General features: G+C 39.9%; 1 protein-coding gene across 2 annotated transcripts; it reads left to right on the forward strand.

The window, feature by feature from the left end:
- The first annotated feature begins 341 nt into the window (after positions 1-341).
- On the forward strand, positions 342-49,883 carry LOC150092019 (uncharacterized). 2 transcript variants are annotated; one of them, XM_090377729.1, is made up of 4 exons: positions 342-453; positions 30,817-30,860; positions 38,470-38,788; positions 47,052-49,883. In XM_090377729.1, exons 1-4 carry the CDS (start codon positions 417-419, stop codon positions 49,517-49,519), a joined length of 2,868 nt encoding a protein of 955 aa, XP_090233855.1. In that variant the 5' UTR covers positions 342-416; the 3' UTR covers positions 49,520-49,883. The 2 variants fall into 2 exon arrangements, with proteins under 2 accessions (XP_090233855.1, XP_090233864.1); XM_090377738.1 differs by lacking the exon at positions 38,470-38,788 and having other exon boundaries at positions 422-453.
- The last annotated feature ends 22,206 nt before the right edge of the window (positions 49,884-72,089 follow it).

Consider the following 72,089-nt stretch of genomic DNA (forward strand, 5'->3'; position numbering starts at 1 on the left):
TTAGTTAATGTTTAAAGTACTTTAGTCAATTCTGTTGACAAATCCCCTTCATAGACGCCCATCTGATTACAGGACTCCGAGATGTTGAAGGGCAGGAAGCTATTTCACAAGAAGTAGCTGGGGGGGGATACTGTCTGAGGGATGTCAGGTATGTGGGCTACGTATTAAGGATCATTTCCAATGTTCCGCCCATCTGCCTACTTTCTCTCATCTGCTGGGGGAAGTAAACCCCACCCGTCTAACCTGTATGACACGTGGACAAGCGGGGTGACCCATTGCATGCTTATGAGAATAATCACGCACGCGAAGCACGAAGAAAGTGAACATCTTCAGTGAGTGTTCTGTGGGTGAACAAAACAGACGCGGATTTTCAATTAGGAGGTCACTAGTCCCGAGGATTTTACCAGGCCTTGGAGATGGTTACATTTGAGAAAAGCATTTTCTTGTTAGCAGGTGAGTGGATCTTTTTAATTGTTTCCTCAGCGTTTCCTCTTTTCACTTTTGTTTCTAATTTGGTGCGGGGGGACGGAAGTTAAGAATACTCTTTAAAATTAATTCAATGACCACTGCCATGGAGAAAATGGGATGGTACTTTTCGCATTGTCTTCTGTTAAAGCTCTTTTTTTTTTTTTTTTTTTTTTTTGCTTTTTCGCTGTCCCCTTAGCAATCACCCACATCTGGAAATTGGTGATGGCCGGCTGGTTCGCTTCAAAGATGGGGTCTGTTGGGCTAATTTGAATTATAGCATAGTCGATAGAGATTGAGTCGCTTGACTTTCTTTTGGTTAATGAAGTTAATAGTGTAATATGGACTACTTATTGAACAGTTTCTTCAGGTAGTCAATTATTTGTCCCGTCAATTATATTTTGATTAACAGTTACCGTATATTTCAGCGTATAAGTCGACCTCTTATTTTTATCTGGAAAATTCGTGCTTAATCATTTATTCACCATTTATGAACCACCGCCTCTTTCTTTGTTATACACGGTAAACTGTATAGAATACGGCAAGCTATATTATATAAGAGAGGCTTTGATTAAGTAGCTGAGTCATTCCTTATATCCTTAGTACTCTATTGCAAATTAGTTTTCTGTAAACAGTGCCTCAATTTGGAAGCGTGTTTGCTATTAGATATTGAAAATGTCGGAAGTTTACTCTTTGTGATCTGAACAAGGCAATATTGTTTTAAAAATGTATTAAAATGTAAATAATATCACGAATTAATACTAATACATTAGTATTAATTTGTGTCTTTCTAATACTATGTACCTGCCTCTAATTCAGGCTAAGGATTTTATATCCAGCGTATAAGTCGATCTTAAAACATTAGACTATTTTTAATTGTATAAAAGTCGTCTTATATGCCGGAATATACGGTATGAAATACCGTTGCAGTTGCAAACGCGGTCGGTTTACTCCCGAATACATAACTTCAAAAAAACTGGAATTTTCAAAATTCCGGCATGTGCTGGGTCCAGAGAATGTTGGATTTATGAGGTTGTACTGTATAATTTTATTTCTTTCACCGTATAATTTCAGTTCTCTCATATTTCTTATCATACACCTTAGAATTCGACTTCTCTGTGGCTAGATCAGATACTATAAACAGGGCTGATTCCCTAGGATACTAAAATTTAGACACCCATGCATTCACCCTCAGACCGCAATACTAAAATCATACATAAAAATAAGAGATAATGGCGTCTAATATATTTTTAGGGTCTCTGCTAGGCTTCGCTTGACCATCTTGTTGCCATCTGGCATCACGTGGCTTGCCAGCTGTTCTGTTCATTTAGGTCTTTAACCGGTTTGTTGTTGTCTTACCTAACTTCAGGGGCGCATGAAATTTATGAAAAATTTTAGTGGGGCTCAATGTGTAAAAGTTCGGAACCTCTGCCTTAGGGCGTCTTTGATTGCATTTGACTTTGTAGGTAGAGTATGTATCTCCCTAGTTCAAATATAATAATGGTCACTGGAATATATTAAGGTCTGGTAAAATGCGCTTTCGCCTGAAATGTGTATCTATCTTACATCCGGACAAAGAAAAATACATATCAGGTTCTGGAATTGCCTGAGGTGAGAATTGAGGAAGTTTCATGGTCAACTTCATTCTTGGTCCATTTTCCTTTAAACGGCGTGGCCCACAGGAATTCAAAAAAACATGCTCCATACCTGATGAAAATTATTGCGGACCTTGCGAATCATGTTATTACAAATTTGGAGATAAGGAGCTGTTCTGAATACATATTTTTTTATGTAAGTTAGACCCCTCGTGGGTAGCGCAGTTGGTAGAATCGCAGTCCTACTCACACCGGGTGGAAACAACTCGAGTCCCGTCGATGATAAATTTTTATGGATCTTTTTCACAACGTGACTGAGTTAGTCGGTCTCAGACGAGGGTAGAATGTGAGACAAACCACAACTGTCTATCCCACTTAACTCCTAACTATTTGATTGTCTTTCATACGCTGCAGACTTGCCCCATCTACGTTGTGGATTTCTCGTAATAGACAGGTATCCTTTTAATAGCATAGTTTTGGTGTTTTCTTTCGAAATCACAAGCCTGTGAAATTTAAACCAGGTACTCAGCTTCGACAAAATGAAGTGTGATCGCTTCTCTAGTTGAGGCCTTGATTTCCCATCCACCAGAAAAGCTAAGTTATCAATTAAAGAAGCAATCACACTTCATTTTGGTGTTGTCATAGTCCAGTTTCAACCAATAATTTAGGACTAAATTCAACATTAGCATTAGTTGAGGCATATGACGCAAGAAAGCAAGCTTATACAGCATCAGCCAAAAAAAAAAAAAAAAAAAAACATTCCTCCATACGGTCACTCCAAATGTTTGTCTAGTTCAGCCTTAAATTTATTTAAGCTATCAACTTCCACAACAACAGATGGAAGTCTGTTCCAGCAATTAATCACCCGCTGGTTAAAGGCAAACTTCCGCATATCTATTCTGCAACTGCCTTTCCTCAATTTGGATCTATGCCTACTCAGGTTCTGAATCTGAGCAAGTGGAAGTATCCCGTCAGCATTGAGCTTGCTCAAACCATCCACATACTTTTTTACTCTCGGCCTTACACACCTCAATCAGATCACCTCGCAAGTGCCTAGTCTCCAGATACTGCAACTTGCAGGGCTTAAGCCTTTCTTCGTAAGCGCACCCCTTCATTCCTCTCACCAATCTTGTTGCCCTTCTTTGTACTCGTTCTAGCAACTCTACATCCTTCCGAAAATGAGGCTTGCAGACCTATACGCAGTACTCAAGGTGTGGCCTGACCATTTCCTTATACAAGGGGTAAATCACTTCCTTGTCTCTGCGAGCAAAATTCCTATATATCATTAACAAAACTCCATGACCTGCTCTGGCAGCTCGTCTGCACTGCTCAGAGAACTTCATATTTGGCTGCACAATTACCCCCAGGTCTTTTTCACTTTCCACTTCCCTGAGTGTAGTACCACACAGTTGGTACATTTCTCTTCGATTATTGCTACCCATATGCAGTACTTTGCATTTGTCAATGTTAAACTCCAGTTGCCACTTCTCAGTCCATTTTCCCAACTTATCTAGATCCAGTTGGATTAGCATACTGTCATTAACAGCCCTGCCAACCTTTGTATCATCTGCAAACTTGGACATGAAGCCTGATATACCTTCATCGTTACCATTGATAAATACCAAAACAACAATGGGCCCAGCACCGAACCCTAGGGGACTTCACTAATAACATTAGTTATATGATATCAAAATTATTTTTTGCATCCAGTTCCTTTATGACAACATCGTAGTATCCAATCAAATTTTTCACACAAGGCTTTCCCTTAACAAACCCATGCTGTGTCTGAACTATTACTACAGTCTTGTCTAGATGATCCTGTATTACCTCTTTGACCAGTGACTCCATTATTTTCCCCGGAAGAGAAAACTCGTTTTTCTATAATTATTTATCACCCTTTGAGCGCCCTTTGTGAATTGGGGATACATTTGCACATCTACAGCACATGTGGTGGACCTCCCCTGAATCTACGGATGTTCTCATAATTATGGCTAAGGGTTTGCTAACTTCCCTCGCTGCCTCCTTCAATATAACTGGATAGATTCCATCCATCCCAGGTGCCTTTTTTATGTTAACTTTACCACTTTGCTCTCAGTTATTACAAAATCACTAAGTTTCCTGTTAGAGTTTGATAAACTTCTGGCATTTCTTTCTTTGAATAACTCCTCATGTGTGAATGTAGAAGCAAAATTCTCATTCAATTTATCAGCTAGTTGAGCAATATCATCAATATTCGAACCATCCACGTTAAGTGGACCAAACTGATTCTTCCCCTTCCTTATGGGCTAAGGACTGACCCTTGTGTGCAGCCTCTTACAACTTGTAATACTCCCACATGCTGATGTAACTGTTCTGTCTCAGAAAAATACCTTCACTCCACGAACTCAAATATGATACACATTAGTATTAGTAGTGGCAAATGATTCAAGGAAGTAAGATTATACTGCATAAGTCAGAAACTAAAATAAAATAAAAAAAATTGCCTGCATTATATGGCTATCCCCTGTAGTAATAGTAATGCTAAACGATCAAGGAAGTAAGCTTAAATAAATCATCCAAAATCAAAAAAAAAAAAAAAATAAATAAATAATAATAATAATAAAAAAAAAAACCTTATTCAAAAAATTTTCACACATCTACCCTGAAGTCATGCTTTTTCAGTTTATGTGTGTGTTTTCTGAGAAAGAGTAAAGTAGCCATCAAAATTTAGTTTATTCAATCCATGTAAAGTCAAACATTTCAATTAGCACTCCTCGCAAGTGCTTCTTGGTAAGAACACCTTATTCTTCACCTCACTAATCTGGTTGCTCTTCTCTGCACCCTTTTCAAGAGAACCGCTTCCTTCCTAAAATGAGGCTTCTGGGCCTGTATGTAGTACTCAAGATCTGGTCTAACGTATGCCTTATAGAATGGGATAATCACTTCCTTATAACTGTGCGCGCCTCCGTAGCCAGGTGGGAAGGAGCAGCAGTGCGTAGCACATGCTTCTTGATTAGACCGGGGTTCGAGCCCGTCACCACCAAATACGGAGTATGCGGAAAGGTCAAGGAATGACCACCGCATATCCCGGAGCAATATGGCCTTAGTTGCTAATGCTCCTAAAAACCAAATAACGAACGAATAACGATAACGAACCTTATAACTGTTGGCAAAGTTCCTGTATATCTTTGACAAAACCCGTGAGCTGTCCTAGCAGCCCATCTCCGTTGCTCAAACTTCATGTCGGACTGTATGTTTTCCCTAGGTCTTTTTCTTTTCCAGGTCTACCCACTACCCTGAGCTGGTATTACACAGTTGGTATGTTACTCTGGGATTATTGTTGCTCATATGCAGAACTTTGCTTATGGATATCAAAGAAGATGGCAAACACTTTCTATTAGATCGTTAAATTTGCAAAACTTCATATGTCGCAATTTGTGAAAAGCGAAGATCTAGGCTCTAGACGCTGCAATTTGCAGAATTAAAGATTTTCCTAGTAAGAGCATCCTTTTGTTTTCCTCCCCCAATCTCTCCACCCGCTCCAACAGATTCACATCCTTCTGCAAATGCGGCTTCCAGACTTGTATGGAAGTGCTCAAGATGTGGCCCACCAAACTGGATAATCACTTCCGTGTTCCTACTGGAAAAATTTCTATACCGGGATCCGTTGGAGAGAATCCCATTTCGGTCATCGGCTGCGACCATCTGTGACAAGGTATGATGCGTACGGTGGTCCGAAATGCCTCTTTGGTTACCACTATTGGTACTACGTTTGTATTTGACTAACTGTAGCCAACAAGACTTACACAAGTCTTGTTGGCCTCTTGCCTCAATGAGCTATTCCTACCAGATCGTCATTGATTAGGTGTTATTTGGTTATGGACCAATCTCGATATACAAAAGACCCAGTAGTACGTGTAAACGTCAACAGGTTGCACTTTCGAAGGTACTCATACTGTCACGTCTAGTGCTGACTGCCATCATTTTAAAGTGACATATCTTTCGTCTTGCACATGTACAACATGATATGAGTCCTTGGGAGTAGCAGAGTGGTTATAATCACTACGTTAGGTGAAATAGATGTACGTTTTTGAATCCTCAATGATGCAAGGAATTTTATGGGCTTTTATTTTACTCGTAGCTGAGTTACTCGGTCTCAGGCGAAGATAGCAAGGTTTTATCAGCAAAATAGGCAAACCTACCAGACAGCGCACACAATTTATGATGGGTAACTCTGATATGAAACATTTAATTTTTTTTAAAACCACTACATAATGTAACTGCCCAATTAACACGCTTTGATACTACGTAAACCAGAATGTCATCTTTAGAACTCAATACTAGTGCACACATCAGTGACAGCATTACTGAAAAAAAAAAAAACACAAAACGTTTCAGTCTATGGCTCCTGCACAGGAATAAGAAACCGAACTATAAACAACAGGGTTTGTTATGAATTTTTTACTGGAATTTGATAAAATTGAGCGCATCCCCTTTAAGTACGACTATTTTCATATGGATATAGCACCGGTGAACCTTTTTTTAAAAAAAGAGTGGTTATGCAAAGTAGGTCGTACTATAAACAGTTGAGGTCCACACGCCTCCAGCTGTTCGCATGTTTGACACTCCTGGCATGCATGAACAGTTTTTGCAGTCTGAAGAAGCACAAAATTAACATAAAAATAGCAGCCAGGAATGCGTTTATCCAAAACATGGAATGCAGCAAGGTTGGTTTGTAGGGTAATACAACCATTTAGTACTTGCTGCATCCTCTACTGGTTTCCGTTTATTTCAACGATGTGGCTTCGTCCCGCAGATTCTCAGAAATCTTCCTCATCTGCATCTCAACTGGTTTGTATACGCGCGTTTAAGCCGTTCGGCAGGATTAAAATCACGTTGGCCCGAATATTCGGTAGATTTTAAGAACAGAAGTTTTAACTGATGAGTTGATCAGCATGCGAGAATGGATTCTATTTCCCCCTTCCTCCTCCAGGTTTGGGGGGAAAGGATACTTATCGACATACGTGCTATACCATGTTGGCTCACCTCGTGGTGTCAAAAAAGCACGCTTCTTGAATTATAAACAGGCGCGCATTTTTATGGTAGAACGAGTCGAGTGAACACACTGCCATGTTATCCTTAGCAATTGGCTGTACTGAAGGTTCCTTACTTATGGAATCTTTAAACGTCCTGCCTCCCTCCCCAGAGTTAATTAGAGGGATATTCAGTTTTCGAGATGATTCTCTTTTCTTCGCAAGTAACTTACTAAAGTTAATATTGCATGAATAAAACTTTCCATTGATAATTGCAGATTATCAATGGACACAGCCTTATCTTGTATGTTGAAATGAGCAAACCAAGTTTACTTAATGTATCAATTGCATATTGTGGAAAAAGTTCTTAGGTATTATACTGGACTAAACAAAAAACAAATTTAACTGCTGCTAGAGAATACATCTCATCATTGGGTTGTTTAGGTCTTCATGCCTACTTATCCCCCCCCCCAAAAAAAAGAGTTGAATTCGCGGTATGAAACTGCTATTCCGAGATTTTGAAGTTGAAAGATTGATGGTGTTTAGAGTGCATGGTTCTCTTTTCTTTTAAATAGCCTTTACTCTTATACTTTCCTTCTTCGTTTTATCTGTTCTTCTATTTGGGAGCTGGTTGAAATGAAGGTATCATTCCTAAATATAAAGGATCGAAACCGAAGTATGGTAATGTAATACTCTTTAAGTAAAAACAATATACTTCTCCTCTGGAGCAGTGCCTACTATTTAGAGTAGTGCAATACCAAGGTAACTCGCGTTCCACGAAGTTCCACCACAATATGAGCGTAAATCTGGTTTGATCACTAATTTCAAACATGAGGCTGCGAAGCATATATTAGTATATTAACTGTGAGTATATGTATCCTAGATCCAAAATCCACACAGGAAGATCAATCCAACGAGCAAGGCCGGATTCTTCGGTAGTGCGGCTCCTGAATAACTAGTTAATCTTCGCCACAACACACCATGATGGTCAGAATGTTGTAAAATGGTCAGATTAAGTGTACAAATGAACAAAATGGTTCCAGTGTATTGACTGTCGCTTAAGCTCGTGTGATAACAATAAATCCTCGTGTATAAACACAAAATTCTAATCCAGATACAACTGTCGTATTTTATGTAGGAAAAATTAATTATAGAAACCAAATTAATCAGATGAACACGGTCACTCCCCTGTTGTATTGTTTTTCTTTGAAGAAATCGGATATGTTCCATTGAATCCTGTTGTAGCGCAGTTTCAGAACGTCATTCTTCGCTTCTCCTTCAGTATAGAAATATTTTTCGATTAGAAATTGAATAGGGGTATCGAGACAACTTTTATCCTCATGCAATTGCCATCGATGTAAGAACTTTTATGGGTCTTTTTCACAACGTGGCTGAGTTAGTCGGTCTCAGGCGAAGGTAGCCTGGTTTTTCTCCCGGACACTCGGTTTTTTCGTCCAGCAAACAGAAAATCGACCTTGGTCGCCGATGCTCCTAAAACTCAACAACAACAACCTCATGTAATTCAACATGTTACTGGTGTGCAACACATTCTATCTTTGATTCCATCTAAACAAATAAGAACATCCTCGTTATTTAATAGCTTTCCTTTCAAGGACAAGAAGCTGAAATTTCTCTTGCTAGATTCGTCAAAAAATCTTTGATGTTTGTATTAAATTCCTGGAATACGAGAACTGACACCGTTTCAATTACATCATTCATCTACGTTGTTGTTAATGAAGTTTCGTTTCAAAACTAAATTTCGCAAGGTGGCCTTTCCGCATTCCAGTTGACTAATTGACTGGAAGAAAGTATTTAAATGAAATCTCTCTTGGGGAATCCCGCAAATGTGATAAAAATCACTTTCGTGGAACAGAACACACACACACACACATCCGTTTGTGAACTTCTCGCCATTTAAGCCCACACCGAAACGCATCGCTGAATACCACATTGCATAACCTTTTTAGAGAAGCCTACTGTACCAATGGTATCGCGGACTAAGAGAAATTTGGTCGCCTTTAAACCAATAAAAAACCTCCTACAATCGGGTCACTATTTCATGACGTCATCAGGAAAGATAAAAAAATTATATGAACACGCACACAGACTTTTTTTTTTTTTAAGGAGATTGCTCCTGTTCTTGTTCTTTCAGACGGCTTACACCCCGACCACCATGTTGTACCTCTTTATGATGACTGCAGTCCCACCCCTCTTTGTTTTCTTGATGTTAAATTTCAGCGCTAAGGCAATTGTCATCCGTTTCAAATTAATCTCCTATCTTCCCTTTACGAGGTTGAAATAGCTGGGAACAGACAGCGTCTTGAATATATGATCTTTAATGATGGGGAAACGTAGATTTGGAATGATAGTACCCCATCTGGTGACTCCCTTAGCGCTACATAATTGTGAACAGATAAAATACCCACTACAGAATTGCTAATGATAGAGAAACCAATCTGCCAAGGTTATTTTACGTGTGGTAAGCCAAGAAATCCGTATGCAAGGGTGGAGTTCTAGTTCACAAATGTGGTCTGTGAGAAGTGCTATCACTTGTTGATGTCTACTTCATTCGGTGTGTGACGTAACAAGAGCCATAGAGAAACGGATTTTCCTTAAGGCACACTGCCAACAACACAAAATTGTATCAATAAATTGCCAATAATAGTTTATTTATAAGTGTGGAAACTTTTGGGCAGATTACTCTGCTTAAACATTTGTTTCGGTACTCAAAAGAATTAACAGAAGCTGATTTATCACTACTTTTGAGGTGTGGATCCTTAAAAACTCCAAATTAATACCACTTTACAAAAAGTATCCGCACACTCCTCCTAATACAGTGAACAGCGAGAACGAGATTTTTGCAAAGCAGGAACAATTTCAACAATTGCAGTGATATCACAGAAAAGCAGAATGATACTTAGCAAAAGGCTTATGGAGTTTCAAAGGGATTTATTCGTTGGCTGCCATAAGAGACCTTGCATGAGACAGCTTGAAGGGATAACTTATTCATAAAGATTCTAGATCTCACTGCTTCACAGTATGATTTGAATATGGTCTATCGTAAAAACCAATAGTAAATATAAGAAATCTTTTTTTGAGGTTAGTAAAACATCAAACGATGGAGAAACACCAAAATCAACGAGTGGATAAAGTTGTGGCAACAGTTAAAATTCTGTAAGGTGTTCATAATTTGAATTCCGTAATCTTTTCTAAGTTAAAAGTTTAACTTAATGATGGTTTTTACAAGATCCACTTTCGATACATTGTTCAAGGACATCATGACAGACGCAAATACCTGCAGGCATTTATAATGTGAGTCATAAAAAGTTCCTCGCTTGTATAGCTTGTGGCATGTATTCTAAGGTCATCTAGAACAGTGCCCTTCAAACTGTCTGTGGTGAAGACTCAGTTTCTTTTATTTCTAACCCGTCGCGGACCGGTAACAAACAGTTCGCAGACCGACACTTTAAATAACACTGATCTAGAAGACAAACCAAGCGCAACTGCAATTCTTTTTTTTTTTTTTTTTTTTTGCACCGAATTTAAGGAGTGTACAGTTCTCAAATTAAAACTTAGTGCATTCTAGAAGAATTTGTATCACTTAAGATTTCCATAGAAACAAATGTAACTTGGAGCTCCAGAGACTCAAGTATTTCTTTACCTACCAATTAATGCACCCCCATTTCGAATCCCAGAGCAGTATAGTCAAGTGCATACTCTGTTTGAAGGAGAGTTAATTTTATTGGGAGACTCTCTTGTCAAAGCAAAAGGGCAATAATACTTTTTGTAATAAAGATAGGTGGGCCAGAACCATAGGTTTGCCGGGAGCAACAATCGATAATGTTACCCAAAGGATTGTCAATGTCAAGAGGGTACAGAGAATATTATTATGTGAGGACTAACATATGATACTAGGTGGTAGATGACTCTCATCAACCGGTGCAATGCCACCACTTTGCTGCTTATTGGAGGCTTGAAGTGGTGGATCCATGTTTAGTCTCTAGAGCTAAGTTCGGGTCAACCCTTCCCTATCTCTTCCATCATGCAGTATGATAGATGATTTTTGAAGTTATGATGAACATCGTGGCGAGATTCAATATTCCTTACATTTCGAGGGTACAGCTCTAAAACGGTGTTCGCACGCCGGCCGCTAGTTAGTACACCGGACCGAACCTACTGGTAACTCTGTAGGAGGCGTCCGGATCAGCTAGTGTATAATCTTGCTACCTCTACTCTGCCAGATAGTGACTGGAGGGAGTCCGAGTAGTGTGTATGGGGGGGAGCATTGTCGAGGCCACGTTATGTCAAGGATCTCCGTATATTCTTACCATGTGTACGCCATATCCAAAAATTTCATTACTTCATACAGTATGTCCCATCCACTTTTTCTTACTATTGAATACACCATGAATTGTCAAACTAGTAGAGCAACCTTATCTGCGAAAAGATCTGAACCTCCCAAGGACTTCCTAATTCATTTCACAAATATACATGGTCGCAATTCTAATCTCAACGATGTCCATTTCCACTTGCAGTCTGCCAAACCCCATGTACTTTTTCTGACTGAATCTCAGTTATCCGTTGATTCAACTACTGCTCAACTCAGATGCCCAAACTGTTCACTGTATGATTCCTTTCGCCTCAGAGGTGGTACTTGTGCATATGTCCGTTCTGATATTCCCTGTCAGAGACTTGGCAATTTGGAATCTCCTATCTTTGATCTTCTCTGGCTTAAAATCTCTCTACCTCATTGTGTCGAATTCATCTGTTGTCTCTACCGTTCTCCCAACTCCAATAATCACATGGAGCTCTTTGACTTCCTTTCTTTGCAACTTGACTTTATCCAGTCCAACATTCCCAACAGTGAGGTAATTTTCCATGTGATTTTAATGTTCACAACTGCAGTTGGCTTCCGTTTTCTAGTCACACCGACCCAGCTGGTCGAGATACTGAGGCTTTTGCAATTACTAATGACCTTGCACAGATTGTTCATTTACCAACAAGAATACCGGACAATCCTAATCATACGGCCAGCAGGCTTGATCTTTTTTTCACAAACCTTCTAAGTACACGGTCGAAGTGAGAGGTCCTTTAGGCACTTCAGATCACAACTTGGTGATTGTCTCTTCTCCAATGGAACCTTTATCTCATGGCTATTCCCGACCTCGTGTTGTTTGGCATTCCAAGAATGCAAAACAGGATGACCTGCGAGATTTCTTTTCTTCTTTTCGTTGGGTGGATTACTGATTCAAAACTTGTGATGTCAACGTTTGCTCAGATCGTGTCAGTGAAATTATTCTTGCAGGAATGGAATCCTTTATCCCACACTCCACATTGAAATCTTGTCCTTTATCTAAACCTTGGTTTTCCAATAAATGTTCTACGGCTGTTCAAGAGAAGAATGTTGCATATCGTAATTGGCTTGTTTTTAATTCTTCAGTTTCATTTTCTGCCTACACCAAAGCAGATCGCAACAATTATAAAGCAGTTATTAATCAGTCCAAACTAGAGTTTGAACAGGCTAAGAGTAGAAAACTTGCTTCTTGCCCTAATGCTAGCCGAGAATTCTCATCTGTTGCCAAAGATATTGGCCGCAACTTTTGCCCATCTCTACTCCCACCTCTGTCCAAACCAGATGGTTCTGTTGTAACTTCAGCCAAGGATAAAGCTGACCTGCTAGCATCTCTTCAATCAAATCTCTTGTATTAATGATCTTGGTAAAACACCACCTACCATTCCCAACACGCTCCATTCAATGCCACCTGTGGTCTTCCGTGAAAATGGATGTCAGAAGGATTTTGACGAATCTTGATGCTAAGAAAGCTCCAGGTCCTGATAGTATTTCTCCATTTGTTCTCAAAGCCTGTGCTCCTGAGCTTATTCCTATTCTTTGCCACCTTTTTTCACTTGCTTGGAAATTTGCTCATATCCAGCCAGTTCCTAAAAAGGGTGACAAATCCTTTCCATCCAATTATCGTCCCATTGCGATCACTTCTACTCTTTCTAAAGTAATGGAGAAATCAATTAACCGCCAACTCTTAAACTACCTAGAAACCTTCCGTCTGATCAACGATCGCCCGTATGGATTCCGTCAATGTCGATTCACTGGTGATATTCTGGCTTATGTTACCCATTTACGGACTAATTCAATGGAAGGGTTCGGTGAAACACAATTAGTTGCTCTTGACATCTCAAAAGCTTTTGATCGTGTTTGGCATAAAGGTCTTCTAAACAAGCTTCCATCTTATGGTTTGCCAACTGTCTTTAGTAATTGGTTATCCAGTTTTCTCTCTGATCGCTCACCGAGGGTGATGGTAGATGGCTCTCTGTCTTCTAACTCCTTCACTAATGCCGGTGTCTCCCAAGGTTCAGTTCTTTCTTCCACGCTTTTCCTCTTGTATATCAATGACCTTCTTCCATTAACTGGAAATCCTATCCATAGTTTTGCCGATGATAGCACATTGCATTCCACTTTCCATTTTAACAAACCTTGTCCTGCTCAATCAGCTTCAACTTCTCGAAAATCTGCTACTAATTCCTTAAATGCCGATCTTCAGGTAATTCTCCAGTGGGGCAAAGACAGTTGATTTCAACCCTTCTAAAACTCAGTCTTGTCTTATATCTCGCAAAAAGGATTCTTCTGCTCCTATGCTTATCTTTAGTGACACTCCGATTTCTAGGCAAAATGATATATCTCTTTTGGAGATTACCTTCACTTCTAATCTCTCTTGGCACAAGCAAATTACAAACATTGCTTCCTCTGTATCTAAAAAACTTGGTTTTCTCTTTCGCTCGCGGCGTTACTTTTCTTCCAAAGAGCTGCTCACTCTGTATAAATCGCAAATCCGCCCTGCCATGGAATATTGTTCCCACATCTGGGGTGGTGCCCCCAAAACCTCTCTCAGGCTTCAAGATTCCATTCAGAAGAGGGCAGTTAGGTTAATTAATGACTCCTCTGTAACAGAGTCTCTACACTCGCTGTCTCATAGACGTACTGTTTCTGTTGCATGCCTCTCCTACAAATACTTCCATGGGCACTGTTCGTCTGAATTGGCTTCTATAATTCCCGTTCTCTCTTTCAAAACAGTCCAAACACGTGCCGATACCAGCCAACATCCTTTTATTGTCCAGCTTTAAACTCACAGAACCAACTTTTTATCTTCCTCGTTTATTCATCCAACTGCGGTTTTTTGGAACAACCTTCCTTCATACGTACTTCCTGAAAATTACAGTCTAGAGAAGTTCAAGTCCAATGTCAACAAATATCTTCTTTCGTCTTGTCAACCTCCAATCCAAGCACAGTACTAAGTTGTTGTTGTTATTTGGTTTTTAGGAGCATTAGCAACTAAGACCATATTGCTCCGGGGTTTTGCAGTGGTCATTCCCTGACTTTTTTGCGTTCTCCGTATTTTGTGGTCACGGGCTCGAACCCCGGTCTAATCAAGAAGCGTGTACTACGCACTGCTGCTCCTGCCCACCCGGCTACGGAGGAGCCACGGTACTAAGTATTATACGTTCTAATACCTCTCGTGTTTGGGGATTACATAAAAAAAAAAAAAAAAAAAAAAAACATGTGCTAACGATTTCATGAATAAATATAGGACTGTGCTAAAAAAATGTAACGGGTTAGCTTAGAATGTGCATGTGCCTGCAGTTCTTCCCAGCAGACACGATAGGAGAAATTATATGATTAAAGCCTTATGGATTACTCCAGACTTGAGGGAACCTGCAAGGCTCCTTGGGGGGGGGGGGGTTATCAGCATGGCCTAGACTTGTAGGTAAAAGGAATCCATTTTGTAGAGACGGTATTTATTTGGAAAGGTGGTTCAAGGGTTTTTTGCCAATATCACTGAACCTTAACGGTTCAGGGGAACTGCTGGTTAGGGGAAGAAGGGTAATATAAACACGCGTTTATCTAATGATATGGGTCAAATTAATGCTTGCATACACATCTCAATATAAATTAAGTATTCTTTTATAAACTATAAAAGAATACTTAATTTTAACTGTCTACAGTAATGTCAGGAGTGGTGTCAACGAAATGGTTGAATTCGAATTCCTGATTAGGACAACTAATGCTAGCATAATGGAGCTAGCAGAAACGTAGTGCCACCCGGAAATTGGGAATGACGGTACACTATGCTAAGTACACGTATAATGTATTTAGGAAAGGTAGGGAAGATAGAAGGGGTGGTGGGGTAAGCTTAAATTGTATATTTAATAGAAAAGTAGAATACACTGATAAAAGTATGGAGTCAAAATCGATAAAAATGATAAATAGGTAAAATTAAAAATATTATAGAGTTAAAAGCAATAAAAACAACACTGAAGCTTGCAAAGGCGATCAATGCCTTTGTCCTGCTTGGAGCGTGCCAGACGGAACCGTTCATCTAGTCTAGGATCGCGGTTTTGAAGATGGGATGAATACGGATTCTGCTGTCTTTATTAATGGTGTTATGTTCCGAAAAACAAATTTGTAAGTTCTAGAGTCAATTCCGATGTCAATACATATGCGACAATGATTAGAGATATTTGATGATTCTTCTCAGAAGTGGTTAGCCACGGCAGATTTTCCATAATCAGCGAACTCTTTGCAACCTACAGAGCTTGGCAACCAGGAACATTAGAGGCAACCTGTTTGAAGATTATAAAGGCCTGAGAGGAGTTAATAAACTGAATAGGCGGACTTTTCACTTGATAAAGAATTTTCTGCGCGGTTAGCACAGTGGTATCGTCACCATCCTCTCCACACCATGTTCGAATCCCCTCGATGACGCGAAGAGCTTTAATGGGCTGTTTTCACTCGGTGGTTGGTGTTAGTCGGTCTCAGGCGTAGATAGCAAGGTGGTTTATTTTTTCCCAGAAACGGGGGTTTTTTCGTCCAGCAAAACAGGCAAATCGACCAGAGAACACACTCAATTTAGAGACATAAATACATATACGGGCATATGTAAGAAATAATGGGTGGCCGTAATATAATAATCATTTGAATTTTTGATAAAGAATTCAAGAACTAGGGGCTGTAAAAAGGTTTAGAATAGATTGTAGAAAGTTTTCTTTTAGCCATCGAAATGTTGATTATTAGAACAAGTTCCTTCCACTGGTAGTACAGGCATGTGATACAAGAAAGCAAGCTTATGTAGCATCAGCCAAAAAAAAAAAAAAAAGTATTTCACACATCCATTCCCTCTATAAGTTTGTCCAGTTCCTCCTTGAATTTATTTAAGCTATCAACTTCCACAACGACTGATGGAAGTTTGTTCCAGCAATCAACTACCGGCTGGCTAAAGGCAAATTTCCGCACATCTGTTCTGCAACTGTCTTTCCTCAACTTGAATCTATCCCCCCCCCCCTCAGGTTCTTAATGTGAGCACGCGGAAGAATCCATCAGCATTGAGCCTGCTCAAACCATTCAAGGCCTTATACACCTCTATCAGATCACTCGCAGGTGGCTAGTTTCCAGACACTGCAATTTACCGAACTGAAGACTTTCTTGGTAAGAGCACTCCTTCGTTGCCCTTCTCTGTACTCCTTACAGCAGCTCCACATCTTTTCTAAAATGAGACCTCCAGACCTGTATGCAGTACCTAAAATGGTTCCTGACCGCCTTATGGCGCTGATAAGACCACCTGGATAATTACCCAGAAGCGAATAATTTGTATTTTCTTATCTAAGTTTTTTTGCCAGAGCAGCAAATGTCTCTGACTTCCTTCCTCTATATGTCTAATACTAACACTAAGGCCATGAGGTTTCAGTAGAGCATTGCTTGTCAAGAGGCACCGGGGTTCTCCCCCACCCAACTCCCCATAGTATACTATTTGTTGTAGTAGAAACTCTGTAAAGGCTAGAGATGGTGAAGTTTTAGTATAGTGTGAGTAGTGTAGTGTTGGTTTGTTGTTTCTCCGACCATTAAGGCTGTTAAGAGCAGGAAAAGATTTGTGGCGGTAGAGTCCACCAGTCGAAAAGGTTGGGATGGGAGGTGGGGAAGGGAGATAGGGATTGTAGGGATCATTCATACGGACAGAGCGCCCAAATATGTGTGTGGAGGGGGATCGCACTGTGGACATGCAGTGCTTCTCTTTTAATAACCCACTGGCCAGGCCAGCTGAAGCTGGTGTCTGCAACTCCCACATCATGCCTCATAAGAGAGGAGACATGACATCAGCAGGGAAGGGGGGGGGGGGAGTTTCCTGGTAAGTTTCCACACTGCAGTTTAATTTGAGGGACCTATTAGAACGACACACACTTTACTTGCACACCTGTCACAGTTACATTTACCTTTCAGTATATTGCAACATGTATTTTTCGACTCTTTGTGCTTGTTTACTGCAAGAAAAAATTGTATGCAGTACCGAAGATGCGACCTGACCATGGCCTTGTGCAAGGAGATAATCACCTCCTTATCCCTTTCTAGCAAAGTTCCTTTTATCATTAACAAAATCTTATGAGCTGTCCTAGCAGCCTCTCTAGATTGCTTCATATCTGATTGCACAATTACTGCCAGGTCCTCTTCATTTTCTATTAAACTTCAACTGCTATTTCTCAGCCAATCTGCCTAACTTTTCTAGATCCTGTTGCAATAGCATACCGTCATTTCTATCATTAACCATCCTGCCAACCTTAATATCATTTGCAGGCCTGATATACCTTAGACATTAACCCTGATATACCTTCATCAATATTGTTAATAAATATAGAAAACAACAAGAGCGAGCATTGAACCCCGGGGGACTACTCTACTAATAGACCATTAGACATTAGACCATACATTAGACCATGAAGAGAATTGTCCGTTAATAAGCATTCTCTGTCTTCTTCCGCTCAATAATCCTTTTATCCAAAGTAATTAAAGTAAACTGACCTTAATACCACACTGCTCCAATTTGTACAGCAGTCTTTTATGTGTGCACATATTGCAAAAATTAAGTGAAGGAAACTACACCTATAAACATTTTTTGTTGCAGTCGTGATCGTCATACCATTAATGGTTGTTGGCATCCTTGACAGATTTTCTTTCATGGTCATTGAGTAGTCCGCATTTCTGGGTCCGCATATGTTACCCTTATTGGGACCAAGTACTCTCTTTTGCATAAACTGTTTTCTTTAGTGACTGGACAGAAGAGGACCAAATATAACTGCATGCAGGGAGTAGATGAAGGGCTGAAAATACTTTTTTATGATTTGCAAGTAATTAACATAAAGAAGGTGCTGCTTGGAGTTTCTATGTGGTGGTGGACGCGAAGCATGGGGGTAAAAGTTACTCCCAATTGTCTGTGGCTTCTTACGACTGGCATTGGGTCATCTTGGAAAGACGGTTTGATATTAGTTAGCATTTTTTTTAGCGAGAACCGCATCATTACTTGTTTGTTTGGATTAGCCTGAGCCCAAAGTTCTTCAGGTGGTCTGCTTTATTTCTTCCAAACAACGACTTACTGGGCAAAGAAACAGTAGATTTAGTTCTGCACAACCAAAAGGTTTTTCCGCATTATATTTAGTCCAGGAGGCTAAATGAAAGATTTTATGAAAAGGAACCTTACTTTAATAAACTACCTTATATTTTTTCACTGACCAAGTATGTACATGACCTTGTTGATGCATATGACGATATGGAATGGCTTTTCAGTGCCTCCGATTCATTCCAAACCATGAAATATTTGAAACAGCTCGAATAAGCTGCTCGATAGTAAAGAAGCTCAATGATCTTTGTTCATGCGAGAAATTAATAAAACTGCGCATACCTCTGCTATAATTATTCCTTGCGAAGAACAATTTTGTTCGTTTGTTTTTTTCCTCAGTTCTAGAGAAATTTATTTATTTATTTTATTTTCTGGAGTACATTCATTGATATTCGCTCTAATATTGTTGTTGGCATACATTTAAAAATTGACATTCAGTTCATGACTCCGTTTGTGTGTTTTTGTTTATTATCATTTCATTTTATTTAATAAATTGAATTTTACGTTTGTTTCTTCCCTTCGAAACGCTTGCATTGCCTTTTAGTCATAAATGTTTACAGATATGCATTAAGAAGTTGCAGATAAAGGAACCACTGGGTGACAGTGATCACAATGTACTGATGTGGGAATTACTTAAAGATGTAACTACCATCAGAGGTAAAGGGAAGGGTTTTTGTTTTGATAAAGGTGACTACAGGGGTCTCAGACAGTTTTTAAATTTTGTACAGTGGGATCAACTGATGATGTTACAAACGTTGAATTCTAAATGGGAAGCCTTCAGGGATTTAATTTTGGAGTTACTAGGCTTTTCATTCCAACTAAGAAATACTGTTCAAGGTTCAGGTCTAAATGGATGTCAGATGAATTAATGAGGCTCGTGGCAGAAAAAAGAATGTATGGGATGCATATAAAGTATCAGATGACACAGAAGCCTATGGCAGGTATAAACTAGTCTGTAATAAAGTCACAAAGAAGGTTGGGCAGGCGAAAGCAGATTACGAGAAATCTTTGGCAAAGAATGCAAAGAAAAACAGCAAAGAGTTCTTTACTTATGTAAATTCTAGAAGGAAAGGGATGAATCAGATTGGACTACTTAGCAAAGATGGGTTGACTATTGATGATCATGCTCAGGTAGCTGATAAACTGAATGAATATTTTGGATCTACATTCACACATGAGGTGTTATTCGATGAGGGGAGTGCCAGAAGTTTATCAAACACTAACAGGGAGTAAGTGTAATAACTGAGAGCAAAGTGGAGGAGCAATTGTTGAAGTTAAGCATAAGGAAGGCACCTGGGGTGGACGGGATCTATCAAGTTATATTGAAGGAGACAGCAAAGGAAGTAAGGAAACCCTTAGCCATAATTATGAGAGCTTCCTTGAACTCAGGGGTGGTCACCATGGATTGGAGGTGTGCAAATATATCACCAATTCACAAAGGGGGTTCGGCCGACCGGGCTAGCCGAGTGGGTAAAGTACCTGCCCGGCAACCCAAAGGTCGCGGGTTCGATTCCCGCTTCGGGCTTGGATCAAAGTACTGCAAAAACCTTGGGAGGTGCAATATGGCCACAGAAGCCGATGCGCCAACAACTACCAAATCAAAAAAAAAAAAAAAAAAAAAATCAAAAAAAACAAAGGGGGTTCAAAAGGTGACACGAGTAACTATAGACCTATTAGTTTAACTTGTGTTTCGGGGAAATAATGGAATCACTCGTTAAAAAAAGATTGCAGGATCATCTAGACAAGACTGCAGTAATAGTTAAGACACAGCATGGGTTTGTTAAAGGGAGGTCTTGTATGACCAGTTTGATTGGATACTATGATGTGGTCACAAAGGAACTGAATGCCAAAAAATAATTTTGATATCATATACTTGGATTTCAGGAAAGCTTTTGATATTGTTGCACATGGAAGACTCCTGTACAAATTGGAGAGGTATGGCATTTAGGGAAAGTTGCTACAATGAATAAAAGGATGGTTGAGTTGGAGACGACAGAGAGTGGTAATCAATGGACATTGCTCTTCGTGGACAAATATTGTTAGTGGAGTTCTCCAGGGTTCGGTGTTGGGATCACTGTTGTTTTGTATATTTATCAATGACATTGACTAAGGTATATCAGGTTTAATGTACAAGTTTGCAGATGACAAAAAAGTTGGCAAGGTTGTTAACGACAGTAAAGGCAATATGCTACTCCAAGTGGATCTAGATAAGTTGGGAAAATGGACTGAGAAGTGGCAACTGAAGTTTAACATTGACAAATGGAAGGTACTGCATATGAGTAGCGATAACCGAAGAGAAACGTACCAACTCTGTGGTACTACACTCAGGGAAGTGGAAAGTGAAAGAGACCTGGGGGATAATTGTGCATTCAAATATGAAGTTCGCTGAGCAGACGGGCTGCCAGGGCAGGCCATGGAGTCTTCTCAATAATATATAGGAATTTTGCTAGCTGGGAAAGGGAGGTGATTATTCCATTATACAAGGCAATGGTCAGGCCACACCTAGAGTACTGTGTAGAGGTCTGGAGGCCTCATTTAAGGAAGGATGTTGAGTTGCTAGAACGAGTACAAAGAAGGGCAACAAGATTGGTAAGGGAAACAAAGGGGTGCTCTTACCAAGAAAGGCTTAAATTCTGCAAATTGCAGCGCCTGGAGAGTAGGCACCTGTGAGATGACCTGATTGAGGCGTATAAGGCCTTGAATGGGTTGAGCAAGCTGAATGCTGATGGGATTCTTCCTCTTGCTCAGACTAAGAACCTGAGGGAACACAGTTTCAAATTGAGGAAAGATAGTTGTAGAATAGATGTGCTGAAATTTGCCTTTAGCCAGCGGTTAGTGGATTGGTTGAACAGGCTTCCATCTTTTTTTTTGTGGAAGCTAATAGCCTAAACAAATTTAAGGCTGAGCTGGACAGGTATTTGGAACGAATGGAGGGATGAAACGGGAGGGTTTTTTTTTTTTTTTTTTTTTTGGCTGATGCTGCATAAGCTTGCTTTCTTGCATCATATGCCTCTACTAATGCTAATTGGACTCAGATCAGGAGAATTTGGAGGCTAATCAAAACGGGATTGTCTGCGTGGGTAGCACAGTGGTATCGTCACCGTCCTACCCACACCGGGTGTCGCGAGGAACTTTAATGGACCTTTTTCATTCCGTGACTGAGTTAGACGGTCTCAAGTGTAGATAGCACGGTTCTCCCCACCAGAAACTGGTGTTTTTCGTCCTGAAAACAGACAAATCGAACAAACACACAGGCGCCTCCGTAGCCAGATGGGAAGGAGCAGCAGTGCGTAGCACACGCCTCTTGATTAGACCGGGGTTCGAGCCCGTCACCACCAAATACGGAGGATGCGGAAAGGTCAGGGAATGACCACCGCATATCCCGGAGCAATATGGCCTTAGTTGCTAATGCTCCTAAAAACCAAATAACAAACAAACACACAAACATAAGACACACAGTACGGGATATGAATTTAAATATTCGGTTGGCCTAATATAATAGTTTGGTCTTTAATCAGGATGGGTGATATCTTCACTGTGTTCCTTGAACCACTCGTACACAGTGCGGTCGGATAACACGGCCCATTATCGTCTTGGAAGATCTCGTTTCTGCCCGTTAAACAATGCAATGCAACATAGAAGGGCACACATTGTCTCTGGTAGCTACTGGTGGACCTCATCAGTGAAACGTTGGTTCATATGTGCCACGGATCCCATTTCTTGCCAGCAAAACATGCCCTATATTAAGCTACCACCCCCACCTGGGCACCATGCACGATGGTTCCATGGATTCGTGTTGCTTGCACCACACATGAAGGCATCCACCGGCATTTTGCACCAGGTATTTGAACACATCCGAACAGCACACTCGTTTCCAGTCCTCCAGTGTCCAACCAGCGTGTTGTTAACACCGCAGCATTCACCATTAACGATAATCAGCGGAGAGGAGAGGGTTTCTCTTGGGTCGTACGTTGTGGAACTCCACACGTTCGAGTATGCGGCACATCGGCATTTGGGATATGGTTTTTGCATTCTCCATATTGTATTATGTCAGCTGTCACATAATGATCTGCAGCTCGACCCGTACAATGCGTTGCATCCTTAGCTCACCACGAACATCCACCTTGCGTAATCCTTTAGAGTTCTGTCGGCTGGAGATGGTTTGACCTGTTCCACTCCACACCGTAACAACTAGACTGTGAGCAACCGACAAGACTTGCCGTTTCTGATATGGAAGCACCCGACGCAAGAGCCCCCACGATCTTGTCCTTTGGAAACTCTGTGATGTCCATTGACTGCTAATTTATCACTACTTCCGAAGCTACTGCAAGCTATGCAGCATAATCCATTACTGATGGGTTGGTCCTAATTCAGTGATCACCGAGTGTAAATAACTACAGTTGGTGTTAGGTGTCAGTTGAAATGTGCTTCTCCAAACTGGTTACATCAGCTTTTTATTTCTATCATTATTATAAACAGTTATAACAGAGATTGCAATAGAGGGAAAAAGTACTGTCCTTCCCAAATGAAAGCATAAAATCTGTTTATGCTAGCATTTGGGGAGGATTTTTCATCATGTTTGATCATTTGGGGAGGATTTTTCATCATGTTTGATTAAACACGATGAAAAACGTTTTTGAAGTTTCTGATTCGACACTGTCTTTTCATTCTTCCAATATGTGAAGATTGTAATTGAATACCACTCACTCCTTCTAAGGTCCGAAAGAGATGTACTTGCGCTCCTTCATAAAATGACGTGCTACCTTCGTTGTCAACAAAACACTAGTTAGTGACTAAAAGTAAACATACAACTGTTGGACATCAAAGGACGACTGGTACTGCCAGTCGCAGGGAGAACCAAATTCCACTACTTGTCAATGATAAATTAACACCTACAATTTGCGTGTGCAAATTTTGAATCACTCTGTATTTAAAAGCATATTCAAATTGAAAATAAAATTGAATTAAACTCTAAAAATTACACGGATACAAAAAGGTAGCCATTACTAGTGCCACCGTCATAAAATTGCCATAATGATTCACTCCCTCACCATCGTGACATTTTAAACATTTCCTTCAACGTGTCCTTGGGAAGCAACACATTCTTTCCGGAGATTGGAAACTTGCTGGAAACAATCCAAAGAGGTATTGTGTACGTGAAATGCATGCTGCTGCAGTTAGAAGCGCGCCTTTCATTTTGTCTGCATCTTTCCGGGTGAACAACCTTTAAAATCAAAGTGGCCGAACGCCCCTTATATTCGAGTTTAGAGCTTTACCAATCCTCTTCGGCAAGATGAACACCTTCTTTGTTACATTTTGTAGTGTCCAATTTCAACGTGTAGACAAATTGAATTTATTACCGAAAGACCGGCACGCAACACTAGCTTCTCTTAATTAAGTCCCAGCAACAGTTGGTAATGAATTGGTAGTGAGAGTAAAAAATTCTTCCCGAATGAATCATCCGTTTCTTTTCTCGTCGATTCGAAATTGCTATTTCAAGGCCCTCCTATTATTAAGATAAAGTTCTTAAAACTGACGTTATCCGATCCCCATTTATATTCGAGGCACGCACCAGTGCTAAATTTGCTGCTTCTTCCCTTCGGAATCGTCTTCGATAAACACGCACGAGACAAGTTTTTTTTTCCAGTTGGCCTCCAGCAAGGGTCTTCGCATAGTTGGCTGTCCTACTGGCCCACATATGCTGGCTGTCTACCAACACTCAGCCGGTATGACTGGTTTCCCTGGTGACAGCAGAGTAAAGAAAATGTTTCTTTTCATTTTTACTGTTTCTCTTTTGTATTCCATCCGAAACTACAGATATGACACGATGAAAATCCGGGTCACTGTCCTCACTTTGTGAAACCTTTTTTTTTCGTTCTGTTTCATATAAGTGGGGCTTCTCATAAGGAAACATTCTTAGACAAATGGCAAAATAGCTAGGAAGCCTTCTGTTGGTTGCGTAACTACCTTAGCAACCCTGTTGCAATGTTTTCAAGAGTATCTGAAAATAAAACCGTAACAGGTTAAATTAAGAATCTGAAAGAAACACGAGTGTTTGCCAACCAGCCTCAAACTCTCTCTCTTTCATACTGTTCTAAGGTTCAGGTTCTTGTTAGTGCCTAAGTGATTCAGTGGCAATCTGAGTAGCAGCAGAAATCAGTGACGCACATAGCAGGAGAGATATGCCCGTGACCATTATAGAAGGTCATGTCATCTTTGGCATTGCAATGACGTCATGCCAACTATCCTTTACATTTCTCATTACACCACCGCGCCATTAGAACTGCCCGATACCAAACAATACAGCTGCGACTTGTACAGTAGAAGTAACCCTAATTTAAAGCTACCCCCCCCCTCTCTCTAACGTAATAAGAATAATACAATGGGAAGGAGGCGTTTGATTACATATCATCCAAACAGTTTCAATTAGAAATAAATGTAGGAACATGACATTGAAACTTTAAATAGAGTAGAAAGTTTTATTTTTATATACTTCATGTTCAAACGTTATGGATACCATTTTTTTAATATTTGAGACAAAATATGTGTACAGAACCGAAGAAATTGATGCCATATACCGTAAATTGCCGTTATAGCTCGAAGGAAGAGGCTCCGAAGAGCATTCTAAGCGGGACACCGTCTCACTTCACAGGATTGATTATGGGACCAAAAGAAAAACAGGAGTGTTGTTAAGGGGAGTTCATGTACAAATTTTCTTGCGCCCTTTCGTGAAGTCTACATAAAATTAACATGAAAGACAACCATGTTTCCTACTTGAACTAGGATGTTTCGTTTCAACTCAACTTCTCAAAAGTGTTCAGCTTGATTCAGATCTGGGTCGCAACCTGTTGGTTCATTACATTATTTTCCCCAAATTACTGCTGTTCAACGAATTGCCACAATACAGGCAATGTAGAATTGTTGAGGATTTCTGAAGAGAACTGCACTCATGGTTTCATCGATTACAATCAATGGACCATATAAAACAGGATCAACCATTATTTTTCCACCTCAAACTTAATTTTTGGTACAATGCAGCCTGTGAAGCCGTTCTTTAGACATGTACTACGCCCAGATGCTTCATTCTGCTGCTTTGGATTATGTAAAGTGATTTATTACTCTGCCAAATGTTTCTCTGCATCAGGACAGGAGGTGACGTAAATTGTTGGAAGACAATTGAGTTCCCCTTACGATCATGGTAACCCATTACCTTTAGAAGAGTCCATAGCATTTTATAGATTTATTTACTATTATATTCATGACACTATTCGGGGGACCACCTCTTCTAGGTACGGGGTGGGTCTCCAGGAATGCGAATTCTGTGAAGTCTTCCGTTAGCTCCTGCTTTATGTTCGTGATTAGCCCTGCTTCAGAGACTTTGGATTGTCACATTGCTGAACTATATGTAAACTCTACGTTTACTAACTGTATCATTTGATTGACAATAGGATTCAACATGAAATCATTACACCAATCATTACAGTTCTTCGTATTTAGTCAGTGTTATTCGAATATCATATTAATTCTTTAAAAGCGGGATTTGAGTGTCAATCATACTGTATTGCAGTAATTAGATGGACGCAATGAATGCAGATCTATGTTTAATTTAATATTAGTATTATTAATATTACTTTTATTTTATTTTAATTTTAATAATAGTAATATTATTAGTATTATTATTAAAATAAAATATGCGTACTATTCCCATTCCCATCAATTAATCAACCAATCTTGTTTTAAATTAGTCGACCTTCTGCATCCACGGATGGCAACTTATTCCAATGTTCAACAACTCACTGCCCATTGGTGAACTTCACAACATCCAGTCTTTTGTTATTCCTTTGAGATTTTATTTTTTTTACTTCTGGTTCTCGTCTCACCTACGAGGGAGAACAAACCTTCCTCATTCATTTTACTCATCCAACCTCTTCAGTGCTTTGTATACCTCAATCCGATCTCTCTTTGGATATCTAAATTTGTAGTAACATATTTTTTTTTAAATGCGAAGGGCATTTGAAGTTAGCGGCCTGAGTATGAAAGGGTAGTGGGACAGTGTTAAAAATTTCTATACTTAATGAATAACACTTCAAAAAGTAACCCACTAAGTTTCATGCAGTTTCAATAAATACTTTTTTTTTTCTCTAAAATCCCTTAGGGCAGAAGAGTTTAAAATAAGTCTTATTGAAGGTTCTCATAACTATCAAAATATTGGTGGCACATGTTTGATACTGCCATCTTCATTTTCAGATAAAGCTAGTTGAGAAACAAATTTACTAGCAGAGCTATCAAAACACCCTGGATCAATAATCTACATCCCCTTTTTTTCTAGTTCCAATAAATTCAAAGGATGGCGCTTCGAGAAATAAAATACCTAATTAAAGTGGGTCTTCGCTGAGAACATTTCGTATTAAACACCGGCCATGAAACGTAATTTATTTACTCTTTATGCATCTTCCTCAATTTTCTCTTTTCTTTTTGGTTCCTTCCCTTTGGCTTAGGGCCCTGGTGAACGACGTTACCCCACTTGCCCTAAAAGTATATGCTCTATGTTCCACTTGCCCCAATCACATTTCTATTGTGCGTATGTAATCGTACTCTTTTTGGAGCGATGAAAATATAAAAATGGACTTCAGAAAATAAACAAATAAGCAAACAAATAAAACAAACAAAAAAATAAACAAATATAACATCAAAATAATAATCAATTTATTTTATTTATACAAATACAGATTATGTTTAAAATACAAATCATTTAGTTGCCCCGTTTTGCCGAATTTCATTAATTTCTTATTAATGCCCTTGTGTTTGCGGTTTTTACGAGGGGGAAGATTTGCAACATTTACTAAACCTATTTTTCTCTTAAAGTTTGCTTATTGTTATTTTAAATAGATCATCTTCCATATATTAACACGATGGTGCCCCACAGATTTATTTAAGGCATAATGCCATCCTCACACATGATTCATTGTCCGAAGACCAAAATTAGCATGATGATTCCACAGTGATGGTGGAAAGTGAGCAGTGGGTTCAATCCAATTTGTTTCGAAGTATTTTAGTAAGCTCTTCACACTTTTCATATAAAGGATGTTCTGAAAGTGGACGCTCTCGAATGATTCCTTCCCAAGCGTCCACTTTCAGAACATCCTTTAAATGAAAAGTGTGAAGAGCTTACTAAAATACTTCGAAACAAATTGGATGAAATCAAAAATAAACAGCCCTTAACATCAGCATCAGAAAACGTTTCTTCTATGGATCTGATCACATCACTTTCATAATCAACTTCGAATTTTCTTGGTTGAAATGCTGTCCCGATTTGCAATGCTTTCTGTTGAATTAATCGAAACGTGCGATTTGACTTATCTGGAACAAGAATATAAAGAAATGGAAACATTTGGCCTCTATGCATACTACACAAGAACCTCGGATCCAGGATAAAAACTTGGCAGCAGCAGTAGCATGGTCTGATGATAGGTATCGGTAAGATCCTGAACCAGCCAGCACACCAACTATAAATTATAATATAATAATAAGTACTAGAGGGCTTCTCCCCCTGTTCGCTTTGCTCGCCCGCCCCCGCGCATGCTTTTCCACGTAAAATGTAGATATATACGGAGTAAGTCAAATCTTTTCTACGTAAAAGACACATCTATTGATATGCACTGATCGATATCTAATCAGGAAAAGACCTATGTAATTATTTACCTGTGCATTTGTAGTGCGCGGCATTCTCAAGGTCGAATAAATATCACTATGTAATTATTTACCTGCGTTTACATAGGTCACTTAGGGAAAGGCCTTTTGCTTCGGGTTCCATAATACACGAGGAATATTCTTGCATCCAAAAGAGCAGGACTAAAATATTTAATTGAACTATTTACAAACTATACACATATTTAAAATATATACAAAATACTAAACTATTTATAAATATTGTATACAATATTCATTAATATACAAAAAACGTTAAAATGGAACATCAGATGTTAGACAAAAAAATGGATGAACGTTATGGAGGCAGTTGTCAATAATTAATTGCATTTGTAGTGACGTAATTGCTTCGCCCTCTTCTCCAATTGGCTGGAGGAAAACCTTTTTTTTAATGTATAGAGAGATATTATAATTATAATATAATAATAATTTTAATAGGTATTATCCCCCGCTGTAAAGAGCAAACGTCAGACTGATGTTTGGCTACTATTTGAACGAATTCTTAGGTCGACAAACGCAGATGGAAACACCCGGGAGAGCGTTACCTCACTTGCTCATCAACCCCCTGTAAAGGGTAATTAGAGGGAAAGGAATTGAAGGTATGCAATTATAAACTTGCTTAGAGTAACTGACAGTAGCCCCCCCCCCCTTACCATTGAGACACGATTAGAAGCATGTTACTATTACGGCAAGCGTTCATTAGGGCATGTGCGATTAGGGCAAGTGACCATTAGTGCTTCTGAGATTAGGGCAAGTGAGACTAACCCCACCCAGACGGAGTACACTCATAGACATGACCAGGATAATATATCAGAAGCTACCACAAAATAGCAGTTGATCAAAGAAAGCGTACCACATTGCCAGTACGAACCAAAAGCTGTACTAGAGACCCCTACTCACAGACTGTACTGGGACCTTGCCATAATAACGGACAAGACCAGACAAGACCAGACAATAGACCAGACATATCCCTCATCGACAAGAAAAAGTTCCTCGACCAACAGTGATACTAATAATAGTAGCCAGACACAACCAACCACCCCATGCAGTTGATCCCAGTACCCGTCACGGCGCGGGAAAAAAAAGTTATTATAATAATAATAATAACTAGGAGGCTCTGCCCCCCCCCTTGCGCGCCAACCCCCCGCTCACGCTTTTCTGAGTAAAATTTAGAGTTATGACAGAGTAAGTCAAATCTTTTCTACGTAAAAAACACACTTGTCAAAACGCACTGATCGATATCTAATCAGGAAATGACCTATGTAATTATTCACCTGTGCATTTGTAGTGGTGTATTGCACTGCCCAATTATAGTGACACAATTGCCCTGCCCACTTGTACCATGTTACCCGCATCCCTCTTCTCCCTTTCGCTACCCCATCCCCCCCACCACATGACATTCTCAAGGTCGAATAAATATCACTATGTAATTATTTACCTGCGTTTACATAAGTCACTTAGGAATATCCCTTTTCCTTCGTGTTCCATAATGCATGAGGAATATTGTTGCATCCGAACGAGCAGGATTAAAATATTTACAAAATACTAAGCTATTTACAAATATACCAACTATAGCGGGTCCCTTCACCAGCTGACAGTACAAGGGAACATCAAATGATGCCAGGCAATGTCATGTATTAGACAGTGAAGTACGTGCACGTGGTTGGTCAACGTTATGGAGACAGTTGTCTTTCAATGCGTCCCACATAATGCGCTCTACATTGTCAACAGCAAGTGTCTGATTCTGCCCAGTAACCCATTTGTGTATCTTCCATTAAAGTTCACCAACCTCGTGCACATGCTCCACTGTCTAATATATGACCACGTCTGGCATCATTTGAAGTTCCATTGTAAGGTTTTCTGTATATTAGTGTCAGCTGATGAAGGAACCCATCCTGATATAGTAGAGGTATGATTGCAAATGGTTTGGTTTTTTGTAAATATTTAATAAATATTTTGTAAATAATAATGTTATTATTTGTATAATAATAGCATTACACTAATATATTAACATTATAACGCACTGATCGAAATCTAATCAGGAAATGACCTATATAATTATTGGCTCTTTATGCTCTGAAACGCTGCCCCGCCGAGAATAAGTAACAGTAGTGTTCTCTATTAGAGAAGAGCTACTTATTCGAGGTAGTGCAATACTGTAGTTACTCGTTGTAGTAACTACTTAGTAGTTGGCTACGTATAAACATGATGCTAAAGCACAAACCTATATATTACTATGTAATTATTTACCTGTGCATTTGTAGTGATGTAAGTTCCATGCCCTCTTCTCCCATTGGCTCGAATAAATAGCACTAGGAGAAAAACTTTTTTAATGTACAGAGAGATAATAATAATAATAATTTCTTATTTAATAATAAAAAAATAATAATTTAATAATTTCTTATTTAATAAGCATTGAAATTAAACAATCATTGAAATTTCAATGATTGTTTGGTGATGATTAGCTTATACAAATTAAAACTTTTTAAATTTATCACGAAAAGATATTTAATGGTTATTTATTTTTATTTATTTATACTATATTTATTGCAATGAAGGTGCATTTCTTTGTTTTAACAGGTAGCACTTTTCTCACTCTCTTCTGGAATACGGCATTTGCACAGGTAAGAAAGAAAATTTTGATTTTCTTTCTTATGCAGTTATTTTTATTTTTTTATTTATTATTGCTTTTTATAGTTATTTCCAAATGGGGTATTTTATTTGAATATTATTACGAAGCTCCCACAACACACCTAATAATATTTGCAACTTCTGATAAAGTGACCTTAAGTTACATGTTGTTAATGTGAAGATATGAAGACTGAGAAATAGTTTGCTGCTATTTGTTGTTGTGTTCGATGTGGTACAGAGAATGTGAAATTAGACAAATGCCAAAGACACTGAGTGGACAGAAATCATGGGATACCTACCTAGTAACGGGTAGGCTCACCTTTCGCCCAAATAAGGGCAATCACACGACTAGGCATTGAGTCCACTAGTTTATAAAAGCGTTCCACAGGTATTTCCATCCGTGCTTGCTGCACCACTCTCCATTCTTCCGTCGCATTCCTGGGTGGAGGATCCAAAGCTCAAACGCACCTTTCACAGCATCCCAAAGATGCTCCACAGGGTTCATGTCCGGTGAACGGGGAGGCCATTCCATGGTGGTGAAATCTTTGAACCATGTTCTAGTCACCACGGCTCTGTGGGAGAGGCGCACTGTCCTGCTGGAAGAGTCCATTGCCCTGTGGGTGCGCGATGATCATGAAGGGATGCTGATGGTCTGCAAATATGGATATGTAACCTGGACCATTCAGAGATGCGTCTAGACGTACCAGAGGTCCCAACGTGTGCCAGTTGAACACCCCAGACCATTACCGACCACCGGTTAACTCACGACTTTTCTCCATACTGACATAATAATGTGCAATGTGCAATCCAGCGAGCACAGATTCATGACATTTTAAGGTGCCCTATAACAATCGCATATTCAATGACGTGTGAGACATGCTGCTGCTTAAGTGATGGAGTGCGATTCTTCTGTCTTCATTCGGAATCTCCTGGGGGAGTTTAAATTTTCTTTGAAGTGGTGGATGTCCTTGGCTGTCCAGGCTGCGAGTCTTCAATCATAGATCCTCGACTTTCTGTAATGGTCCTGTGCTATTCGAGAATTGCAGTTTTATTCAAACACTTGTCTCTGTAAACCTCTGACATCTCTCTTGAAGTCTCTGCAGCACTCATATCTCCCAACATTCCATTATGCAGTTCATAAAACGAATTACATTAACAGCACGTGACTTAAGGCAAATTTTTACCAATTCTGGGACATTTAAACACACCTTACACTGGTAAGTTGTGTTTAAAAGATAAATAAAATTCTTTAAGCTATATATTTACAATTTTAAAAATATATATGGTATTCCAATGTAATAAATAACACGTACATATGTTTCTGTAATGATAAATATCTCGAAATGTGTGTATTTGCATACACATCTCAAAATTTTCATTAAAAATGGGAACAGAGTAATCTCAGTGGAAAAATTTTAGCTTATTATCATAAATTCCTATTTTCGCAAAAATCCCTTTTTTTTTTTTACATTGAAAATTTGCCCAGACGGGGTTTGAGAACCACTGGCCTAGGGTAATACATACTCAAATAATGAAGAATCTCTTGACATTCTAGACAATAGTAGAAGAACAGAATCCTAACATAGAGAAGATTTTCAAGAAAGTTTATCTAAATGGCCAGAAAACGCTGATACACATTAATCATTTAATTATCAGTTTGTTTCTCTTTACATTTAATTAACGCTGAACTAGAAAATCCAAGTTCACAAAGATTAGTAGTGGATAAAACCACTATGGCCTGTTCTGCTAAGCTTAAAATATTTTTACATTTTTCCTTCAACTTTAAGCAAAACTCTATTAAGCTCACACCAGAATCTAACAACATTTTGGCACTTTTATCTCGACGTAAATCTGGTAGTTCTTGACTATTGTTCTCTTCTACATCTACTTGGAATAAAAAATGATTTTGAATGACGGAAAAGAGTCGCTGAAAAGCCAAGATAACTGGAATATATCGCTCTACTTCCACTTTTAGTGTTCGCAAATGTTTACAAACAGAAACTTTAACCTCGCTTAGATATACCGCAACATCTTCTGTAAACTGTGCCAGTGTGAGAAAAACAGCAAAACGTGACCTCAACTTTTACGATCCAAAGGTCAAACTTGCCTTAAAACGCTTGGATTTTCTCTGTTGCTTCGATGATTCTTTTCCCTGCAATGTTTTATTCGGTATATTAAGTTTGCCAAAAATTTCGGATAAATGTGCCAATTTAAAGGGCCATGTTGAATTCTCAAAGTTCGGCTGCAAGAATATTTGCTGATGCTATCGAGGCAGTGTTAGGTGGGTCGGAAAACTGCTAGCTTGGGGGGGGGGGGGCATGCAAGAACTAATAGATTTACAGTAGCTGCTAGCTTGGGGGGGGCATGCAAGAACTAATAGATTTACAGTAGCTGCTAGCTTGGGGGGGGGGCATGCAAGAACTAATAGATTTACAGTAGCTGCTGGCAGAGGTGAAAGTGTGAGAAGCAGCCTCGAAAACAAGATGCAGGGTATTTCGGAGACTGCTGGGAGTCATTGCGATACAATTAAACACATGGATTGTGTTAGGGTAGCTAAGAATAGAAACAGGTGCATGTATACTTGCATGTACATCAATGCTAGGAGTTTCGTAAATAAATTTGATGAATTTGAGGTATTGCTCAAAACATCAAAGGCAGATATTGTTCGGATATCAGAGACGTGGTGTCACACAGATATAAGGAATGCAGAACTAGAATTTGGGGAGTACAATGTGTTCTGGAAGGATAGACAGGATAGAAAGGGAGGAGGGGTTATGCTATTAGTTAAGAAACACATAAAATCCAAGGGAGTGAAGCCAGTCAACATCGCTGGACAGTGCAGTGTCGAGTCAGTTTGGTGTGACATAAGCATTGGGAGATCAAAATTGAGAGTAGGAGTGTGCTATAGGCCTAATGACTCTGATGAGTATAATAAGATATTGTACAGGGAAATGGAGTAGGCCAGTAAATCAGAGAGTCTTATAATGGGAGATTTTAATTTCCCAGATATTGACTGGAATTTGTGGGTTGGTCATTCACACACACTATCAAGGCTTTTGTGGATTTATTGGATGATTGTTTTCTACATCAGCATGTTCGGGAGGCAACTAGAGGGAGTAATACTCTTGATCTGATTATCAGTAGTGATTCTTCATGCATTAAGAACCTGCAGATAAATGAACCACTAGGTGGCAGTGATCACAATGTGTTGAAGTGGGATTTACTCAAGGAGGTAACTACCATCAGAGGTAAAGGGAAGGGTTTTTGTTTTCGTAAAGGCGACTATGATGGTCTGAGACAGTATTTAAATTCTATACAGTGGGAACAACTGATGATGTTACCAACAGCAAATTCAAAATGGGAAGCATTCAAAGAACTTATCTTGGAAGCTACTAGGCTTTACATACCAACTAAGAAATATTGTTCAAGGTTTAGGCCAAAATGGATGTCAGATGAACTAATGAGGCATGTGGCAGAGAATAAAAATGCATGGGATACATATAAATTAATGGGTGACATGGAAGCCTATGGTAGATATAAGCTGGTCAGTAACCAAGTCACAAAGGAGATTAGGCAGGCAAAGGCAAATTATGAGAAATCTATGGCAAAGGATGTAAAAAAAAAAAAAAAAACAGCAAAGAGTTCTTTTCCTATGTAAACTCTAGAAGGAAAGGGATGAGTCAAATTGGTCCACTGGATGTTGATGATACTGCTCACATTGCTAACAAACTAAATGAGTATTTTGCATCTACATTCACACATGAGGAGTTATTCAGGGAGGGGAGTGCCAGAGGTGAATTAAACTCTAGCAGTGAGCTAGATGATTTTGTAATAACTGAGAGGAAAGTGGAGGAGAAATTGTTGAAGATAAACATAAAAAAAAGCACCCAGAGTGGATGGGATCTATCCAGTTAAATTAAAGGAGGCAGCAAAGGAAGTAAGGAAACCATTAGCCATAATTATGAGAGCTTCCTTGGACTCAGGGAAGGTACCAATGGACTGGAGATGTACAAATGTGATCCCACTTTACAAAGGAGAATCAAAGGGCGACACAAGTAATTATAGACCTGTGAGTTTAACTTCTGTTCCAGGAAAATTAATGGAGGCACTGGTTAAAGAAGCACTGCAGGTACATCTAGGCAAGACTTCAGTTATAGCTCGAACACAGCATGGTTTTGTTAAGGAAAAGTCTTGCCTGACCAATTTGGTTGGATACTATGATGTGGTCACAAAGGAACTGGATGCAGGGAATAACTTTGATATCATATATTTGGATCTTATAAAGGCTTTTAATACTGTTGCACATGGAAGAATGCTGAACGAATTGGAGCAGTGTGGCATTGAAGGCAAATTGCTGCTATAGATAAAGGGACGGTTGAGTGGGAGAAGACAGAGTGGTAATCAATGGACACTGCTCATCGTGGACTGATGTTATTAGTGGAGTCCCCTAGCGCTCAGTTTTGGGTCCATTATTGTTTTCTGTATTTATAAATGATATTGACGATGGTATATCAAGCTTAATGTCCAAGTTTGCAGACGATACGAAGGTTGGCAGGGTTGTTAAGGACACTAATGACAGTACGCTGCTGCAACAGGATCTAGAAAAGTTGAGCAGATGGGCTGAGATGTGGCAAATGAAGTTTAACATTGACAAATGTAAAATACTACATATGGGAAACAGTAATCCCAGAGTAACGTATCAACTCTGTGATACTACACTGACAGTGATGGAGAACGAAAAGGACCTGGGGTAATTGTGCAGACAGATATGAAGTTTTCTGAGCAGTGCAGACGGTCTGCAAGAGTAGCTCATGGTGTCTTGTCAATGATATACAGGAATTTTTCTAGCAGGGATAAGGAGGTGATTATTCCATTGTATAAGGCAATGGTCAGGCCACCCATTGAGTACTGTATACAGGTCTGGAGGCTTCATTTTAAGAAGGATGTAGAGGTGTTGGAACGAGTACAGAGAAGGGCAACAAGATTAGTGAATGGAACAAAGGGTTGCTCTTACGAAGAAAGGCTTAAGTTTTACAAATTACAGTGTCTGGAGACTAGGCACGTGCGAGGTGATCTGATAGAGGTGTATAAAGCTTTGTATGGTTTGAGCATGCTCAATACTGATGGGATTCTTCCTCTTTCTCAGAATAATCACCTGAGAGGGCATAAATTCAAATTGAGGAAAGACAGATGTAGGATAGATGTGCCGAACTTTGCCTTTAGCCAGCATGTAGTTGGTTGGTGGAACAGACTTCCATCCTTTGTTGTGGAAGTTGATAGCCTAAAGAAAAATAAGGCTGAGTTGGACAGGTATTTGGATCGAACGGAGGGGTGAAATGGGAGCTTTTTTTTTTTTTTTTCCCTTTTGGCTGATGCCGCATAAGCTTGCTTTCTTGCATCATATGCCTCTACTATTGCTAACTCATTCTTCTTCTTCAATTGTCTCAGAAATATATACCTCAGATCGGAACTCGAACATTCGTTCAATAACCCATCTTCTTCATGATCAATGTACTTCCTTATGAAAAAAAAATTTCATGTTCGGTCCATATCTTGACACAAAAGAAGAAACAAACGCGGTGTTAAAGAACTTCTTTTGATATAATTAGTACTTCGTTGCAACTATTTCTAAAATTGTGAAAAGAAATTAATTTCGAGGCTAGGTCTGGCCCAATAATCCAGCTTCTTCCTTACCACACATGTTATGTTTCATTAATTTTGCTGATGGAATTATGAGTTCCAACTTGACGTAATCGATGTCATTGTTCGGAAGTTCAGGATGACATGTTTTAAGATGTCGTTCCAGCTTCCTTAGTTTCAATGATTCCGGTGATAGAACCTCCATACAGACAAAACGCCGAAGCTTTTTTTCCCCCTTTTCAAAAATACTAATGAATCTAAACTTTATGAAGGCTTCATTGCTCATTCCTCTTTTTGCTCATGATAGTTACGAAGGGTGTTTGCTGAAATCGAAAATAATACGCAGTTCTTTATTTTAAAATTTTCAAAAATTATAAGTGTATAAAAAATTAGCTCCGCTTTGAAGCAAAAAGATATTGACTAGAACTTTTGAGTGGATCACTCGCACACTAGTAAGACTTTTTGTGAATTTATTTTATGATTGTTTTCTACATCAGCATGTTCGAGAGGCAACCAGAGGGAGTAATACTCATGATCCGATTATCAGCAGTGATTATCCATGCATTAAGAATCTGCAGACAAATGAACCACTTGGTGGCAATGATCACCGCATGTTGATGTGGGATTTACTTAAAGATGTAACTACCATCAGGGGTAACGGGAAGGGTTTTGTTTTCGTAAAGGTGACTACAGTGGTTTCAGACAGTTTTTAAATTCTGTGCAGTGGGATCAACTGATGATGTTACCAGCAGCAAATTCTAAGTGGGAAACATTCAAGGAATTAATGTTGGAAGCTACTAGGCTTTTCATATCAGGTACGAAATACTGTTCAAGGTTTAGGCCTAAATGGATGTCAGGTGAATTAATGAGGCTCGTGGCAGAGGGGGAAAAAATGCATGGGATGCATATAAATTATCAGGCGACATAGAACTCTATGGTAGATATAAAGGAGGTCAGGCAGGCAGCCAGTACTTGTCGAACTAGTGGTGCATGAAGAGGTTTTTTTTAGCCGCGTTTCGTTTTGACGATCGTTTTGAAACAAGTATCATGTCGGACGTACAGATTGAACAGCGATTTATGATTCGTTATTATGTCAGACTTGGCTTAAATTCATTGGAAAGTTAAAGACATGAATGAAGTGTATGGTAATGAGTTTGTTGGTAGGACGGCCATATTCCGGCGCGAAGTGGTTTCTTCGTCAAGACAATGCCAGGCCTCGTACGTCTAATATGTGCAGACAATGATCACTCCTATAGGTGTTTAGAGCCCGTCACCACCAAATACGGAGGATGCGGAAAGGTCAGGAAATGACCACCGCATGACCCGGAGCAATATGGCCTTAGTTGCTAATGCTCCTTAAAAAACCAAATCCTATAGGTGTTGAGGTTCTGCCGCAGCCCTCTTATTCAAAGTTCTGAAAGGCAAGCTTTTTGAATGAAGTGTATGGTAATGAGTTTGTTGGTAGGACGGTGGTGTGAGTGTGTAAAGGTTAAGGGAGAGTATTTCGAGAAGGAGAAATCCACTGAAAATTAGGATGATGACAATTAAGATAAGATCTTGCACAAGGTCCGCGAATTAAATGATCACCCCTCGTACATGGTGATTTGTAGATCTTGTGAGTCTCTTTTCCAGAGATAGTTTTATAGTTGAGGACATTTCGGGGACAAGTGATTTTCAGAAATAGACGTTCGGTTCCTAGGAAGTCTGGTAACAACCATATTTTATTCATCTAAAATCCATTTGTTAATTTAAAGTTTCGATTAAACTACCTTTTTCTCATATCCGGATCTGTAATAGTGAAAAAACCGGTAAAAGTCCAAAATTTAAAAACTTTTCAGTCTAGCGTCTTAATAGCAAAGGAATTTTGCCGAGCATATTACTTAGAGTTACTAAATCTTATTATCAGAATTTGTACTTCAGTGAATGCAGTTTTTTACCGTACGGACAACTTTTTTCTTTCAGACTGGCAGCGCCCTCTACGTTCCCGAGCCAGTGTTCCCGACCCTCTCAACAAACTTCGATTGTTCTTCCAGAGCCGATGGTAGTTACCCAGATTATGAACGAGGATGCAGAGCTTTCTTCGTGTGTCGGTCAAGCAGGTCAAGAATGTTCTGGTGTACCAATAACACTCTGTTCAATGCTCTCACCAGAAGATGCGATAGCCCAGAAAATGTAAAATGTCCCGCAATTCACTCTTATGAAGTGAATGAATGCACAGACAAAAGTGATGGCATCTACACGGACTACGAGAGCGAGTGCAGGAAGTTCTTTTTCTGTAAAGGTTCGTTACCATTCGCAGAGAATGTGACTTTATTATTTTTGATTACATTACCATTCAGTATAAGTCCCAATGCAGGCTTCAATCAGGTTTATTGAAGTGTATATTGTTTTAATTCGGCTTTCCTTGATGCACTTCAATAAACTACCTAGTTTTGAATAGCTTGTTCAATCACTTAATTGCACTGTATATTCTCTGATTTAAAATCGCTTTTAAACACGCCCTGGCGAGTTTTACAGTGCATATAAGCATTCTCCTCTCCTCTCCTACACCTCGTGGTAAAGGCCAAGGTGCGAATCTCGTCGATGACGCTAGAAATGATTTGGACTTTTTTCATATGGCTGAGTAAATTGGTTTCAGGCAAGGGTTTGACTTTTTTCTCGAAAACTCTGGTTTTTCGTCCAGAAAACAGCAAATCACCCACAGAACAGAACACACACACGCAATTTAGAGACATAATATATAACCGCGCAATATGGTGTAAGTCGCTAATGCGCCTAAAAATTAAAAAAAAAATTGATGGATCACTATATGAAAAACAAAGACATTTTCATATTTAAGGACTCCCCGAGCCACGGTAAATTGTCTGCACAGAAGCTCCTGGTGTATAGAGTATGGGGGAACTCTTGTGTTTTGCAACTTTTGCTGGACATAAAACTTGAATTTCAAGGAAGGAAAACCATGCTGTTCTCGTCTGAGACCGACAAACTTGGTCACAGTGTGAAAAAAGCCCATAAAAATTCCTCCCATCTTTGACAGAATTGGAACCTAGGTATATTCCACATGGCATGAAAATATAAGAACTGTGATAGGAACTAGGCTACCGTGATAGTAATAATGGGTAGACACAGGATATTTTCTTTGGGGCCGCTGAGGATCACAGTCGCTGCTTTTTACCTTAATGAATTTTTTTTGTTTTTTTTTTCTTTTGTTTTTATCGAGTCTCTTTGGAAGATGATCGAAGCCTGGAAGATTGATGATGCACCCTCGTCTCAGGATAGTTAAAGTATCCAAGGGTTATAAACTGCTATGTTAGAGCCACCCCAGCCACCCACCTCATCTACCTATGTGTATTATGTCCATAAATTGCGTGTGTGTTCTGTAGTCGATTTGCCTGTTTTGCTGGTCGAAAAGCCTGAGTTTTCTGGGACGAAAACCTTGTTGTCCAAGCCCGTGACCGGCTAATTCAGCTATGGAGTGAAAAACGCTCTTAAAAATAATTCCTTGCGCATTGACAGGATTCGAGCTCGGCACCCGATGTGGGACAAGACCGTCATTATGGTTATAATCAGGGACCACTGTGCTACCGCGAGGACTCTGCAAGTGTAAAAGAATCAGGTTACTTTGGTCCAAACATACTTTAGAAGTGGTAAAATAATACATGGAAGCAAGTTTATATGCCATCAACTATAAAAATATTGATCCATTCATTTGCTATCTTTTCTAGTAATCTGTCTAATACAGTACTTCTTTAAATTTATAAAAGTATACATTTCTACATCAGGTGGAAGTTTGTGGTTTCAATAAACTGTTTCACATAAACTGTTGAATTTAAAAAAGACGGCTAGAGAGAAAGATCTGGGTTCAGTCCCCCAAAAACATTGTTTTTTTTTTTTTTTTTTTTTTTTGTTGTTTGTTTGTTCTAGCTGGAGCCATATCCAAGCATATTATTCAACATGCTCCCCAAACACAGCGGGCCTTTTTTAAAGAATTCAGTGATGAATCTGAAACTTAATTCAGTTAACTGTGATAAAAAAAAAAAGATTGATGAGCTTTTTGAAGGCTGATTTATTAATACATCCTTCAAATGTAATCAGAAGTTTATATGCTTGGATGTGTCTTTATCCGAAACACAAGACATTCACTTGTTCTTTATATTATTTGCAAAGTAAAATCAATTGTGAAGCCACCGTTAGCCACCACGCTTACCAGCAGATCACAAATCCATTTGTAAAAGCTACGTTGAATTTTTATTAAACTGCTTTATTAAAATGAAAATGAAGGCTTCATGAGATGGATATTTTTTTTTATAAATATTTTGTTCAATACTGCTTTCTTCAATTGAAATATATTGACTGTGAAACAGTAGACACCATCCATTTAATAAAGTGGTATTTTGCCCTTAGCGGGTAGTACAGTGGAAGTCGATGCTCTCCTCACACCGAAAGAATAAGGCCTTGGGTTCCAATCCCGTGATATGAGAAATTTTTACAACGTGGCAGAGTTAGTAGGCCTCAGGAGAGAGAGAGAGAGAGAGTCGCATGGTTTTATCTCCCAGAAGCTCTTGTTTTTCGTCCAGTAAACAGGCAAATCGACATAAAATATATACACAATTTACAAGACAATATATTGACGCCTTATAGCTTAGCTGCTTTGGGACTTCACAACTGTAATATCTTACAGAATACTATAACAGTATTTTGTAGGACATTACAGTTATTACAATAGGGTATTGTGTAAGATATAATAGTTCTATGAATCTATGCTATATAAATATTATCGAAAGAAGTAAAAAAAAAAAAGCTTTCAGACAATTAGGAAGGATTAAAAAATCTTAACAATTTTATACTTCATGTAGAAAGTGTATAAAATAGTTATAATGCTCTCTTTAGAATATGCATCTCTTGTTTAATCTCCAGAAAGAATGGCACTTATAAATATATTTAGGGAAGGTTTGATGATGGGTATCGGTAAGATGGCTGAAACACCACCTTAAATGTAGAGTGGATTGGGCCAAGATTAATAAACTATATTGTTAATTTAGCGCGGTTATTAATTATAGTAATTAATCTTCATGGCATTTATAAATGTTATTCCAAAATGTTCGAAGTGTTTTATAATTTTACTGTCCTCCTAGGCCACTTAAGATATATAAATTATTTAAGACTAACTTTCGGAAAACTGGATATTTAAACTCAGATTTTTTGAATTATGCGCTTTTCCTAATTTACTTTAATTTGAAGAAAATTGCAAATTTAACTTTAATGAATCAGTAATTTTTCTAAGATTAATTCACTGCAGTATGGGGTTTTATTCCGAGTTTCTATATGTTAATTTTTGAATCTGACTTACAAATACAGTACTATGCACTCCTAACTGCTCAGAGCAAAAGACCCTCCTGGATATCAAGACTACAATACTCTCGAAAGCAGCCAAATCATACCTATCCTACTGGATTTCTCGACATTTATAACAGCACTTCAAATAGCTTTTTCAGATCGTTTTGAAAAACGCGGGCTACTGATACTTCTAACCAAGCATTAAGAAATAGTTTCTCTTGTCTATAATTAATACACCCACCTGAAAACTGTTAATAGCAACCAAAACAGTCAGTTTTCACTGTATTTTGTCTTTTTTTGTTTAAAATCACGCTAAAATGTTTAGAAACAAGAACTGACCTATATTTTAATATTTATTTATATTTAATTTCACTCAGAGAAATGTTTATTCATCTATTCGCCCTCGTGTGAAGCGGAGTTGGTGAAATCGCCGTCCACCCCCCTCCCCTCTCATCGGGTGGAAAATACTTGAGTTAGAGTCCCGTCGATGACGTAAGGAATTTTAATGGCCTTTTTCACAACTTGATTGAGTTCGTCGAGGGTAGCATGGGTTTTTCTCACAGAAACTCGGTTTTTCTTCCAGCAAACAGAGAATCGACCACAGAATACACGCAATTTACAGCCAGTGTACACTGAGCAATATGGCCTTAGTCGCTGATGCTCCTAAAACCCTAAACAACAACCATCGCAAAAGAGCTAAGGTTATGAAGCGCCAGTATACATAACAAAACTCCTATCTGTCTCAGCAAGGAGGATCGGTTAGTCCAACACTTGCCCGGCGTCCCCTAAACTCAAGGGCCGACTGTTAGTTTGCATTTAATCCCTGTGATTACCGTGAAAATAGCGACCGTTCTATTTACGTGTAATTCATGAGCTGGTTACATCAATGATTTAATAAGATTAACCAAAAATTCCAAGAACAACTTAATCGCACGCCCTTCTGGGTAGCACAGTTGGTATAATCACCGTCGTCCTCAGACTGAGTGGAAAAGACCCGAGTTCGATGACGTGATTGAAGCGAGGAATTTTTACTGGGCTATCAACATGGCTGAGTTAGTCTGTTTCAGGAGAAGGTAGCATGGTTTTTGTCCAAAAAAGAAACAGCAGGTCGACCACAGAACACATGCAATTTACTGACATACTATATAGGGCGCCTAGTCAAACGGCCGAAAGGATCTTAGGATCCTTGCATTCGTATAGAAATGATAATTTTAATTCACATAGTAATGAGAGAAAATGGAAGAAATTGTTGTGCGAACATTCCAAAACTGGAATGTTCGCACAACAATTTCTTCCATTTCCTGCAGCTGGGTGGGATCATGTCTGTCGTCTGATATTCGTTAGCTTACTTTTGGTGCTGCTACTCTGGTCGAATGTTTGTTTGTTTGTTTGTTATTTGGTTTATAGGAGCATTGGCAACTAAGGCCATATTGCTCCGGGGATATGCGGTGGTCATTCCCTGACCTTTCCGCATCCTCCGTATTCGGTGGTCACGGGCTCGAACCCCGGTCTAATCAAGAAGCGTGTGCTACGCACTCCTGCTCACCTGGCTACGGAGGCACCTCGAATGTTTGTGTTGTGGGCTATAAGGTTACCATGTCTTGCTGTCCAACGATGGAAGCGACTGCTGTCTGAAAGGTAATAAATAGTAACAGTAAACAAATAATTATAAATTCCTCTGGGATGGCGGATCTTTCTGAAACCAGGAATGGCACAGTACTCTTGAATGTAGGTGGATGCTGTTGGGACCCAGTAACAGGTTGTTTACTCAATATAAGGGTTAAATCTTTAGATTACAACATATCTCCATACGGTCACAACATGTCCCGAGCTATTAGGAGGAGCAGTCCACAGTAGGAGGCTGGGTAGATCTTGTTCTATTGCTCATCTGTATCTTGAAGGGCTTAAGCTGTTCTAAATTTAGAAGCCACTTTCCCAGAGTTCTGCTCCCTTCTGCATGCAACTACTTCGCAAACTTATTTCTCTAGAAAAGAGTTACTTTTGTACGCCTTTTATAGAAGTCCTGCAACGGCTGACTTCTGATATTTAAATTTTAAGTTTATCAAATATTTTTTTATCAGTATGAGTTTTCATATTACGCAGATCGATTTTGTTATTTAGGAAGTGAAGTTCTCAGCTGTTTAATGGAACAACTTAAAGGTAATATTGCAGAACTATTAAAAAATTGTACGAACCCTCAAGTAGGGCCATGCCAAGACTTTAAGAACCCTAATGCAAACTGAAAAATCCACACCCTTCCCGCTGTATCGAAAGTTCCGGTAGTAGTAGTAGTATACTATATATAATTTTTCTTTTCCTTTTTTTTACAGCCCTGAAAGTGTTTAATGGATGTTATTGATTTTGTCACTCTTGAGAGCTGATGTCTCGATATTTCAGGCTTTCAATACACAAGTTTATTTATTTTATTTTATTTAAATAAATCTAAAGTATACACGTCTCTAAATGGCAGCCTGTGCCAGGTCTTAACATAGTATAGTATAATATAGTTTAAAAGCACACATTTTATTTAAAATTATTTAGTTTGTCATTTTAAAGGAGTAAACATTCTAGTGTCTTTTAAAATGAACAAAACGTGAACAAAAAAGTTTAGAAATTTTTCAAATGTACTTGAAATTGAAATATGACATCCCTACCAAGGAAAGGTAGAACCGTAAACCTTCCCTATTTGTACAGACTGAAACGGAAGGTGAAAGCTATTTCAATGAACACGTCAAATTTGACTACAATTGAACCTGAAAAACACAGCATTCTTTTTGAAGAGACAAGTAAGCAGATGGATGGTCTAAAATAAAACATGTATCCAGGAGTTAACTCAGAATCTAAGCACACATGTCAACGGACGATCTACTACGAGATTAATGGGATACATACCACTAGCTTCCTTGCGTAGAGTCCCTTTGAATTGAGTCTTCTTAGCACAGTTCGGTTGGAAATGTTTTCACCTGTGGCCGCAGAAACTTCAAGAGACAGTTGGTGATAGGACATCGTAGAGGTCTGTCTTGCTGTTACAGCAAGATAGCGATCTGTTCTGGTTGACCTAGCCCTCGGGCGACCTTGGCCAGCTCTTCTTGTAATGGTCCATGTCTCCTGAAACTGAAACTGCTTTTCCACAGTGGACATAGAGGACATAGTGTATTTGTTAGACGGTTCCTGTGGTTCTCCACAAATCCGGTTTAAGTACTCTGTGATGCACAACTTTGCAAATCCAGTCGGTGTTGGTAGTGTGGGTTATGTGAGTAATGTGTTGTTCAACTGGTCTCTTAGTTACTAGGAGGCACGATCACCAGGAAAGAACCTCCCAGCATCCATCCACGGCACGGGGAGCCGGACCAAGAACAGTAGAAAACGCCTGTCGGGCTGCCTGCGCTCTTGCAATAGCGAGAGTAAAGGGAGCCAGCAGAAAGAAGCATTTTACAGAAAAGATGACGGCAGGGAAGGCATACGGAGGCAACAGAGCGGAAGGCACTTCCAAGGCGAAAACAGAGGAGAGAAAAATGCTTAGTGCAAGATGGGGTTCTCCATAGAGAAGGGCGTGAGGTGGGGAAGGAAAGAAAAAGTTCAAAAGCCTGAGAAGTTTTGCCTGCTGCGAGGAGTCATATGGGAAGTTGGGGTATCTGTTGAATTTTACTATGGAAGAGTTGATTCACTGGTGCTGGAGACTTGTCTGATGGAATGATCAGGGTGGTGTAGCAGAGCAGACATTGATCATCAAGAGAGAGGCTTCCAGTCCCACCAGGGTATTCCCTAGTTAGCTGGAAGAAGTGAAAATGGTGGTGCTTTCATATCAGTGCTGTCTTTCCTACGAGAAGGATGTCCAGTTGGGTGTTCATTCAGTTCGGATTGTGACCGGTGACGAGGGAAGAGCAGATACGAGGAGAGATGATACCAGCGCATCTTGAAGGCTGCAGTGGAATACCTGCTAAAAGCTAAAAATGCTTCTTTTGATTCTAACAATTTGCTTTCCAGACTGAGTGTGGTTAAATTTAAATCCGGTAACAGTTCATTAAGTAGGTAACGTACGTAGATGTCACACGAGTGCATCATCGGAGAACTGGAAGAATGGTGTCAGTCTTTCAGTTCTCCGGCTTCACAATGCGCATCATTTATCAGCCCATAGTCCTGAAGTCGCTTTTTTGAATGACCCATGTCCTGTAAGAAGAAAAGTAGTGTGTACATTAGGGAAGAACCAGTCAATTCGTTATTTTTTGTGATATAGTAGACACTAGGTAGAAAAAAACTGCTTCCATAGTGCCGAGACGCGGCACTGTGTGACATATTAAGCGAACATGCCACCCCTGCTTATGATTGTCCAGCTTAAAGTCGCCCAACGGCATGTCATCTCAAAGAATCATCTAAACGACGATGACTTGCCATTCAGAGTACTGGAGATGGCATTATCGCACTGATGTGGTCTCGACCCGTGTTTTTATAAGCATGAATAATTTGCGTAATGTGCAGCTCTGTAAGGTGGTAGATCGATTTCTATTGGATGCTTGGAATTTGCATGTCAGGATGCCTATTATATGAAATATTTGCCTTCGGCGACATTGTTGACAATAAAATATTCTTGAAAAACATTTTGTTCTGTTAATTTTGTTGAGCGGTGTAGATTGTAGGAAGTTTTACTTTTAGGCAGCAAGTCGTTGATTGTTGGAACAAGTTTCCCTCGCAGGCAGTTGAGGCGACAGTTTGAAGAAATTCAAATACTATCTCGATAATTGACATTTGGATGAGCTTCCTTCCGCACGTAGAAGAAGGAAGGATAATTTGTATTTTCTTATCTTTTTTTTTTTTTTTTTTTTACCCTGAGCAGCAAAAAACCTGTGGCTTCCTTGCATTATATGGACGATACTAAAACTAATAGTAATAACTATTAAAGTAGAGATGGTTCCCTTTATTTGGTCATTTGTGATACGCCCCCTTTACTATATTATTTCCTTATGTTTTTAAAACTCTTTAAACTTTGACGATTTTCTTCAATCTCACATGCATACACCATCCTTTCTAGTTGAGTTCATTGAGAATTTCATTAATCGTATCAAGTTTTCCAATCATAACTTCCAAAAAAATCGTCGATAGTACAGTAATTATTATATAATATTTTAAATTATTAAAATAAGAATTTATTTAATGGTAACTTCATAGGTATCAATGTGCTTCTACTCAGTAATTATTTTTAATTTCAGGTGGAAAGAAGATGGAGTTCAGCTGTCCTGGAAACACTCGGTTTGACTGGAGGACTAATTTATGTAAGCCATTCCACAACGTAGCTTGTGTCGAGCTCACTTGTGAGGATAAAGAAGATGGCACGTATGTAGACTATGCTGACAGTTGTCGACGCTATTATGTGTGTGAGGAGCGAGAGAAGACGGAATATGTCTGTCCTCCAGGAAAACTGTTTGATCAAGCGAAGCTCAGTTGTGGATCGCCACGTGAGGTTCATTGTCCCACAGAAGATGCTTTCACATGCCATGGACTCCCAGATGGGTATTACCCTGACTATCAGAAAGGTTGTCGCGATTTTTACCTATGCGTAAATGGCCACGCCAAAGACTACTCATGTCCATCAGAATTGATCTTCAACACTGGTCCCCTGGCTTGCGACTATTCCTACAACACGGAATGTCCAGTTCCTGACGACTCTCGGTGCCCACCTTCATTCACAGGAGTGTTTCCAGACTACAATTTGGGATGCGAAGAGTTCACAGTGTGTCGGTCTGGCATTGCCGTCTACATTGGAGCATGTGTGCAAGGGAAGGTGTTGAATCCGTCTACTGAAACGTGTCAGAATGTGGACAGTGTCACATGCAATATTACCAAAGATGCAAATTGTGCCAATCTTTCAGACGGAATTTATGCAACAAATCTTGAGGAATGCACGTCTTTTCATTTATGTGTTGGAGGGCGTACCTTAGTATCATCAGCGTGCCCAAGGGGAACGAAGTTCGATGTCATCTCTCAGTTGTGTCTGCCGTCATCACAAGTAAGCTGCCACTCAGCTGTCATCAATAATCTTCCCACAGATCCCAAGTCCCTTCAGAGATATAACTGTGAAGGAAGAGTGGGACTCTTCCCTAATTTTGCATCTGGCTGCACAGAAGTGGTAGTGTGTGCCTATGGTAACCAGGAGGTAGTTGCATGTCCTGAAGGCACTCTATTCAACTCCATCTCTAAACAATGCGAAATAACAGAGAATGTCACGTGCACACCCCCTCTCATAATCGGGACATTTTTGTGCTCTTCTGAGGACAATGGATTGTACCCAGAAGAGGACTGCCACATGTGGCACGAGTGTAGCAATCGAGTGGGTGTAACATATGCTTGTCCAAATGGCCAAGTGTTTAATTTTTCAAGCAGGTCATGTATCCCAGGGGGAAAATGCCCTTCCATAAACCGAAAGGTTCCATTTGATGAGACAGCACGTGATCAAAACGCAATTCCCGTCCATGCAATTTTCGATTGTTCTAACATAACTAATGGTGTATATCTGGGTAGTGATGCCAGCTGCCGTCAGTTTCATGTGTGTGTCAGTGATCGGCATTTTTCCTACTCCTGTCCGACAGGTGTGACCTTTAATTCCGATATAGGACGGTGTTCCTCTGCTCCAGGAGGAAACTGCGAGTCCCATCAAAAATTCAACGATATTGGGTTCACTTGCAAAGGCAGACCTGATGGGCTATATCTCGATTATTCCACTAATTGCCAGAGGTATTTCATCTGTGAAAAGGAGGAACAAACAACTGTTCATTGCCCTAAAAACCAAATATTCAGTGTGCCAAAAATGTCTTGCGACGTTGAAACTAATGTGGATTGTAGGCTTTTGTTGGAAAGTGACGATAGAAGCGAGTCATCTTCATCTGTTTCCATCCCTGCAGTGTCAGCAATAATTCAAGATATTGAAAAAACATCTTTTATTGAAGTTTCACCAACTCCAGTTTCCACCTCCTCCTCTCTAGTGTCTTATTCAACTCCCGTCATATCTCTTTCTAAGAAATTCGAATGCCCAAAAGGCAGAACAGGCTTTTTCGCTGACTACGGAAGTGGATGCCGTCAGTTTCACATTTGTTTTCGTAGAACCGTGAAGACTTATTCTTGTCCTAGCAACCTGCTCTTTGACCCCGACTCTAAAACATGTGATATTCCAGCAAAAGTGAAGTGTGAAGCCCCTATAAGGTCTGTATCCACTCATTTTGATTGTTCTAACAAACCAGAAGGCTATTATCCAGACACTCTGAGTGGCTGTCGACGTTACTACCACTGCACGCAAGGTCGGGTGTTACTGTACAGCTGCTCCCGTGGGAAATTGTTCAATGAAAATACCCTTGCTTGTGAGACGGAGACAACAGTGAGATGTAACGACACCACAGTATTTGACAAACAAGAGGAATCACATGTAGAAGCACCAAACGGTAGGGTGGAAATTCCACATGCCCATGGAGTACCTACACGATTTTTGTTTGAGTGTGATGGCAAAATTGACGGATATTACCCAGACTATGCTCGCAACTGTCACGTTTTCTATCGATGCATCAATGGGGAAAAATTTTCTCATTATTGTAGGCAAGGGCTCGTTTTTAACCCCACGACAAATATTTGCGACTTTGAGGGAAATGTTATCTGTGCACCTCTCACGAGTACCATTTCCAAAAGGTGAATCACCTGAATGATGATAAACTACACTTAGCACGTCCTGATAGACTAAATGAAAGAAATATGCCGCCTCGAAGGACTGTGTTCATCAAGTCGAGCAATAATCTTGTCAAAAACACTAAATTGTCACTCTCCTACAGATAATAGCACATCTATGTACAGATTTTGTAAAAAGAACCAGCAGTGACATATCATATTCTTTAGGCAGAGTTACACTGGAGATATTGAAGAGTGTATTACGAGACAACATCCTGAAGAGTTTTCACTCTTACGCGTACATTTATTTCCTGTACTATTCGACAGAGTACTTATAGCAGAAAGTTTCGAACTATAATATCCACTTTGTTTTGTTTTTTTTGAGCCGTTGAACCCCCCCCCCCTCCTTTTTGACACTGATGATTTAGAAAGACTTAAGTATTATACAACATATAATATAATAAACAGACTTTCTTATTTTTAACTACAAGTTTGTACTGTTTCATTCTGTCACTTCAGATCAGCACTTGGTAGCATAAATTACCTTGATCAGTTTTTTTTTTCCCGGTTTAGTGAAGGAAACTGCCAAGCTAAGCTTTATATAAAAACAACACAACCACAGTATTTGACACTTTTTCTGTGCGTGCATTTGCTCGGCTAATTGGTTTGATTGGCTAAGCGACTACTAACCACTTCATTAAGTGGATTATGACAGAAGTTAGAGTGGTTGGTTTTGTAATCTTCTGTAGCCTGGAAGGATGGAGAAGTTGTTGTGTAGGACGGTTTTAGGAGCATTAGCGACTAAGGCCATATATTGCTCTGTACATACTGTCTGTAAATTGCATGTGTTCTATGATCGATTTTCTGTTTGCTGAACGAAAAACCCTAGTTTCTTGAAGGAAAAAACCATGCTACCCTCGCCCGAGTAACTCATCCACGTTGTGAAAAAGGCCCATAAAAATTCCTCCCGTCATCGACGGGACTCGAACTCAGGTCTCTTCTACCCGATGCGTGGAGGACGGCGATTCTACCAGTTGTGCCACCCAAGAGGGCTGATGGAAAAGTACTGACGCTGAGGCATAGCGAGGTCATATGGCGCATGCAAAACCTAAGAGAATGCAGCGTATTCGCACCCCTAAATAATCAATTGTGCCATCTGGATCCCTTACAGCGCCCGTAGATCGGATCGGTCTACAGGGCGCTGTGTTCAGACAGATTCCGGGGCAACCAGAATTTGTCTACTATTTTGGTAGATCGGTATGCGCTGTAGCACAGAGGCATCATCACCGTCCTTCGCACACCGGATGGAAAACAGATTTTAGCCAGCGAGTTATAAATTAGTGGAATAAGTTATCTATATGGGCGGTAGAGGCTGACAGTTTGGGGAAATTTAAAGGTCAGCTGGATAGTTACCCACAGGAGGAGGAAAAGGCATAGGTTCTCTATTTTCCTTTCTTTTATTATTTTTTTTGGTTTTATTTTATTTGTTTATTATTATTATATTACTGTTTTTTTTCTTTCTTTTTTTTTTTGGCTGGTGCAGCATAAACCTTAGGCTTCCTTGCACCATATGGCCATTATTAATACTAATACTAAAACGGCAGGGTTCGAATCCCATATATAGTGCAAGGAAATTTTATAGGCTTTTATGCTGTTAGATAAGAAACACAAAATCTAAGGAAGTGCATCCAATTTATGTTGGTGGACAATGCAGTGTTGCATCTGTTTGTTGTAAAATAAGCACTGCGAAAAGAAAAATGAGAGTAGATGTGTGTTATAGGCCTAATGAATCTTACACCAATGCTAGCAATTTTAACTTTCCAGAGATTAACTGGAACTTGTGGTTTGGTCACTCGCACACTGGCAAGACTTTTGTGAATTTATTGGGTGACTGTTTTCTACAGCAACATATTCAGGAGGCAACCAGAGGAGTAATACTCTTGATCGGATTATCAGTAGTGATTCTTCATGCATTAAGAATCTGAAGATAAAGGAACCACTGGGCAACAGTGATAACAATGTATTGATTTGGGAATTATTTAAAGATGTAATTACCATCAATGCTAAAGGGAACGGCTTTTGCTTTCGTAAAGGTGACTACAGAGGTCTCATACAGATTTTAAATTCTGTACAGTGGTGGGATCAACCGATGATGTTACCAACAGTGAATTCTAAATGGGAAGCCTACAGGGACTTAATTTTGGAGGCTACTAGGCTTTTCATTCCAACTAAGAAATACTGTTCAAGGTTTAGGCCTAAATGGATGTTAGATGAATTAATGAGGCTAGTGGCAGAGAAGAAGAATGTATGGGATACGTATAAAGTATGAGGCGATACAGAAGCCTATGGCAGGTATAAACTAGTCTCTAATCAAATCACAAAGGAGGTTAGGGAGGCGAAGGCTATGAGAAATCTTTGGCAAAGGAAAACCGCAAAGAGTTCTTTACTTATGTAGACTCTAGAAAGAAAGGGATGAATCAGCTTGGACCACTTAACATAAATGGGTCCACTTAACATATTGATGATCATTCTCAGGCAGCTGACAAACTGAATGAGTATTTTGCATCTACATTCACAGATGAGGAGTCATTCAATGAGGGGAGTGCCGGAAGTTTATCAAATGCTAACAGGGAGCTAAGTGATTTTGTAATAACTGAGAGCAAAGTGGAGGAGAAATTGTTGCAGTTAAACATAAGGAAGTCACCTGGGGTGGACGGAATCTATGCAGTTATATTAAAGGAGGCAGCAAAGGAAGTAAGAAAACCCTTAGCCATAATTATGAAAGCTCTCTTGGACTCAGGACCCCATGGACTGGAGGTGTGCAAATGTATCACCAATTCACAAGGGGGGTTCAAAAGGTGACACAAGTTAAAATACACCTGTTATTTTAACTTGTGTTCCGGGAAAATAATGGAATCACTGGTTAAAGAAGCATTGCAGGATCATCTAGACAAGACTGCAGTAATAGTTAAGACACAGCATGGGTTAGAATAAAAATGAGGTCTTGTCTGACCAATTTGATTGCTTACTATGAAGGAACTGAATGACAAAAACAATTTTGATATCATATACTTGGATTTCAGGAAAGCTTTTGATACTATTTCACATGAAAAACTGCTGTACAAATTGGAGAGGTATGGCATCAAGGGTAAGCTGCTACAATGGATAAAGGGATGGTTGAGTGGGAGACAACAGAGAATGGTAATCAATGGACACTACTCTTCGTGGACAAATGTTATTAGTTGAGTTCCCAAGGCTTCGGTGTTGGGCCCATTGTTGATTTTTATATTTATCAATGATATTGATGAAGGTATATCAGAATTAATGTCCAAGTTTGCAAATGATACAAAGGTTGCCAGGGTTGTTAACGACAGTATGCTACTCCAACTGGATCTAGATAAGTTGGGAAAAGTGAAAAAGACCTGGGGGTAATTGTGCAGCCAAATATGAAGTTCGCTGATCAGTGCCGACTCGCTGCCAGGATAGGTCATGGAGTCATGTCAATGGTATATGAAATTTTGCTAGCAGGGACAGGTAGGTGATAATCCCGTTATACAAATCAATGGCCAGGCCATACCTAGTGTACTGTGTACAGGTCTGGAGGCCTCATTTTAGGAAAGATGTAGAGTTGCTAGAACGAGTACAAAGAAGGGCAACAAGGTTGGTGAGGGGAACAAAGGGGTGCTCTTACCAAGAAAGGCTTAAATTCTGCAAATTGCAGCGCCTGGAGAGTAGGCACCTGCGAGGTGATCTGATCGAGGTGTATAAGGTCTTGAATGGTTGAGCAAGCTGAATGCTGATTGGATTCTTCATCTTGCTCAGACTAAGAACCTGAGGAGCACAGTTTCAAATTGGTTATAGATGTGCGGAAATTTGCCTTTAGCCAGCGTGTAGCTGATTGGTGGAACAGGCTTTCATCTTTTTTTGTGGAAGCTAATAGCCTAAATAAATTTAAGGCGGAGCTTGACAGGCATTTGGAACGAATGTAGAGATGAAATGTTTTTTTTTTTTTTTTTGACTGATGCTGCATAAGCTTGCTTTCTTGTATCGTATGCCTCTATAATGCTAATGCTAATGGTAGGTTACTTTATAAGATAGACAGGTTGGAATCACAGGGAAAATCCTTAGATGGATAGCAGGATTGTTAGAGAGCAGGGGGCAGAGAGTAGTGATAAGTGGTTGCCCCCGATCTATTAATGTAAGAAATGAGGTTCCCCAGGGATCAGTATATGGTGGACCACTGTTATTTTTTATTTTCTTAAATGACATCGATGAAGGGATAGACGGCGTGATGTCTAGATTAGCATTAGCATTAGTAGAGGCATTTGATGCAAGAAAGCAAGCTTATGCAGCATCAGCCAAAAAAAAAAAAAAAAAAAAAACACTTCCACTTCACCTCTCTGTTCGTTCAAAATATGTGTCCAGCTGAGCCTTAAACTTATTTAGGCTATCAACTTCCACGACAAGGGATGGAAGTCTGTTCCACCACCCAACCACCCGCTGGCTAAAGGCAAATTTCCGCACGTCTATCCTACATCTGTCTTTCCTCAATTTGAATTTATGCCCCCTCAGGTGATTATTCTGAGCGAGAGGAAGAATCCCATCAGCATTGGGCATGCTCAAACCATTCAAGGCTTTATACACCTCTATCAGATCACCTGGCTGGTGCCTAGTCTCCACACACTGTAATTTGCAAAACTTAAGCCTTTCTTTGTAAGAGCACCCCTTTATTCCATTCATTAATCTTGTTGCCCTTCTCTGTACTCGTTCCAGCAGCTCTACATCCTTCTTGAAATGAGGCCTACAGACCTGTATACAGTACTCTAGGTGTGGGCTGACCATTGCCTTATACAAGGGAATAATCACCTCCTTATCCCTGCTAGAAAAATTCCTATATATCATTGACAATAGACCATGAGCTACTCTTGCAGCCCGTCTGCACTGCTCAGAGAACTTCATATCTGCCTGCACAACTACCCTAGGTCCCTTTCATTCTCTACCACTGTCAGTGTAGTACCACAGAGTTGATACGTTGCTCTGGGGTTGCTATTTCCCATGTGTAGTACTTTACATTTGTCAATGTTAAACTTCATTTGCCACCTCTCAGCCCATCTGCTCAACCTTTCCAGATCCTATTGCAGCAGCAGCATAGCGTCAGTGGTATCATTAACAACCCTGCGAACCTTTGTATCGTCTGCAAACTTGGACATTAAGCTTGATATACCATCATCAATATCATTTATAAATACAGAAAACAATAATGGACCCAACACTGAGCCCAGAGGGACTCCACTAATAACGAGCAGTGTCCATTGATTACCACGACGAGCAGGGTCCATTGATTACCACTCTCTGTCTTCTCCCCCTCAGCCACCCCTTTATCCCCAGCAGCAATTTGCCTCCATTGCCACATTGCTCCAATTTGTGCAGCAGTCTTCCATGTGCAACAGTATCAAAAGCCTTTCTAAGATCCAAGTATATAATATCAAAGCTATTCCCTGCATCCAGTTCTTTTGTGACTGCATCATAGTATCCAATGAAATTGGTCAGGCAAGACTTCCCCTTAACAAAACCATGCTGTTTCCGAGCTATAACAAGTCTTGTCTAAATGATCCTGCAATGCTTCTCTAACTAGTGCCTCCATTAATTTTCCTGGAACAGAAGTTAAACTCACAGGTCTATAATTACTTGTGTCAGCCTTTGATCCTCCTTTGTGAATTCGGGTCACATTTGCACATCTCCAGTCCGTGGGTACCTCCCCTGAGTCCAAGGAAGCTCTCATAATTATGGCTAAGATGTAAAGGTTGGTAGAATATTTAATAATCATCGCCAAGCAGAGCTTCTTCAGAGTGACCTAAATAGATGTCAGGGATGGTTTAGAAAAATCGCTGCTATGCTTTAATCGAGCAAAGTGCAAGGTCTTACACGTGGGGAACAGTAACCCAATACACTTGGTGGAGTTGAACTAAAGTGGGTAGTGTGAAAAAATGGATTTGAGCGTTACGATACGGTCAAACATGAATTTCTCTCAGCATTGTAAAAAGATTGCAAAGAAGGCCCATAGTGTCGTATTAGCAATAGTTGAGCACAACTGTCTTTCCTCAATTCGAATCTATGCCCCCTCAAGTTCTTAATCTGAGCAGGCAGAAGTATCCGGTCAGCATTGTGCCTTCTGAAACCATTCAAGGCCTTATACCAGGGTTATCATCCGTCCTCTTTTAACCGGATTTGTAAGGATTTTTTGTCTAAAATTTTTGTCCGGGTGGATTTTTATAAATTTGTCTAAATGTCCGGATTTTTATATTATACGCCATTTTTTTTATGCAAGCTCGACGAAAACTACCGAGTTACGTTATACAGAATCTTTTTCGGAATAGGAGACGATTCTTCAATTCGAATTTCCGTGTTGACAATTAGACGAAATACCCCGACGACGCTCAGTTTAGTGCATTGAGGTTGTTACCAACCCACGCCTGCTTCAGAATTTACGCACATATAAATTTTATATAGTCTAGCAATACAATATTTTGGTTTAGAGAGTAGATAACGCGTGAAGATCAGATGGTGTGCTAGAAAAAGATATATAAATTACAGGAATTCCAGCATGTCAAATAAATATTGACAGTTACAGGGCCTGTTTTCTCTAGAAATTGATTGCAGCATATGAAAACGTGGATTTGAGCAGTGTGCACACCAAATTGATCGAAAGTTGCGTACTGTCCACTAAATTTGGTATACTTATCAACGATCCAATCAAGAGGCAGACACTAGTTTATTTAATACCAAAGTTTACCTTTTTTTAAAATATTGTTTTTCACTTTAATTACAAAAATATTTATTATTCATCTTTATACCTGTAGGTACTTTTCTGCAATTAGGTTAGTTTAGTTGCGAACGAAAAACATAACTTAACTTTAATAAAATTTATGCTTCACTACTTACAATAAAAGATATTTATTATTATTTCAATTATAAAAATTAATATTATAAAGACCCTAAAATGCCTAAAAGGAAGTGTATGTTTACAGCAGAGATGAAAAACAAATTTCCATGTTTTGTATCTGGCCGAGAGGAATGGGAAGCTGAATGTAAAGTTTGCAGAATGGGGACATATGTTTCAGTAGCCAATAAAGGGGTTGGTGATTTGAAGCCTCACATTGAAATTGAGAAGCACAAGAAAGCAATTGAAGGTGAGGCCTCTTCGGGAAAGGTTACAGATTTTTTCGTGAAAGCTGTCGGTAAAATAGAATATGATCTGGCTGCTGCAGAGGGTACCTTTGCTTTTTACACTGTTAAACATCATAGTAGTTACAAATCAATGGATTGCACAACTGTCATATTAAAAAATGTATTTTTTGATTCTGATATAGCAAAAAGATTTTCATGCGCTAGAACCAAGACAGAAGCCATTGTAAACTTTGTATTTGCAAATCATTCTCTTAATGTTACTGTAAAAACTTTAAAAGAAAAGAAAATTGCATACTGTGGGGTATCAACTGATGGAAGTAATCATGGTTCTGAAAAAATCTTCCCGTTAATTATTCAGTTTTTTTGATTTAAATGAAGGAGGATTACAAACAAAATTAATTGAATTACAGAAGATGCCTAACGAGACTGCAAATACCATTTCTACGTATGTTAAAGAAACTCTTGAAAAAAATGTTTGTGTGAAAAATGTATTGCATTCACTGGGAACAATTGCAATACAATGTTTGGAGGACTGAGACGAAATGAAGAAGGGAATAATGTCTATGCAAAATTAAAGAAATTGTTGCATAACAAGACTTTGATTGGAGTGTGCTGCCCTGCACGTATTTTGAACAATTGTCTTCAGAATGCCGCAGAACTTTGGGAAGTTGATGTAGAGAACATTGTTTTTAAAATTTACAAATATTTTCATAATTATACAGTCCGGACTGAAGAGCTTAAGGAATACTGTAAGTTTGTTGAGATTGAATATAAACAGCTGCTTTCTCACAGCAAGACGAGATGGCTTTCATTATTTCCAAGCATCACAAGGCTCATAGATACACAGGTGCAGGTATACTTGCGTGTACACCAATGCTAGGAGTTTAGTAAATAAATTTGATGAATTTGAGGTATTGCTCAAAACATCAAAGACAGATATTGTTGGGATATCAGAGACGTGGTGTCACACAGATATAAGGATGCAGAACTGCAATTTGGGGAGTACAACGTCTACAGAAAGGATAGACAGGATAGGAAGGGAGGAGGGGTTATGCTATTAGTTAAGAAACACATAAAAACCAAAGAAGTGAAGCCAGTCGACATCGATGGACAGGGCAGTGTCGAGTCAGTCTGGTGTGACATAAGAATAGGTAAATCAAAATTGAGAGTAGGAGTGTGCTATAGGCCTGATGACTCTGATGAGTATAATAAGGAACTGTACAGGGAAATAGAGTGGGCCAGTAAATCAGAGAGTCTTATAATGGGGGATTTTAATTTCCCAGATATTGACTGGAATTTGGGGGCTGGTCACTCACACACTAGCAAAGCTTTTGTGGATTTATTGGATGATTGTTTTCTACATCAGCATGTTCGAAAGGCAACTAGAGGGAGTAATACTCTTGATTTGATTATCACTAGTGATTCTTCATGCATTAAGAATCTGCAGATAAATGAACCACTAGGTGGCAGTGATCACAGTGTGCTGAAGTGGGATTTACTCAAAGAGGTAAATACCATTAGGGGTAAAGGGAAGGGTTATTGCTTCCGTAAAGGCGACTACGATGGACTGAGACAGTATTTAAATTCTATACAGTGGGACCAACTGATGATGTTACCAACAGCAAATTCAAAATGGGAAGCATTCAAAGAACTTATCTTGGAAGCTACTAGGCTTTACAATACCAACTAAGAAATATTGTTCAAGGTTTAGGCCAAAATGGATGTCAGATGAACTAATGAGGCATATGGCAGAGAAGAAAAATGCATGGGATACATGCAAATTAACACATGACACCGAAGCCTATGATAGATACAAGTTGATATGCAACCAAGTTACAAAGGAGGTTAGGCAGGCGAAGGCAGATTACGAGAAATCCTTGGCAAGGGATGCAAAGAAAAACAGCAAAGAGTTCTTTACTTATGTAAACTCTAGAAGGAAGGGGATGAATCAGATTGGTCCACTTGATATTGATGGGTCAAGTGTTGATGATCCTGCTCAGGTAGCTAAAAAACTAAATGAATATTTTGCATCGACATTCACACATGAGGAGTTATTCAGCGAGGGGAATGCCAGAGGTGTATTCAACTCTGGCAGTAAGCTAGATAATCTTGTAATAACTGAGGGTAAAGTGGAGGAGAAACTGTTGAAGATAAACGCAAGAAAGGCACCCGGGGTGGATGGGATCTATCCAGTTATATTAAAGGAGGCAGCAAAGAAAGTAAGCAAACCCTTAGCCATAATTATGAGAGCTTCCTTGGACTCAGGGGAGGTACTCATAGACTGGAAATGTGCAAATTTGACCCCAATTCACAAAGGAGGATCAAAGGCTGACACAAGTAATTATAGACCTGTGAGCTTAACTTCTGTTCCAGGAAAATTAATGGAGGCACTGGTTAAAGAAGCACTGCAGGATCATTTAGACAAGACTTCAGTTATAGCTCAGACACAGCATGGTTTTGTTAAGGGGAAGTCTTGCCTGACCAACTTGATTGGATACTATGATGCAGTCACAAAAGAACTGGATGCAGGGAATAACTTTGATATTATATACTTGGATCTTAGAAAGGCTTTTGATACTGTTGCACATGGAAGACTGCTACACAAATTGGAGCAGTGTGACATTGGAGGCAAATTGCTGCTATGGATAAAGGGGTGGTTGAGGGGGAGAAGACAGAGAGTGGTAATCAATGGACACTGCTCATCGTGGACTGATGTTATTAGTGGAGTCCCTCAGGGCTCAGTGTTGGGTCCATTATTCTTTTCTGTATTTATAAATGATATTGATGATGGTATATCGAGCTTAATGTCCAAGTTTGCAGACGATACAAAGGTTGGCAGGGTTGTCAAGGACACTACTGACACTATTCTGCTGCAACAGGATCTGGAAAGGTTGAGCAGATGGGCTGAGAGGTGGCAAATGAAGTTTAACCTTGACAAATGTAAAGTACTACACATGGGAAACAGCAACCTCAGAGCAACGTATCAACTCTGTGGTACTACACTGACAGTGGTAGAGAATGAAAGGGACTTGGGGGTGGTTGTGCAGGCAGATATGAAGTTCTCTGAGCAGTGCAGACGGGCTGCAAGAGTAGCTCATGGAGTATTGTCAATGATATACAGGAATTTTTCCAGCAGGGATAAGGAGGTGATTATTCCATTGTATAAGGCGATGGTCAGGCCACACCTAGAGTACTGTATACAGGTCTGGAGGCCTCATTTCAAGAAGGATGTAGAGCTGCTGGAACGAGTACAGAGAAGGGCAACAAGATTAGTGAATGGAACAAAGGGGTGCTCTTACGAAGAAAGGCTTAAGTTTTGCAAATTACAGTGTCTGGAGACTAGGCACCAGCGAGGTGATCTGATAGAGGTGTATAAAGCCTTGAATGGTTTGAGCATGCTCAATGCTGATGGGATTCTTCCTCTAGCTCAGAAAAATCACCTGAGAGGGCATAAATTCAAATTGAGGAAAGACAGATGTAGGATAGACGTGCGGAAATTTGCCTTTAGCCAGCGGGTGGTTGGTTGGTGGAACAGACTGCCATCCCTTGTGGTGGAGGTTGATAGCCTAAATAAGTTTAAGGCTCAGCTGGACAGGTATTTTGAACGAACAGAGGGGTGAAGTGGAAGTGGGTTTTTTTTTTTTTTTTTTTTTTTTGGCTGATGCTGCATAAGCTTGCTTTCTTGCATCAAATGCCTCTACTAATGCTAATGCTAATGATACGTTTCCAGCTTTACAGGCTTATTTTCTGTCCCAAGAAAAACCTCCCATTGTGATTAAAAGGTTCTTCGAAAATGGATTTAGTGAGATTCATCTTTGGTTCATGCAATCACTTGTGAGTGTATTCCATACACACATACAACGAATTGAAAGGGAAAGTAACTCAGCTGCAGAAGTGCTAGATGTCTTAGTCTCAGTGAAAGAAATTATCTCGAAACGGATGAATCACAACTTCATACCATTTAAAAGTAAAGGAAATGTTATACAAAAAACATGATGAAGGACTTGTACTTGAATGTGAAAAATTTTCTAGTGATACAAAAAATCTTTATAGAAATTGCATGGAATATTTAGATAAGTGGCTTCACCATATGGAATCCATTTCCTGTTTTATATGGATGAAAATGGATGCAGTACCGAGCTGGAACGATGTAGAATGTTTCATTTCCTACTTGATTGACAAAGGGGTAACAATTGATGATGTTAGTGTTTTGACCAATTTAACAATTTGAAGAAATTTTTTGAGGGTCAAATGAACAATAAAGACTTTAAAAACATTCTTATGCATGAAAAGTGGGCCAGATATTTTAGTAATTCAAAAAATATTGAATTCCATTCAGAATTGTTGAAAATTGCCCAGTTTTTCTTTGCAATTCCTCCTCACAATGCAAATATAGGGAGAGCATTCTCTCTAATGCAAAGTCAGTGGACGAAACAAAGGAATAGGTTAAATGTCAATTCTGTAAAAGGTATTTTGTTTTTGCAGTACAATTTGAAACATATGTCATGCGTTGATTTTTACACATATTTGAGAGGCAATCCAGAGCTATTGAAAGAAATAATTTCTCAAAACAAATATGAATGTACGAATCATAAACATCAGTAAATGTAGTTTACATTGTCTTTATTTTATTATTTGCATAATATATTTGTGCTCTTTTTTAATCCAAGATGAACTTTTTGTTCTCTTTTATTTGCCCCAAAACATGTAAATGTCCTCTTTTTGTGAGTGCAGAAGATGGTAACCCTACTTATACACCTCGATCAAATCACCTTGCAGGTGTCTAGTCTCCAGGAGCTGCAACTTGCAGAACTTAAGCCTTTCTTTGTAAGCGCACCCCTTTGTTTCTCTCACCAATTTTGTTGCCCTTCTCTGTACTCGTTCTAGCAACTCTACATCCTTCCTAAAATGAGACTTCCAGACCTGTATACAGTACTCAAGGTGTGGCCGGACAATTGCCTTGTACAAAGGGATAATCACCTCCTTGTCTCTGCTAGCAAAGTTCCTATATATCAGCGTTTCCTAAACTTTTTTTGTCAAGGAAGACTTTTCAGCTCACAACATATTCACAGAACACTTATGGAACACCAGTTTAGCGGGAGCCAAAGAACTGTTTGTTAATATTTTATCACATACAACACATTGTGCATCAGGAGCATCTTCATTTCCAACACATATAAAGCCGAAATTCAAATAACTGTCATCATACTTTCGTTTTGGTCTTTTATTAGTTGGTTCCTGTTTTTTCACTTCGGATTTTTAGGGATCAAAAGGCTGTGATTTTTCATCCTCACTTTGAAGTGTGACAATATTGTGTTCGTTTTCATCAACCACAGTTGCACTACCAGAATTACTATTACTTTGCTTCTCGTTTTAAAGTTCCTTTTTTCAAACGCAAATCCATCGTCACATATTTTAATAATAATATTTCGAAATACTAATAACTATCAAAAAAAAATTATACAAGGAAGTCAGTTTAGTTATGATATCGGTTTGCTTCCTCTTCTCCTTCAACCCGTGTATTCCAGGCTAAATTGTATATGAACATACTAGATCACCACATTGCTACTTTTTCGTAGATGTCATCATTACCTCTACGCATACTTCTGTTAACCCTTCCTTTCTCTCTTCGAGGGTACGCCTGTGACGTCCTGTGGGTATCCTGCTTCGCTTTATGCAATCAGTTAGGACAAATAATCTGAGCCCTCGGAAATCAGTGGTTTTAGGGGCCCCGGATTTCTGCGGCAACCTTAATGAAAAGATCGCTTAGCATCTTTCCATCCCCCAAAATCCATTTTCTTAGTTTGTTTACCCTGGCGTGGTTTAAGATGTTGACAGAGAGAATGCGACATGCAAATAACACTTAACAACATTTATTATAAACAACAAGGTCATGTACACAATCTGCTTTCACACAATAATAAAACAATGAGTAAAGTGTAGATCAATTCTAAGTGCAACGATATGCTAACATTAGGACACGGTTAGTATTACATCATTCAATGTTCTCGCGACTTAATGCGATTGTACAATTTATCTTTCTAAACAAATTCTGTCCCTTATTTCTAACATCCTCTAAACAACACGCGTTATTGACTTAATTGACTTGATTCTAGTTTCCACATATAAAGAGAATAAGAAAGGAAGCATTGAGTTTAAAATATATTTTGGCTGTTTCACATATTCATTTATACATAAGGATGGTTTCTTTTGCTTACCAGTTTAGGTGGATTTGTCCCGGGGCTTGTTGCAAAGCTTCCTTCTGTAGTGAAGTTGGCGGCGGTCCTCTCTGGTCCTCACAATTCTATCTCTCTTGCTAGAAAGGGTGGTGCAGGCGGCTACTGAGGGAGCTAGGGTGGGAAGCTGGCGGCGACTTTGCCGACGATGGTGTACTGCCAGCGACTCCGTTGATGCTGGTGAAGAACCTTCGAGGAGCACAAGAACATTATAGACCAGACCCAGTGGGGTGGCGATAACTCATACTAGCGCCACTAGTGTGAAGTCAAGTAAAATGTGCTCCTACTTTTTGGATGTGTTTGTGCGTCTTTAGCAACCCCTGAGCTGGAAAAATATGTGTCAGTGAAAATATATGAGGTGGTGAGTCTAGAGGTTAAGTTTTGGGAGTTGGGGTTGAATATTTACACAGAAATAACTGATTTAAATTTTACAACAATTTGTGCTCTCATTTCATATAGAGAAACATTGCTCCATAGGAAAAGCATTGTGGAAATCCTATAGTGAATTTTCCCATAGAAGTTGCATTGGTCCATAGACTTTATATGGGACAAGATGGCTGCCTGGCTTTAATTCTTTTTTAGTGTCCAGGGATACACTATAACAGGGATAGTGACACCTATCTGTGGTGGTTATATAATTTCAGGTGGAATTTTGTTATTAAAATTTGAAAATTCAATGTTTTCCTATGGATGGACTTTTTCCCATAGGTTAACATAGGATTTATGGTGGGCTGGTTTTGGGCTAAAATTAGCAAACTTTTAAAAATCAATATCTGCTTAACTATTGGGATTGAGGTTCTCATCTTTGGTAGGTGAGTTCTTAAAGAAATTACTTATTTAAAAGATTTTTTCTAGCTCCATCTGGTGATTAGGAGCTGAGATACAGGAACTAGGTTTAGGCAAAATCAGAACTTTTATGCTGATTTTTGCCCATTGGTTAACATTGGAAAATATATATATTTTGAACCAGATTTTTATTGTAGGTGAGAGGTAAGTGTAAGGAATACAGGACAGTCAAGCAGAAGAGGATCCCTTTAATAAATAAATAAAGAACTTTTATTACAGGAAGAAGAGGACTTATTAGAGATAAGGAGAATCGTGGTAGTTTTCTTTAAACAAAACATACATTATGGATATAGAATCTAGTAGGGAGATAGCTGGGGATTTAGATATAGAGGGGGTGTTCTCTGGCGAGTCTGGGGATAAACCAGAACCCCGTAAGAAACAAAAGGGTAAAAATGTTGTTACATCAATCAAGGGAAGTTCTAAGGGTGATAAAAGTAAAACTAAACGGAAAAAATCTGTTTTTATTGACGTGGAAAAAGGTAAACGCGATTCTGAGGGAGGTACCTCTACTGACTCGGAGTCATCAGCGTTAAGATCTCCCGAGGTTTTTAAAACATTAAAAGGTCGTAAGGTTCCTTTGACCCCTAGGGTAGTGCCTCATGGAGACAGGGACATAATCAGTAATATAGATAAAGATAATGTAGTTTGCCCCCCTAAGCTAATTGTGGACTCATCCACGTTAACGGAGCTAGAGGAAGTAGACGTGTCTGATCCTTCCAGTTCATTTGTATCAGATAAGAATCGGAGAGAAGTGACACAGAGATGGGAATCGATATTGAGCTCTCCACTTGATGATGATCCCGTTTCTGGACAGGTCCAGGAGGTCTCTGGAATATGTTCTGCGGTTTCAAGGACTAAAAAAGCCCTCACAGATTTTTTGTTTTCAGAATCAAGCGGGGTTACTGCTGTTGCTGCTAGTCGCACCTTGGGCTTTTGGGCAGATGTGGAAGCAGTGAATACGACTCCACTAGTGGACAATGAGCGCTTAAAGGTACGCTCAGCCGAGCATGAGACTCGTGCGGAACTTTTTAGTAATTTGTTGACGACGCAGACTGAGTCAGGAAGTTTGAATCCTAGATATAAAACACTTGCAAAGGTTGTTGGAAGTGGTTTGATTGGAGAGGATGAACCAGTTTTATCGAAGTCAGTTGGAAATCGTGAGAGTGCTCGCGGTTCTGTTCGCGGGGCTCCTGAATTCCAGTCTGACACTAATAACATAGTTATTTTTCGTCCATCAGAACGATCTGAGATTGACTCTAGTCTGAGTGGGGGAACATGTTCCCAAACTGTAGCAAGGGACCAACCAAGAGAGTATGCCATCTACAAAGGACACTGGAGAAGAGAAGTCAACAGAAGTTCCCTTGGATCCTACATTGCCTGAAGGCACAGTGTATGAAAAATCTCTAGCCTTGAAGACGGTATTAGAGAATGTTTTCAAAGAACCATCAAACAGAATTACAACAGGTATTAGATCGCAGATTGTAAACATTTTCAGTAAGATGGAAGCCATGCTGATAGAGACCTTCCTAGAAAATGAAAAGGCAAACGTGAAGATACAAATCTACGAACAATGTGGGGCAAATCAAATGCAACAGCGTGCCCCCACATATGTCCAGGCGCTGAGGAATGGCTCAAATCAGTTACAACCAAACGAAGAAGGGCAACAAGAAAAAAGGCAACCACTCTTGAAAACACCAAACTTGGTGGTTCTCAGACCGACAACCCTGGAAAACACTGAAAATGTCCAATCCAGCGAAGAACTGAAGGTTAAATTTATGAAAGAGATGAAAGATGACTTGAGGACTACTAGAATTAAAACAATAAGAAAAACAAGAAGCACAGGAATAATAATAGAAACAGAAAATAAGGAAGATATACAGGCAATAATGGAAAACCCAAAACTTGTCAAGTTAGGGCTAACAGCGGAGCCGCCAAAAAAGAGTGGGCCTTCAATTATAATATTTAATGTAGACCAAGACGTAACGCCTGAACAACTAGCAACTGAAATTGTCACCAGAAATCTAAGGAATTTAGCCCAGGACGCACAAAAAAAATGCATGGTAACACCAAGGTATTCAACCGGTACCAGATCGGGAACCAATAGGAACTGGGTAGTTGAACTAGACCCATCTGCATGGCAACAGCTGAAAAAATGCAACAGAATATATATAGAATGGGGATCCCACCGGTTCCGGGAGCATGCAGCGGTGCCGAAATGCTTTCGGTGCTGCAAGTTCGGACACACAACCCACACCTGTACTCAGACAACGCCTACTTGCGGCCATTGCTCTGGCAAGGGCCATGAATACAAAACTTGCCCCAACAGGGAACAGGATCCAACCTGTGCCAATTGTAAAGCAGCCAAAATGGAATACACACATTCGATCAGAGATCCAAACTGCCCGGTCTAATATCAAAGCAAAGGGTCAATACCAAAAGAGAATCGACTATGGAGACAAACAATAAGAAATATAATACATCCAAAATAGAGATCATCCAACAAAATGCGCAAAGAGCCAGAGCAGTGGCAGAACAGCTAAGGATAAAAGCTGACGAAATCAATGCAGACATTCTCATACTCCAGGAGCCGTACACCCATTCTAAACGGGTGTGTGGATACCCAATCACATATAAGATAGTACACGAAGAGGAAGATACCCCTTGGGCGGCGGTAGTGGTACGCAACCCAGACTACACAGTCACGAAAGTTAAACAACTATGCTCGTCATGGGCAGCTTGTGCCCACGTACTGACGCCGCTAGGCCAGTTCTACATAGTGGCACTGTACTGTAGACCGGGGGAGGACATTACCCCAGCTACACAATACCTTCAAGTTTTGGTAGACTTGCTCCCAGACGAGAAAATAATCATAGGGGGAGATGTCAATTGCCGATCCCCCACCTGGCACAGCCTGACTCCGGACAGAAGCGGAACTCGGAACGGGCAAATACTAGACGAATATCTTTCTAACTCCCCGATCATGGTACTAAATCGGCCGCACCAACTGCCCACGTTCTGTAACACACTGTGGGAGGCCACGATCGACGTCACGCTGTCCACTAGGAACGTCGCAGGCTATATAAAGGATTGGCTTGTTCGGGATTCGTGGACAACGTCCGATCACAGAGTGATTACCTATCAGATAGCAAGGTCACTTGACAGAGCCCCAATATCCAAGCAAATACAAAGCCGCTATGCCATTCGCAAAGCAAATTGGGAACGTTTTAAGGAAATCCTAATACCAGCAACGGCCCAACATCTAACTGAAACAAATCAGCTCGAGGAACCCAATAAAACCCAAACTAAAGTAACCAAGATAATAACAGAAGCCAGCAATGCAGCAATAAAAAGAAGAAGCCTGATCCGGGGGGGGCTGTCCCGTGGTGGACCCTGGAAATTCAACAGCTCAGACGAGAAACAATTAAAAGAAGAAAACAATTCCAATGGGCAAGGCGCACATGGCCGGCCCATGAGGTTGAAGCTTTAAGGGAAAGATATAGAGAAGCCAGAAACAGCTACACAAATGCGATCGTCAAGAGCAAACGCAAGGCCTGGGAGACCTTTGTTAGCACAACAGGGAACACTGAACCCTGGGGTGTGGTATACAAGATAGTGACGAATAAACTTCCCAGGGGGGAAGTCATTTCAACCACCCAGACACCACAAGGTGATTATACCACCACGTGGCAACAATCTATAAGCAATATATTGGATGCCATCTTCCCGAAACCAATAGAGTCAACACTGCCAGAGCAACTTATCATCTGTCAAGATAATGAAGTTTATTCAACAGACACTCAGGAGCCACCCTTCACACGGGATGAACTACAACAAATGGCAACCCTGATAAGAAATAATAAATGTCCAGGCCTGGACTACTTAGAACCCGAAATTATTAAGAAGACCGTGGAGATCGTGCCAGACCTCCTCTTACACCTATATAACAGCTGCTTGGCTAAGGGCATCTTCCCCAAAAATTGGAAGACAGCAAAGGTAAAATTAATGGCCAAAAATTCGAACAAACCACCCCACCTGCCAAACTCTTATCGGCCAATAGCCCTACTGCCGGTTGCAAGCAAACTGCTTGAAAGACTACTCTGCACAAGGATACATCAGCATTACCAGGCAGCGAAACTCACAGAGACATCGCAATACGGATTCAAGAAGGGTTCGTCTACTGTGGAAGCCTTGCGTAGCCTATCGGAATTAGCAGCAAACTGCAATAATAAATATCTTCTAGCCATCTCCGTTGACTTCGCTGGGGCGTTCGACACCATTTGGTGGCCGAGCGTACTGGCAAGACTAAGGCTGGCACAAGTTCCGATCAACTTATACTCCATAATTAGGTCATATCTCTCCGAGAGACGCATCATCGTGGAAGCACCTTATGGTAGAGTGAATCGTGATGTCCACAGGGGCTGTCCCCAGGGTTCTGTTCTGGGACCGCTCCTGTGGAATATGGTTTTGGATGGGTTCTTGGCTTTGCACCTCGGTGATGTGCGCTCCCAGGCCTTTGCTGATGATTTGGTCCTCACCATTGCTGCAGATAGCCGGGCCCAGCTAGAGGAAAAGGCCAATCAGGCAATGCTGATATTGCAAAACTGGACCAGAACCCACTGCCTGACGATATCAACAACAAAGACGTCCTCCGTCCTGCTAAAAGGCAAGCTTGATATACGTAGACCGCCACAAATAAAGGTGGGACCTACCACAATAAAATTAGTGACCCAGTTAAAATATTTAGGAGTTATACTGGATGGTAATCTTACCTTTAAACACCATCTAACTTATATCAGAGCCAAAATCAAAAGATACTCTGGATTGGTGGCTAGGATCGTCAGGCGGGACTGGGGGTTAAACCAACGCACCCTGTCATTGTTTTATAAAACAACCTTCCTACCGATCATCACTTACGCCTCAGCAATATGGTTTTCCAAAACAGGAACTGTGGTAAACCGACGCATCCTTGATGCAACGCAAAGAACAATCCTACTGACAGTTACACGTGCTTGTAGGACAACCAGTACCCACGCGCTGCAGGTCTTGGCCGGAGCTCTTCCCCTTGACTTAGAGATCATGCGTAGGGGAATGAACTACCACATAGAGAAAGGAATACCTTGTACATACCATGGCTATACTGTGGACGTTAATGCACCACAAAAAAATGAAAAGACAAGGCTGCAAAAACACCTGATGCAAGTTTGGCAGGAGCGTTGGGCCAACTCAAATAAGGGAAATATCACCAGGAAATTCATTCCGAACATCGACAGGATGTACCCCAGTCCCCCAACTTGGTTTCAACCTGGCTTATATACCACCTATTTATTGACTGGTCACGGGGCCTTTAAAGCCAAGCTGGCAGCGCTGGGGATTGAGGTGGATCCGAGATGTGCCTGTGGGGAGCTTGAGTGCTGGGAGCACATTATGTATGATTGCACCCATTATGAGGACCTCAGGTGCAGACTGATCACTGCAATACACTACCTCCCCAAGAACTTGGAATCACATCTATTGGACTCACTTGAGGAATACAGGGAGCTAAAGGAATATGCCCAAAAACTATTTGGTAGGCGTAAAACACTGATAGCCATCTACAGAAGAAGATAAAAAAAAAAAAAAAAAAAAGGAGACACAGAACACGCGTGGAGATGACTCAAGGAGAACCTCGCCCAGGAACCTGCTTACTACTAATCATCTAAAACCAGCGATCGCAAGAATAACCCCATGGAGCTGCGGATCTTTCCATGATGAAGAGAACCACAGCCATAGCTAACAGACCAACAATGGACCTGACCAGTGTTCCTAGCTGAGGAAAAATATGGCTATCAATGACAGAGAAGACCAACGAAGATAGAGAAACTCCAAGTTGCTGCCTCAACGGAGCCATATTGGCTCTATGCTCTGCACTCTCTTGTGCAGTGCAATTCTTTTACTCCCACTCCCGGCAGGGGAGGGAGGTGACGGCTTGCTGTCGCCTCTCTTCCCTGCCACACCATTTCTTCCCTCTGGTGGGGCATGGGCATGCCTCACTGAAAAATTGGGGGTCACCTACCCTATCGACCCTCTTCTTCCTATTTCACCCCCCAGCCTTCACTCTCCCCTCCCAGCACTTTTTCTTGCACAGCGTATAGCCCTACACGTCCAAATTTAAAATACACCAAAAATTTTCGCCCAACCTTTTAGGCACTTTAGAAACAGGCTTTCAGCGTCAAACCCCATATTAGTGCTTTAATGTAAGTGATTTAAAATCAACCGCGGTCGTTCCAATTTTATTTTAGGTCCTAGCCACTAAAATCCCAGGAAAGTAAGTGGCAGGACCTGCCAGAGTACAATTGACTCAATGGTAACACCCGGCTAGCCTCCACGTGGCGAGGTATGGGCAACGTCTGGTCCCATTAGGGGCTTGGCGGCCAATAAGCCGGAGAAACAATGGGCACAACATATAACACTACTCATGACCCACACACTTCTAAATCTCTGGCTTTGACAGGGTACTGTCACCGATACATAGAACATTCGCGGAGATGGGAGAAATCCCAGGAGCCGCTAGACCCTCAATACCTCATACCATACCTCATACCTCATACCCAGTGGGGTCTTCGGTGATGGCGACGGAGACAACCTTTTGGTCTCATTTTGGGCCCTTTTATTCTTTCTGCTCTCCTTTGTCTTTGAGAGCAAAATCCTGTCATTGGCCACTGGAAGTCACGGGTTTCCTGTCCAAGACGATCCAGGGATGACTCGCCCCCCAAATGGATCCCCTAGTCTCTTGGTGTTTTGCTTGGCGTCCTAGGGTCAGAGATATTAATAAAATCTGATTGAGGTGTATAAAGCCTTGAATGGCTTGAGCATGCTCAATGCTGATGGAATTCTCCCTCTTGCACAGAATAAGCACCTGAGAGGACATAAATTCAAATTGAGGAAAGACAGATGTAGGATAGATGTGCGGAAGTTTGCCTTTAGCCAGCGGGTGGTTGGTTTGTGGAACAGACTTCTATCCTTTGTTGTGGAAGTTGATAGCCTAAATAAATTTAAGGCTGAGCTAGACAGGCTTTTGGAACGAACGGAGGGATGAAATGGGAGCGTGTTTTTTTTTTTTTTTTTTTTTTTTTGCCTGATGCTGCATAAGCTTGCTTTCTTGCATCATATGCCTCTACTAATGCTAATGCTAAAAATGCCCACGTACTCTCTTTCTTACACTGGCGTTCCTTCTTGCTAACCTCCCACGATTTCCGTTGCGTTACCCCGGTCGTACAAACTCCTATGTGTTGTGAGAAGCTAGGCTCCTGCATTCCTTTCCCTTTACACATTAATTAATTCATTTCTAGATGTTGTAGGGAATAGGGAGACTTGCTTTACTCCTTATTAGATATGGAGAGAAAATTCGTATAACCTAGTTAGAGCGAGAGGTTTTCATGTTCCCTGGGATACAAACTTTGTCTAGCTACGATGGGCATATTCTCTCTGTTCTTTCAGCTGGCAATAGATGCCCACAGTTACACAACTGAGGCTTGCTGTTGCTCCATTACAATATTGATAACTGAGTATGGATAGGTTAAAAATCCAGGGAAAGTGAAAACTCTCAGGCTAACACATCTCTAAGCAAAGCGCGCGAAAATAAAGTGTTCCGCGGTCCATTTAAAATGCTAAATATTATAAGGATATAAAAGTGGTGTACACTACAAATATGCAAAATTCATTTATTTTATTTTTTTAATTATTAATTCCGATTTTTCGCGGAAAACTTGTTCACATCTCACGGATGTGAGATGTGAACAAGTTCCCCAGAACACAGTTTGAGAAACACACAGTTGGCACTTTTCTCTTGATACTGTTCCCCATATGGAGTACTTTATATTTGTCAATGCTGAACTTCAGTTGCCACTTCTCAGCTCATTTGCCAAACTTTTTTAGATGCAGTAGCATAGTGTCTTTACTGTCATTAATAACCCTGCCAACCTTTGTATCACCTGCAAACTTGCACCTGAAGCCTGATATACCTTCATAGATATCATAAATGATATCGATGAAGATATGCAAATATATGATATCAAAATTATTTTTTGCATCCAGTTCCTTTGTGACTACATCGTAGTATCCAATCAAATTGGTCAGACAAGACTTCCGCTTAACAAATCCATGCTGTCTCTGAACTATTACTACTGTCTTGTATAGGTGATCCTATATCACCTCTTTAACCAGTGACTCCATTATTTTCCCGGGGACAGAAGTTAAACTAACAGGTCTATAATTATTTAGGTGCCTACTCTCCAGGCAACGCCTGAAGAGTAGGCACATACGAGGTGATCTGATTGAGGTGAATAAGGC

The sequence above is a fragment of the Mastigoproctus giganteus genome, chromosome 1 (genome assembly GCF_048544385.1).
Source record: "Mastigoproctus giganteus isolate SK-2022 chromosome 1, ASM4854438v1, whole genome shotgun sequence".
Classification (NCBI taxonomy): Eukaryota; Metazoa; Arthropoda; class Arachnida; order Uropygi; family Thelyphonidae; genus Mastigoproctus; species Mastigoproctus giganteus.

Bases quoted from the DNA above. Each gene is read 5' to 3' on its own strand.
- LOC150092019 (XM_090377729.1), top strand. From the start codon at position 417: ATGGTTACATTTGAGAAAAGCATTTTCTTGTTAGCAG. The intron at 454-30,816 runs GTGAGTGGATCT...TTGTTTTAACAG, and splicing joins AAGCATTTTCTTGTTAGCAG to GTAGCACTTTTCTCACTCTC. The intron at 30,861-38,469 runs GTAAGAAAGAAA...TTTTTCTTTCAG, and splicing joins GGAATACGGCATTTGCACAG to ACTGGCAGCGCCCTCTACGT.